At 43.1% G+C, this 60,948-nt stretch overlaps 1 protein-coding gene across 2 annotated transcripts; it reads left to right on the top strand.

Annotated features, from left to right (window-relative positions):
* Positions 1 to 19,574: 19,574 nt before the first annotated feature.
* NR4A3 (nuclear receptor subfamily 4 group A member 3) lies at positions 19,575 to 52,254 on the top strand (the record flags this gene model as incomplete). Of its 2 annotated transcripts, XM_080820154.1 has the most annotated exons (7): positions 19,575 to 19,746; positions 22,073 to 23,058; positions 26,967 to 27,096; positions 27,556 to 27,728; positions 37,684 to 37,883; positions 39,973 to 40,151; positions 51,696 to 52,254. In XM_080820154.1, 6 exons carry the CDS (start codon positions 22,075 to 22,077, stop codon positions 51,941 to 51,943), a joined length of 1,914 nt encoding a protein of 637 aa, XP_080676280.1. In that variant the 3' UTR covers positions 51,944 to 52,254. The 2 variants fall into 2 exon arrangements, with proteins under 2 accessions (XP_080676280.1, XP_080676279.1); XM_080820153.1 differs by lacking the exon at positions 19,575 to 19,746 and having other exon boundaries at positions 22,075 to 23,058.
* Between the last annotated feature and the right edge of the window lie 8,694 nt (positions 52,255 to 60,948).

A 60,948-nucleotide genomic window follows, 5' to 3' on the forward strand; every position in this document is an offset into this window, starting at 1 on the left:
CAGTTCTATTTACTAAGCACTCAGCACCAACCAGAAATATTTTAAATGTTTCTCTCTAGATGTTACCTAAAAATTTCCTAGTCCACTTTCTATCTTCAGATGGAAGATTCTTTCTTCAATACAAAAGGAATTGCATATAATGAATGTAGTGGGTTGAATGGTGGCCCCCAAAAAGATATGTTCATGCCCTAATACCTAGAACCTGTGAATATTACATTATTGAAATAAAGGGCCTTTACAGGTGTAAGTAAGGATCTTCCAATGAGGAAAGTATCTGGCTTATCTAGGTATGCCTAAATCTAATGACAAGTGGAGTCTTAAAGTCAGTCCTTCTAAGAGTTGTTTTCAGAGAAAGGACACAGAAGAGGAAAAGACACAGAGCAGAAAAGAAGGAAGCTGTGAGAACACAGAAGCAGAGCCTGGAGTGGAGCCAACCAAGTCAAGGAATGCCAGCAGCCAGCAGAAGCTGAAAGAGCCCAAGAACCTTTCAGACTTCTGACCTCCCCAACTGTGGGAAAATACCTTTCTGTTGTTTATACCCCTCAGTCTGTGATCATTGGTTACCGCAGCCCCAGGAGACAGTGAACAGAAGCATTGTGGTAAGGAACCCTGGGTTCAAGTTCCACACCTGGCAGTTAGTCCCTATTCACTCCTTAGCAAGTCCCTTAGCCTCCCTGAGCCTCCATAGCCTTATTAGTAAAAAATGGGATAATCACACCTGTGCTACCATCCCCCAGAGTTCTGATAAGACTAAAATGAAATCATGCCTGTGAAAACACTCAGAATGCTGTAAAATTCTATGCAAAGATGTATTATTATTGTTGTTGTTATTATTACTACACTTAATCTGGCATTCCAAATGAGGTTTGGAGCCTAGGCTTTTTACTCAAACCCACTTGCTGCAACTCTTTATGCAAATTAATACTTGCCTAATTTTAACAATGTCAACATTCTATCAATTCTTAATATCAAATCTTATTTATAGAATTAAGCTATCACTAATATACATGGTGTACCTCTTTAGTGCTAGGATTTAATGAAGGTCTAATTACCACTAACCCTATCATCTATTTTATTTCCCTCCAGATATCTTCTACTACTGTCATACTAATTTAGTAAAGAGACCATCTAATTGGTTTATTGCCCCATATATATTAACAAATCAGTTTGAGCTGATTTGCCTTCAACAATATCTGTGAACTCTCTTAACATAATCATAATTCTTTCTCTAGCTGACCTTAATTATCCCATACTGAGTTTTTCTCAGTGAAGAATGAACCATTAATAACCTGTTCTTCCTATTTGGGTTTTCCCCAATAGGTAGATCCTGATCTACTGCCAGACCTAGTTCTTCTTTCCTAAAATGAAGTATATTTATGAAGTATAACCATAAACTAAGGATACTGGTTCCACAAGTTATGCACAAAAGTTAGTTTCATAATTCTATAATCCTATTTTATCTATGTATGTTTATATATGAATTTTTCCATTTTTATTTCACATAAAACATCTTCAAACACATTCTAAATTATTGAGAGGTTGGTTCTACTGCAAGCTGCAAAGGTCTTTCCTTCAGGGCAAGTTTGACATTAAAAAAAAAAATGGTACTTTGATAATGCAGTCTTGTACCAGAATGTATTCAGAATATATTTTCTTGTGTCTTAATCATTCTATTCTATATTGGAGTTGAATGGCATTCAAATCTTCCTAAGATCTAACTCAGAGTACCATAAAAATTTTATTGTCTGAAATGTTGCCTCTTTAGAGATCTTTAAGTAAATGTAAAAGAATGCTTCCCAAAAACCAGTTGAATGATAAAAACTTTAATGGACTTTGAGATTTGTAAATGTAATAATCACTTGCAATTATTACCATCAATAACATACATCCTTAAAATGAGACATCTTTCAAGAATGCTAAGTGTTCCTACCAAGCCATTGAATTGTGGGTAATACATTATTTTAATATACCTTACTTCACTACCTTTCAATAGGAAGCAGTTAAATCACCACCAATATGCATGCTAAGCATTCAGTTCTCAGGACGGTCACTAAAAAATTTCAAATCAAAAATTATACTTAGGATATCCACTGCCATTATTTGTGTATATAGGTGAATATCACCATATGGCACTATCCATAACTTCAAATATAGGCTTTATCCCCCTACAAATGGATTTATAAAGGTACTTACTGCATCATCTCAAATCAATAAGAAATTTAGTAACAACAGTCTCCTAATTTTCATGATCTCTAAATGGCCTACAAAAAAGTAAACTGTAAGCCTCTTCCAACTGTAGCCTCCACATTTTTCAGTCAGTTCCACATGAAACTGCCAAAATACTACATATTCTGTGAAATGTGTTAACTCCCCTGATAAGGAAGATCTTGCTTAAAAGTTCTAACTCTAGATCCTTGGAAGTCTTTTTAAGAAACTCAAAAAACATTCTGGGTTGCCGGGCTGGCTCAGTCAGTAGAGTATGTCACTCTTGATCTCAGGGCTGTAAGTTGGAGCCCCATGGTGGGCACAGAGATTACTTAAAAATAAAACCTTAAGAAGAAAAAAGAAAGAAAGAAAGAAACTTAAAAAACATCTTAAAAAGCCACCCATACCCCCATCACCTATCTTAGCAACCAAAGTATAGAATCTGGCCCCTCGCCACTAGAGGGGGGTGTTTCTTCTATTGGTTTCTCTTCCCCCTAATTTGGCTCACCAGAATTTCTGGTTGAACTAGAAACAAGCCTCAAGATAAACATTCTGACCTTTATTTCCCCTTCATATTGTGTGGTCCTTTCATTTTATTTCAGGCTGTACATTGCCACTAAAATATCAACTTCAATCCCTAATTATTTGTATTACTATGCCCCATATCACACTTCCTTGCCTTTTCACAGACTAGTAACAAGCTACACAGAGCTGATTCTAGAGACTTCGACATTAGTTCCCTGGAAAATAATCAGAAAATCCAACCAAAGCTGAGTATTTGTTTTTTAAAAACAGGGGTTTTTTTATATGCCATAGTCATATGATTTCATTTGAATCACAATACTACTATGAAAAAAAAGACAATTATTAACAAACTTTTCAAAGAAACTCTATGTTTCAAGTGACTTGCCCAATTACAGGTGCCAAATAGTAAAGCCATAATGAAGATTCAAGTATCCTGACCCTTAGACATTTTTGGAGTTACTTAGTGTATGCCATGAGTAAAAGACAGGAGATGAGAAAATAAACCAGTTCCTTACTGCTTTCTGTGAAGACCCCTGCTCTGAGGCAGAGCCCCTTAAAGAAGACTGAGACAAGAACTGGCCAGTCAGAATCTGCATGCACTTTATGAAGCCAGAAGAGAGGGGAGGGATGAGCTCTGATAAAACCAAATCTATCATAATAAAATCAAGTCCATCTGATGTGAAACTGCTGGAGACAAAGTAGGTATAACCACTCAGAATGCTTCTGGCTGTAAATGGCAAAATCCCAGATCATGCTGGCTTACACAATAAGGAACTGTATTATCTCACAGAACTAGAAGTTCAGAGGTAGATCAGACCAGGTACAGTACAGTACAATCAGCAATTCGGCAAGGTCATCAAAGGCTCAGGTTTCTTCTCTAATTCTGCCAACTTCTAGGTGAGCTTATCCAAAGCCAGCTTCTCTCGTTGTCCTAAGATGGCCTGAGCAGTTTAAGCCAACATACTCACACGTAATATCATCAGAGAAAGAAGTACCATCTCTTTCTTTTAACTCTTTTTAGGGACAAGAAACTCTTGCCCAGAACCACTCTGGCCCTCCTCCAGACTTCCTTTCACATCTCATTGGTCAGCATAGGTTACAGGCCATTCCTAACCCTTCACTGGCAAAGGAAATGGGATCAACCATAATTGCTTAGACCAATCATCTGGGTAGAATGAATGCTGAAGAGTCAATCACCATGACCATACCATGGGCAATTTATAATGATGAGTATTACTATGACATTGTTTTCACTCCAGAACAAAACTGTAATTTAATTATGCTGCTTCCATGATCATAACTATGAGGCATGTGCTTTGCCTGAGACTCAGATAATTACTCCTCACTCACATCTCATATTTATCATCATAGACTTATTCCCTCAGATATAAAACATTTTATTAAAACCTTCCTGTTCGATCCCCTATTTTTTTTAAGTCTTTAATGCAACATTTTAGAGCAAGAATGGCAAACAGGCTTGTGTCTCACATCTACTCCAGTAGAAACAGCTATCTAGAACCCCACTTCAAGACAGATCCAAAGCTGAGTTTGGATCCAGTGAAAAATAGTGACATGACTCATTAGTGATATCTTCCATGGTTTGGGCACAATACACTGAGTATTTCTGCCAACCCCCGTTTAGAGAAAATCTCTTTAAATAATTATCCTCAGTGATAGTAGATTTCTCTGTTGCAATGCCTCTTTTTTATTTTAGTGGGGATCCACTCCATCTTCTCCCATCTCTTCACTCTCTTCATGTAATTTACATATATATACACATAATATACCTCAGGCATGAACTCCAAAAATTAATTTATATATAATCAATTCCACAGGAATTCTAAAAACTGACCCCTTTTGTAAGTCCATAGAAAGGCCTGGCAGAATGGCTTCACTTACAAACTTTCTTAGGTAAAGGAAGCAAAGGAGGGTCTTTGGGACCCAGTCTGGAGGTAGGCCTAGGCAGGATTGAGGGGTAGATGGAAAAAGAGAATGGCCATCTATTCCCAGTTAAAATGGACGAGTCCACAGTTGCCAGACAAAAACCAGAAAGGAACTAAAATCTAATCCCAGACAAAGGTGACTGATCAATAAGTGGAGGGTCCTTAAGTAATGACAGACTGCAAACAACATGCAGAAATTATGTGTGTAAAATGCATCTGAAAAGACAGGGAAGGGCAACAGTGGTTATTCTGGGATGAATTAACTTACGGCTTTTTTCTTTTGTCCTTCTATTCCTTATCTACATTTTTCTGAGTGTCCTGAACTGCACATACACTGCCTTCTTAATGAGGGGGAAAAAATAAAGGAAATACGTTTTTATCTTATCGTTTGATGTTTTGGTTGTTCCAATTAACCTCTAACTGCCTTGTAGTTTTAAGATCAAGCTTGTCCAACTATTCTCCTATGGCTGGGAAGCAAGGTTGTTTTAACTCGTTGGTATCACAAGCAACGAAGTATTCTTGCAGCTGAAAATTAATTTGAAACATAAAAGGATAAAAATTAGAAAAGGGGCTAAAAAAATGAATCAAAACTGTTTAATCACCTCCATAATATTCTGAAATTATCACTACTCAAAAATTTGATAACTTAGCATATTTTTAAAGTCAAATCATTTTTTCACCCAAATTGCCAGTTGGCCAGTTTGCTTTCACCTAAATTGTATTTGGCCAAAATAACTCTTAAGTCAAACTAGTATTTTACAAAGAACATACTACCAGCATCAGGGGAAAGTCTAAAGGCAGAGATAAGAAATAGGATCCCTACACGACATTCAGTAATAAAGAACGAGCAAGATGGCCTGAACAAGTATGAAAAAAGAAAATCACCTAGTGCAACGGTTCAAGAGTAGAAGAAAATCTTTTATCAAGGAGCTATAAAACTAACCCAAGTAGCTTAGTAAATGTTAGTAAGGATACCAAGTTAATTAAGTTTCATCCACCTGCTTGAATTCTCTCCTTGGGTAGACAATGCTAAGGTTTTCCCCAGGTTCCCTATGAGAAAACTTAATCTGCCTGGGGTTTTGAAGATGAATGTTCCCCCAAATCACTCTACAATGATACACTTTCCCAGTAAATGAGGTTCTGGAGCTAGCCACTGTGTGATTGGGGAATCCAAACCAGTGTTTTTGACATATTATGGTTCCCATTCCAAATTCTGGAAGGTAATACCCCACAGTGTCAGACAAAGTAGAGATGGGAGATGATGGAAATTTGTACATTAAAAAAAATTCCAATTGTACTGCCTTGGGAGTAAAGGACTCAGGTAGTGGACTTCAGCTTCTACAATAGCTGGTCATATGGCTAGAAAGAGCTAGAAGACATCTCTAGTGTGAAGTCTTCAAAGGAACGTGATTATAGTTGGGATTTCTTTTTAGCCACTTGTTCAGTGGAAAGTCCTGGAGAGCCTTCTGAGCAGTCTGTATTCACTCAAATACTAACTGGCTTCCAGGCTGTTGGTGTTGCTGAGGTAAGCAGGGAGGTAGGAGGGCGAAAGACATCATTGCCATTAAAAAAAAAAAAAAAAAAGTGTCTTACAGGAGAGAAAACAGAGAACTGTACATATATCCAATTACAACAAAGTAGGTGTGAAAAAAGGATAGATAAATCAGTCCCAGTTTTGATAAGAAGCAGAACAACATGGAGATGGACTATTCACAAACGCTGTTGGAGCAACTGAGGAGCCCGTTGGGGAAAAATGAAGTTGGACCCACACTCCTATCACACCATACACCAAGAAAATTGAACAAAAAATTGAGTGCAAAATAGAAACCACAAAACCATAGAAAACAATGTGAGAGAATTCTTTCATAATCTTGAAGTGGGGCAGGCTTTTCCAACTATGACCCCAATTCCAGAAGTTATAAAAGATTAACAAATTCAACTACATTTCAGGAAAAATCTACTTAGCAAAAACATCATAAGCAACGATAATGGGGGGGTGCGTGTTGCAACTCATATTACAAAGGGCAAATATTATACACATCAGTTACAAGGTGGTTTTTAAATGAACCCCCCATATCCACCCAAGAAAGGCAAAGGATTAAAGACACATTTCACAAAAAAGGAAATATAACTGGCTCCCAAACATATAAAAAGGTTTTCAAACTCATTCATAAGAAAAATAGAAGTTAAAACTACATCAAGAAAACGTTTTTCACCTATCAGACTGGAAAAATCCAGATGTTCAATAATACATTTTGTGGCAAGAATATGGGTAACAAGGCACTCCCATACATTTCTGATGGAGGTCTACATCATACAACCTCCATGGAGGGCAATTTAGTAGTACCTATAAAAGTACAATGAGATATACTCTTCGGTCAGCAACTGCACTTTTAAGAATTTACCCTATACATTTATACCAGTATGGAAAATCTATGTAACAAAACTACTTATTGCAGTATTGTTTCTAATAGCAAAAGACCAAAATTTCCCAAATCCCCAACAATATAGGACTCATTAAAAAAAAATGATGCTATATCCACACAATGATGTGGAAGAGATTTCCAAAATATATTATTAAAGTGAAATATATCTGGGGGAGGGGCACCTGGGTGGCTCAGTTGGCTAAATATCCAACTTTTGATTTCGGCTCAGGTCATGATCTCAGAGTTGTGAGATCCACCCCCACATCAGGTTCCACGCTGGACATGGAGCCTGCTTAAGATTCTGTCTCCCTCTCCACCTGCCCCTCCCCCTCTCAAAAAAAAAAAATGAAATCTATCTGGGATATTTTCCCACTGCAATGGAAAGAACTCCAAGATACACTGTTAAGTGAAAAAGGGAGAATAATGCATATAAGCTTCATTTATATAAGCAAAAAACAGAATTTATATTTGTTTTTGCCTGAATATGTATTTCGAAACTCTGGAAGGATGGGAATTGAATAGATGGGGAACAGGGTGGAAGGGAAATTTTCATTTCTAAACATTCTGTTGTTTGAATCAAGTTAATGCATTACCTTTTCAAAATTTAACACTTAAAATGCTTAATATAGTAAACGTTTAGTAGATGAAATACTTCAAGTTATATCTACAAAATACTCTACATTTGGGCCCCTCAGTCTGTGAGTGCTAGATGCAAACAAGTGCGCTTGGGGAGGCCTTAAACGGCAGCATCCAAAACTGAAAAGCCAAGCGTGGTTCCGGCTGGAAACCTGATGACTAGAAGTGAAGAACTCACTGATGAACAGGTTGCTTATGCCCAGGGCAGAGACCACGAAGGAAAGAGAGAAGAGCACAGTCTTATGAAAGTACCATAGTAAAAGAGGCCCATCAAAAGAGATAAGCCAGAGACTAAGATTAATTCTTAGGGTAGTTGAAGTCAAAAGGTGGTCCAATTCCTTAGGATACTGAATGAGTTCTTAGTTCAAACGCGTGTCACAGAGTGGCAGAACTAAGAGTGTCCGGCCCTTGATCGGGACAACTACAAGTCTCTGCTGACTAGGGTCCACGGTGAGCCAGGGTAGTGTGGTAGCAGTGACACAGGGATGGGCAGCAGGCCTCCTCTGCTGCTCACTTATGCCTAAACTCCAAGGAAAACTCTCAGAGAAGTTAGTAAGGCCATAAGGCTGGTTAGAATAAAGAAAACAGAATATTTTGAATAAACTTCCTGAAAACTACTTTCATTCATTCATCAAATGTTTACAGAGCACCTACTCTGTGCCAAGAACTGCTCTAAGTGGTCAATAAATTCATCCCCCAAAATAAGTATGTTGGAAATCATTTAAACAAATTATCAATTTGTTTGTTAATTATTACTAACAAAAAGATATTTTAAAAGATTTTGAGATAACAAAAGCTTCTCTTAGAAAATTTTTTTGTGAAATATGAAAAAGTCACTTAATTGACAGCTATAAAATGCTATGAAACTATGGAAAATGAATTTCAATTTTTATCAAACTTATTCTATTGTCTTAAGAGTGAAACACTGACTTAACATGTGAACTTAAAATAAGACATTCTCCAAAATTAGAAATAATGAAGAAGTTTGTTTCAATTTTACTAAACTTCAATAGGATAAATCTTTAAAATACAGCTTTCTATTCTCATCACTAGAATTGATAAAGCAGGAAAACATAACTGGAAAAGGGAACTAATTCAGAACAGATGTCAGGGAGGAATTTTTCCAGTAGTGAACTATAAACATGTGGAATAAATACTGGAAAATGTAATATGGTAAAAAAAAAAAAATCAGAATCAGTTACTAATTACATGATCTAAGCAGGAAACCAGATACCTAAATATGTAGAACAGGCATTTAAAAAATAGCTCTAAATTAATGGACAAACCATGTTTTTACTTCCCAAACCTCAGATAATACATAAACCTGCAACGTGTTAAAATGCAGGTATTTCTCAAAGCCTATAAAGTCGACTCTTACATATCCATAAAGATGTATCCAACTGCAAATGTAACAAGTTTGCAAACAGAATTTATTGTATTCTTTCTGCCTGATGTGCTAATATTTTTTCAACCTAATACCTACTTGGTACTTTCCTTTTGACCAGCCTTCTTAATATTTCACCCTATTTACTTACACTCTACAAAGAGATATAAAGACTTACAATCCCACCATCACCAATCATTCTCTGTGAAAAAGAGAAAAGGACAGTTATTCCTCGGCTGCTGCTTCTAAGAAAAATGGTTTATGCCTAGCATGCAGTGAGGATCAGAAAGGAACCGAAACAACACTATCCATTCCAATGAAAGTTTATTAATTTGTATGAAGTCAATTTGCTACTCATCCATATTCAAATGAAAGTACAAAAACAAACTCCATAGCTAAATATAAAATGACTTTTGGACTACCCAGGTTTCTGCTTGTTTCTACTTTGTGGATAAGAGAAGGCTGTGAAGCTGGCAGTACATTAACTCTCTCAGGCTACTGAGATCCCACTCCATGGCTACAATTAATTACCAAGCAGGCCAAAGCAGTTTAATATAATATTACTATTAGAAACATAAATTATATACAAAAATTATTGAGCCTACTGACTACAGCAACCAGGTAGTGACAGAAGACCAGACCAGAGCTGATTCTTGATTCACAACACATAAGTGGCCTAAAAAATGCTTCAACTTTAGAAACAAAACATCCTGCGAGGTCATATAGTGAGCCCAACAATGTCATTTTAAGATAGTGATATTAAGGCTCCCAAAAAGCTTAAAAAACTTACCCAAGGTTGGGCAGCTTCGTGGCAGCAAAGCCAGACCCAGGCCTCTGAGAAGCAACCAGTGCTCCTAGTGAAATACGGCATCTCGCTCTTGGAGACTATGCTGAAGCAACTAAAGTACATGTGAGGCAATCATTTTTTTTTCTTTTCCAGAGTTGGGTAATAAGGAAAAGGGCTATGTGGTTATCTTTGGAAAGAGATATTAACTTCATCTATCATTTCCAGCTAAAATGAAGATCTTATTTTATAGGTATACATGATATCCTGAATTGACTGATCACACAGGAGTAATAACTTATCTTTCCCAAATCACCGTGGTCTTCCAGAGTTTACCAGCAACTGGGGAAAACATGACTAAGAAATAAACTCTCTTTTTAACCACATTGCAAATCTGTTATCTACTAATAGACAAAAGCAAAAGAAAATTATTTCATGAGATTTTAAAATATCATCTGCACTTATACTATTAAATAATCTTTCTCAGTTTTTATTCTTTCCAAAATCCTCCATAACATAGAAAGTCTTCCCTGATCTATTATATTGCTTTTATCCTTTTAAAGAAAATTTTAATATTCTAAGTCACCTGGGTCTCTCTAAAACTTCCAACAAATGTAATTCCAAAATCTCCTTGCCTAATTTACTCCGGCATATATATAGTGTCATACAAATCTAGTTAAATACATTTTGGAAGAGGTAGGAAATTAAGAAATTTTTATATTTAACCCATTATACACAGATGTTAGAGTTCTCAATTTTCTAAACCTTAAGAAATGTTTACAAAAGAAGAATGACATTACATTTCCTAGCCTACAGCATTCAGTTCATCGCTGAGAAAAAGCAGCATAAGAGAAAGTGCAATTAGAGGGAGGAAGAGAGTAGAATAAGAATCAAACCAAAGTCGATCAGGAAAAAAAATCAGAGCAAGTCTTCCTACACAGATATAACAGGTACAAGCCAAACTGCCAATTTCCTCATATTACCATGCAACTGTCTGGGCTTGTGGCAGGTACCTTGACAAGTTATCTTCAATCAGGAGAGTCAAAAGTTGAGGTTAACAAAAACAACTAACATATGATCTCATTTACATCCATTCATGCCAAGAATCTCCTAATCCATGCAATTTGGGACTTACATTATGGCTGCTCTCTATTTATATTCAAACTGAGAAGGGGGAAATATTTTATGGATATTCACTATCCATGTTAAACAGGTGCCACAGAAATTTCAAAGATATGTGAAGCTTATAGTTTGACAGGGGAATAAACTATGGACATAAAAGCAGAAAAAGCAAGCAGTAAAATAAGAACTCTATAAAAGACTAAAGCATAATCTGAGTTCATTTCTTGAGCTAGTTTTATAGGGAAGATAAGATTTCAATAAGCAGAGAAGAAGGGGAAGAAGGGAATGTCATATGAAGGAAAACTATGAACAAATGTGGGAGGGTGAAAAGATGTTTGAAGAACAGTAAAGATACCAGTTTGACTAGAACGGGGAAATCCTGTGGAAATAAAGAAGCCAGGATGTGGAGACTTTCAGGTTTTACTTTGAAGACAACATCCAGCTGCTAGAGATTTTCGAGGAACGATAGAATGGATATGGAAGACATGGTATGCAAGCAGATCAAACAGAAAATTACTACAATAGTCCCATGTTCCTGGGCCCAGAACACTTAAGTTTGAAAGTCAATGTCATCTGCAGTTACCAAATTTTATATATACTTTTTATATTTTATATATATGTACACATATATTCATATATAACATAGAACTTCTACAGTGATTCTAGAGACTTGGACTTACATAATTCTTTCATTTTCCCTTCCTATTTTCACCTTAGGTAACAACTTCTGGCTTGGAATTTTTATTTTACCTTTCTTTACCCTATCCTCACATTAAAACTACTCATCCTCATTCTTTGTGTATGAGCAAAATGAACAACATTAAATGTCATTGCTTAATCAGAAGAGCATTTAAAGCAATGTTTTTAAATCCCACTTTGTTAAAGGAATTGTTTTATATCACACACAATAAATCTCCCCTAAATTTCATATTTTATTTTCCAAGAGAAAGAGCACTTTTCTTTTCTTGCAGACTATACCAATGAAAAAAATGAAGGTTTCTTTATTATCCAGTGAATCTGTAATAATTACTTCATAGAGAGTTTTTAACAGATTGGCTGTCCCAAGTATCATGAAAATAGAAACTAACTGCTTTCTTTGCTTTGTGTGTGTAAACTAAGCCACATGTAAACGTCCCTCTTCTAGAAAAAGGACCAAACCAAGTAACTTTTCAACATTTCAGAGATTAAGGTAGTCTTATTCTATTTGATTTCCCAAAAGAAGAGCTTTCTTTAATAAAGTACTAAGTTTCATTTAATCCAAAATAGTCATCGAAAAGGTAATTTAAACTACTTAAAGTCGTATTACACATGCCTTACAGAATATTATGTGTAATTTCTAGTAAATCAAACTTACGAAAAAATATAGAACAATAGAGAGTAATTTGAAAAAGAAAAAGAAAAAAATAATTTATTCTGTTTGAGGAACTGCATAGGTTTAGGGATTTAGGATTAGAGAGAGGACAGTGTCCCAGATTGCAAGAGAGCCTTGTCTCTGTTTCCATGACTTTCCATTTGAGTGCAAAAATGTTGCCACTTATCAGTGACCACTGGAACCTCTCCAACAGTCAGCCCAGCTTCCTACCCAGAGGAGCACTAAGCCCGCTGATTGGGTCAGCGCAATCAGACAACAACCCTCAGCTCAACAGCAGTCAAGGAACAAAGATTGGCGACCTGATACTCAGGAAGGAAAGGATGTAAACGAGGCAAGGGGAGGGGGAAAGCACCGAATCAACCAATACAGACGTCCAGAAAGACGTAGCCTCTCAAAGAAAGAAATGCTATTACCTGGAGATATTTGGCCAGGGATGGATTTTTTTCCTTTAAGGTAAACAAGGATACGGGTTTCAAATTGTCACTGGAGGAACCCAATTCCTATGAACAAACTTAGTAGCTTTACAACTACCTTGAGTGGGCATGGACATTTTATATATATTAACATTTAGAAAATGGGGTTTATTCAATAAATTCATCAAAAAATGTCCTGCTCCCTAAAAACTGAACATAATTTTAGAGTTCCTGCTTTACCGTGATTTCAGTTCTTCGTGAGATTTCAAATTGAAGAGGGAATGGGTGGGGTGCAGAACACATGAAAATTTTACAGCATGGAAATAAAAGTATTTTTAAACCTTCTTGGGGGTGAAGAATTAGGCAAGAAGTAATACGTGGAAACTGTCAAGTGCTTCTCTACACACCCACCCACCAGATACCATCGCAGCCGGGTTGGGGAGTCTCCCTCTTCTTGCCTGACAGCTTCACTTTCTTTGAGGTCTTGAGCTGGTGATCACACTGGCCCGTCATGGTATTTTCAGTTAACAAAGCAGTTACTCAACAGGGGAAAAAGCCACAAAGAAGCAGAGCAGCTGCTGCTGCACCCGTGATGCAAGTGCAGGATGAGCCCCAGGCCGCCACCGCCGCCTCGGCTCCTCCGTGACGTCCGGGAGGGGTATCCCCGGCTCTCAGGAAGTGGTGGCCGCGGGCGGCTCCGCCCCCACGCGACTCGGGGCTGGCCGGGGCGCCGGGTGGCAGGACTGCCCAGCAAGTTGGCAGACGGCTTTCGTCTTCCGACACACACGCACGCCCCGCGGGCCTCGCGCCCCGCTCCCTCGCCCGCGCCTCGCCCTCGTCTCCCGTCACAGCCCGCGCCCCCTCTCTCCCAAGGCTCACACCCACTCACCCCGACCCCCTGCGCAGAGCCTGGCCCAGCGCCGCCGGTCACTAGACAGGGTCGAGCCGGGTCCAAGATGGCGACTCCGCCCCCGCCCCCTCCGCACTCTTGGCGGGGTCAGGGCGCCCCCTCACGCGGCGGGCTCGCGCCCGAGGCCCGGCTAAAAATATCCAGGCTCGACTATATTTGGTTCTGCCGGATCCCGTCGCGGCCGCGCGCACTCCGCCCCGCCCCGCCCCGCCCCGCCCCGCCCTGCGCGCCCCGCCCCGCCCCGCCCCGCGCTCTCCGCCCCGCCCCGCCCCGCCCCGCCCCGCCCCGCGCAGCACTGAATGGAGAAGGGGCGGGGGTGACCGAGGGGAACCTACTCCGCTATCTGCGGCGCGCGCCGGCGGCGGGGCCCGGCCAACCGCCGAATTTAGTAACATCGCCTGCGTCAATCACGCGCCTCGTGTGCGTCAGCGCCGCGCGGCTCCAGGTCCTGCTCCCCCCACCCCCAGCCTTTGAATGGATACAATGTAGCAGCGCCCTCCTTCCTTCCGAGACTGGATTGGAACCCGTGGCAGTGCAGAAACTCGGTTCCCCTCTGCTGGGTTAACTTGCGGAGCATCCTCCCACGGTCGTCTCCACACCACCCTGTCTGAAGTCGAAGTGGAACTGAAAAAAATATACATTTTGTATATATATAATAGTTTTGTTTTCAAGTTTCTGGTGCTAACTCGAACCTTCGATTCTGAACTGTGTGCTGTCGACAATGGGATCCTCGCCCCACTGCGACACACACACACACACACACGCAAACATTGGGACATGTCAAAGAAATAGAATGTCACATCTGATTTAAGCGGACTACAGGAGACCCTTCCTGTCTGCGTTGTTGCTCTCAAATATTTTCTCCTCCTCAGAAATTCATACCTCAAAGAGGTCGCTTTCACTCAGCTGCACTTTGGAACTTGGAGACTTTAACTTTGATAAATTTTTGTTTTTGTTTGCAGCGAGAAATTCACACTTAAATTCATCATTTCCAGGAAGACATTGCTCTCCCTCACACAGTCGCCCAGGCTTTCAGCACACTATTTCATGACAAATGTGTCCCAGAAGACCAGAGCAAATCCCATGGCGAGGGACTGACTAATAAATCCTGCTGATTGATTTCGAAATATTTAATTTGGGAGATGAGGGGGGGCAACCATCAAAAAGTGAAAGTGCGAGCTGAGATTTCCATTTCTGCTGGGGGGGGGGGTGATTTGCAACAGTCAGACCCGCTCAGCTGTTCAACACGTGTGTGTTTGTTTTACACACATTAAGTGGTTTCTGCTGCAGCGCGCACGTGGATGATGGATGGATGTGCACTCTTAGTTGGGTTACAGTGGGTCCAGTTAGGAAATCCACACCTTGGCTTAATGAAATAAGACCTTATCTTCCCGGAGCCATCTGCATCCCTGTGCGAAACACGCACTCAGCAAATGATGCGAGGAGGAGATGGATTAGCCTAGACGCTGAGGGCCAGCGAGGCTTAAACAGCTTTGGAACTGTTGCTTGAGGAAAGCGCAGCTGCACCTCAGGGAGTCTTCGAGCCGGTGCCTGACTCCTGCACCGGCTGCCAGGTCACTCGGAGAAGCTGGCTGGCGGAGCCTTCCCTTTCGGAAGAGCTGTCCTCTCCCTTACCCCCTCTCTCTGGCTCCATGCCTCGGGGCAGCCTCGGAGTCGCGCCAGCCGCACTCCTCCAACTCTACTCCACCCGAGCCTGACAGCTGGGCGGTCCCGCCTGACCCGCGGGCGGGCCGCTGCACCCTCTAGCCGACTCGCGCCCTGGCGAGCAGCGCGGCTGCAAAGGGGTTGGCGGCGCGAGTCCAAAAGGCTCCCCTGCCGGGGCTGGCCGCGCGGCACAGTTTCCATTGTGCAGCCCTGAGAATGGTCGGGGAACGCGCGCGCGCGCGCACATGCACACACACACACACACACACACACACCCTCCCTCGCACACGCGGAACCGGCTGGGCCAGGGGAGGGAGGAGGAGGGTGACGTAGCGTCCCATGGCGTCACATTGACGTCTCGCATTCCAGGCACTCTATGGAGAGGCCGCTAGGGCTCCTGTGGCATAAATGACGTGCCGAGAGAGCGAGCGAACGCGCTGCCGGGAGAGCGGAGTCTCCTGCCTCCCGCCCCCCACCCCTCCAGCTCCTGCTCCTCCTCCGCTCCCCACACACAGACAAGCTCACACCCGCTCCCTCACTCGCACACACAGACACGCGCGCACACAAGCTCCTCACACACACTCCACTCTCTCCCGCGCGCTCACACCCCTCTCGCCCTGCGCCCTCGCCGGTGCCGAGCCGCGCGGCAGCCGGACGCCCCTCTTGGACTCACTTTGCAACGCTGACAGCGCCGGCGGTGGCCTTGGAGGTGGGAACTGCGGCGGCATCCTCCCCCCCTGGTCGCGGCCGGAGCCAGGACGCCCGCGGAACCCCTCGCCGGCACTCTCCCATGAGTCTGGATCGCAGCATCCCCTGCCAGACGCTCACCACCTCTGGGAGCCGCTGGGCTTGTACACAGCAGCCCTTCCGGGACAGCAGCTGTGACTCCCCCCCAGTGCAGATTTCGGGGCAGCTCTCTAGAAACTCGCTCTAAAGACGGAACCGCCACAGCACTCAAGTACGTATGAGATTCGCCCAGTTAATTGGGGGACTTGCTAAAAAGTTGGCGCGCTGGGAAGCGTCGCTCCTGAAATTGACAACTTTGCGTGTGGGGTTTTTCCCCCTCGGCTCGTCGCTCCGGTTTTGCTCGCCGAGCGGCCCGGTGGGTTCTGATATGAAACTTTTCCCCTGTAGCGGGCCCGCGGGGATCTCTGGAGCTCGTGGGATTCCTCCCCCCACCCGAAGAGGCGAAAAGCCTCTAACAAAGAGGAGGACCGGGATTTGTTCAGTAGCAGCTCCAGCGATGTAATTCAGGGTATTTCGGCTCTAGTTGTCATGGTAATGATGCTCTCGGCGGCGGCGGCGGCGGCGGCAGCGGCCTCGGCAGGGAGTTGCAGCTCCGGTGATGAACTGCAGTAATTTTCTTGCCTTTTAACCAGGATTGAAAATAGGGGCTCCGGTGCGTCCAAGTTAATATACCTAATGGTGACTCCCATCTGGTTGACTGGGAGGAAGCTTGGGAGGGAAGGGGCATGGGCAGCAGTGGTTGGAGTTCGCAAAGTCTCTCGGATGATCTCTGGAAAGAGGGCGTAATTGTAGGAATGTAGCTTATTGTATTGAAATGAGCCTGGGGCTCCACTAGGCACGTCTGCCTGGCGTAGCCTACTTGCCCGTGTACACTTTTCCCTTCAGAGGTAATCGGGTGTAATTGCCTACTCCCGAGCCCGGACACGCGTGGGGATGGTATTCGTTTCCTTCGGGCCTTGGCTTGGTATGGGCATGTTTTACTCTTAACTGACAGAACTCGCGCTTTTGGAGAAGTTGCTCTGAGTGTTTTACTCTTAATAGAAACAAATGAAAGTTCTCAGTGGTGAGCGGAGAGCGGTTATGAGAGCGCAGCCTAGGGAGATTGACTACCTAAGGCACCTCTCGAACCCACTGGAAGCTTGGGTCAGTACTAAGAGAGAAAGCATTTGTCCCTTGATTCTAAAGAACGTTCCTGGAAATTGTCTTTTATTTATGCCTCCGGATTCTTCGGAGGGAAGAGCTGCAAGGCGTTTGGTAATCACAAATGTTGGGCTGTTATCCCAGAGTCTTAGGGTGCCAGGCGAGAGGTGAATGGCAAATCCGTCCTGAATCCTCTATTTCTACGACGGAGAAATATTTTACAGAACTGAGTTGAGAGGAAAGAAAAAGCTGCCCAACGGGGCTACTGGGCTCAATGAATGAAGTTAGAGTTCATTCGAGTTATCTTACCTGGATAAGGTGATCCTACGTGAATATCAAAGACTGCTCAGGCCAAGCCACCTCCACACCGGCTCCCTCCTCTCCGCACCCACCCACTCCCCTCCCTAAGACCGCGCGCTCGCAGAAATTCTCCCCCGCGGTTTGTCTCCTCTCCCTTGGTCTTTCTGAGAATCTCTGTCTTTCCCTTTCTGTCGGTCTCTCCTCCACTCCTACTGCCCCCGCCCAACCTCCGCCCCCGCTCCCCAGGTTTGGAAACTCCGCGGAGGAGCCCCGGTCACAATGGTGCGTTTCACGGTTTCCTCCACACACTTCACCACGGGGAGGGGAACATGGGGGTGTTCCTTTCGTCTGCCCACGAGAAAGAAAGGAGCTTTGACAGAGGTAGTTATTTCTACCTAATTTACAACCCCGAGGCTCAGTGCTCCCGGCCCCGGCGGCCGCGAGCCGGAGCGGCGGAACGTGTTTCCAGGCGCAGAGGCTTTGCCTAGGTAACCGGCCATGGGAGTGGGCGGGGGGGGGGGGGGGAGCGTTGGGGCTCTTGGCGCTGCTGCAGGAAACGTGGTGTGGCTCTTTCCGCGAACGCGCGGCGCTCGAGGGGAGCCCTTTCCTTAAGGAGACGCAACCTTGCCGATCCTCGGAGAAATACTCCGCTCGAAAGGACCCAGGGGAGGGCAGGAATGAGGGCACCTACTGCAAGAGGTAGTGGGAGGTTGCTGGAGACACGTATTGCAAATTCTGGGTGGACGGGAAGCTCCTGCTACAGCCGTGGGAAGATCCGCCCGTGCCTGCGCTAGAGCGAGCGCAAGATTTCCGTACGATCGGCTGGGACAGGGCTGGGGCGGGGTGGCAAGGGAATCCCCCGTTTCCTGGCTTTTGAGGGCTTACCGGACCTGGGGGTTCCGATACCCCCTCTCCCTCTTCCTTCAGGCAAGCCGCTGGCGCAGGGGCGGCGGGGGACAAAACTTAACACGCCCCTCTCGGCCCGCGCACTCCCGAGGCTTTTGGGGGTTGTGTTCTGGTTTTTTTCGGTTTCACCTTCCCAACCCTCGAGATATGAACGGGTCCAGGCAAAGGGGGCGCTGTAGACCAGAGTTTGGGGCAGTGGACCTTTCCCCCAAGGCCCGCGGACCTGCGATTCCAGCTACAAAGTTTCGCTGAGGCTGTGCGCAGAGACGCTCGCCTCGGAGCCGCGCTCGGCGCCCTCCGGAATGTGCCCCCTCGGGGCGGCCGGATGGCCCCGAGCCTCGAAGTCGCCCACCCTCAGGGATACCTCCTGCTGGGTGCAGGGGGCCTCCCTCCTCCCACCCCACCAGCCTGGAACTCCAACTGCCTGGTCCCCTTGTTTCCAGCGCGGGGCTGTTTCCACTGTGTCCTTTTGTTTGCTTGACCCCTGGCCCCCAAAACTCGAGGCTAATAGAAGCTAAGCTCCATTAGCATTTAGAATGAAAAGCGCAGACTTTCTTAATTCCCCGGGGCATTCACGCATTCGTTCCGGACCTTGTGCATTTCCTATGCAACGTGTAAATTCTGTATTTGAGGAGGGCGGGGGGCGAAGGGCAGTGGAGTTGGAAAACGACTATTTTCCGCTCGTGAACACTCACTGACTCCTCGAATTCGGTCGAAACTCTTCCTCAGGTGCTCTTTCTTTGGTTTTCCTGACTTGGCGAGCTCAGAACCAATTGTGGGGACAAGAGAGAGCAATTCCTGGGCGATGACAGAATGCACGTATTTTTAGCCTAGATTTGGGTGCCACAAAACGGCGGTGAGCGCAGTGGGTGCCTGAGAATCTTTCTGCGCTCCCCCCCCCCCCAGGTGTGATGCTTCTTGCCCAGGAACCCTGTTCACCTTAATCACTGCTTCTTTGCCCTTACAATTCTTTGTAATTAACGTAGCATTCATAGTGATCCCCTACCAAACCACCCTCTCCCAATACGCCCAGCCCCGGCCACGACGACCAGCCTGGTCTCACTTTGAGCTCTGTTCTCTCCCGGTGCCCGCAGAGCCTCCTGCGGAAGAGCGCAGTCCGGCAAGCCCCCGTCCTGAGCCTGGAGCCTCAGCGGAGCCCGGTAGCACTACCACCGCTTCGCCTCGCCGGACGTCCCCGCCTCCCACCCTCTCAGCCTCCGCTGGAGAGACCCACAGCCCCACCATTCAGCGCGCAAGATATCCTCCAGGTAGGTCTAAAGGCATGGCGCCTTATTCCTCTCAGGCTGGGAGAGATGGGGGTGGGGGGGAAGGCACACACCCAGCAGGCGGGCTGTTCCACTAGGCCAGCACCAAGGCAGTGACTGTTGACCATGCATTTCACAGAACAGGTGGCCTCCTTGCACGAAGCTCCTCTGGATACCACACCCTGTTGCTACCTAGTAGAGCAGCCAGATTCAATTAAGCATTGCATTTCTCAAAAATATTTTTCCTAAAAAAAAAAAAAAAGTCATACACCAATAGATTAGGATCGTATTATACATTTTAATGTCTCCATTTTTGCTCTCTTTTTATATCCAGTTTATGCATGTAAAAGTTATGGACTCTCTTTGAGCAGTACAGAGCATTTATGTTTGTACAGAACCCAAATCCTTTGATGCAGAAGTTTGGATGATTATAGCGCAGAGGAAAAGAGAAAAAGCATTTAAGCTGAAAACTGAGGAGTAAATTCTAATGGGGCAAAGAAAGGATCGCAGGTTTGGCTCGTAACACCTCTTTATGCCTTTGTTAAAGAGGTATATGGACTGTGTAATCACCAAAGATATGAAGATCAATAGAACTTAGGAGCAAGCAAACTCATATTCTAGCTGGCAACCCCAGAAAGACACAAAGAAGAGCAATGCATAGGGACTGGCAAGGGAAGACGACAGAAGATTAATGGAGACCCTAGAGGTGCTGAAGGAAGAGTCGATGGAACATTGGGCAGTGTTCTTCCTTTCAAATCATTAGCCTTTCATTTCACCCTAACAACAAGACAGCAGGATAAGTAATCCTTGAACTTCAAACTAGTGAGTGTTTTTATTAAGGCCCTTCTTGGAAAATGAAGGCTTGAACTGGCCTCTCCTTATCACCGCTTCTTCCCACAGGCCCTCATCACCTTTTTCCAAGTCAAGATTTCATCCCATACACGCATGACTCAATCAGATTTGGAAACGTGGGTAAGAGAAAGATGTCAAAGGAAATATGAAGTACTCACTTCTTTTATTAGTCACAACTTCTAGGCCACAGACTCCAAACAGAGGTGAAGCACCTGCTTTCCCTTTGGTTCAGAAAAACCAACCACCAGAAACTGCCCCTTTTACCATTTCTAGTTAGCCATAGAGAAAGAGAAATAATAAGATTTTTTAAAAACCAGCCACTAGATCCAGTAATTCCCAAGGCCTTCTCATCCAGCTCAACCTCTCTGTACAATAATAAGCATCCTGGGTAGTCACTTCGGGGGCTCAACATAGTCAACTGGCAGAGAAATTGAACCTACTAAGGAACTGCTTTCTTTTGCAGAGGTACTAATTCTTCTGTCATAAGAAAATTTGTAGGCTAACTCACCTCTTACAGTAGCTGTAAACTGTTGTCTTAAAACAGCCACTGATACATTTTATTAGTCAGAATTGGGGGGAGATATATATATATATGTATACATACATACACACACATATGTGTGTGTGTATATATATGTGTGTGTGTGTGTGTGTGTGTATATATATATATATATATATATATATATATACTGTATAAGGCAGAGAGCATGTTTGGTGGGTGTTTTGTTGCAGCTGCTGATCTTTTTCTTTGCAGATGGCACAAACTCCCCCGAGTCCACTTCCTGGGCCTGTGTTCCCACCTCTCCACCCAACTGGCTGAAATCATCACTAGGGGTCCAGTTTGTGTAGGCTGTTAGCTGTGTTTGGAGAAATGGGGAGGGGGTGGGAGAAAGCGACCACAACATGTGTGGGTAGGCTCAGTTGGCACTCATAAAATGTTAGAATGTCAGTCTCCCTTGGCCGGTAAGTCCCGCAAAGGACACTTTTTTTTTTTTTAAACTAACTCATAGATTTCTAAATCAATGCATGTGACTTTGGGGACTAGTGGCCTCTTTCCCCAAAAATAAACCAACAGAGCATTCACTGGTTTTCTTTTTGTCCTCCCAACTTGTGGCCAAGACCACCCCCAATTAGTTTATAGGGTTCAAAACCCCTTCGTCAAAACATGACTGGGCTTATGAAAGGAGTGAAATTTCCCAGATCTGGTGGAGAACAAGGGCAAGAGAGAGAAGGTGGGCAGAGGTCCCCAGGAGGCCTGGTCTGGGCATCCTGAGGCCCCTTAGACAGTCTGTCAGGAATTCTGCTTTCTCCAAGGAAGAAAGTAAGCGTGAAGCTTTAAATCTACTCTACCGGAAGGAGAAAAGGATGGCACTTCCCCTCCCATTTCCCAGATGAGAGAGCAATGAACCCAGTACTACCTGTCAGCTAGGAGAGAGTGCTGACTTGCTTCTGACAGACCCTTTTCCCTGTCCTGCAGATATGCCCTGCGTGCAAGCCCAGTATAGCCCTTCGCCTCCAGGTTCCAGTTATGCAGTGCAGACCTACGGCTCGGAATACACCACGGAGATTATGAACCCCGACTATGCCAAACTGACCATGGACCTTGGCAGTACTGAGATCACGGCCACCGCCACCACGTCCCTGCCCAGCTTCAGTACCTTCATGGAAGGCTACTCGAGCAACTACGAACTCAAGCCCTCCTGCCTGTACCAAATGCAGCCATCGGGGCCGCGGCCCCTGATCAAGATGGAGGAGGGCCGCGCACACGACTACCACCATCACCATCATCACCACCATCACCACCACCACCAGCAGCAGCAGCAACAGCAGCCCCAGCAGCAGCCATCCATTCCGCCCCCGTCCGGCCCGGAGGACGAGGTGCTGCCCAGCACCTCCATGTACTTCAAGCAGTCCCCGCCATCCACGCCCACCACGCCGGGCTTCCCCCCGCAGGCGGGGGCGCTGTGGGACGACGCGCTGCCCTCGGCGCAGGGTTGCATCGCTCCGGGCCCGCTGCTCGACCCGCCGATGAAGGCCGTGCCCACCGTGCCCGGCGCGCGCTTCCCGCTCTTCCACTTCAAGCCCTCGCCGCCGCACCCGCCCGCGCCTAGCCCGGCCGGGGGCCACCACCTGGGCTACGACCCGACAGCCGCCGCGGCGCTCAGCCTGCCGCTGGGAGCCGCCGCCGCCGCCGCCGCCGCCGCCAGCAGCCAGGCCGCCGCGCTCGAGGGCCACCCGTACGGGCTGCCGCTGGCCAAGAGGGCGGCCGCGCTGGCCTTCCCGCCGCTCGGCCTCACGGCCTCCCCCACGGCGTCCAGCTTGCTGGGCGAGAGCCCCAACCTGCCGTCGCCGCCCAACAGGAGCTCGTCGTCGGGCGAGGGCACGTGCGCCGTGTGCGGGGACAACGCCGCCTGCCAGCACTACGGGGTGCGCACCTGCGAGGGCTGCAAGGGCTTCTTCAAGGTGAGCGCGCGCCTCCTCCTGGCGCCCCCTCCCCTCTGCAGCCAGCCTCCTCTGCCACCTGCCAAGTGAGCGTCCAAGAGGGTCCTTCTCCTTCCAGAAGTGGCATTATTATACTGTGCGTTCCTGTAGCCTTTCCTAGCACCTTCACACCCACTCTCTCAGGGGCTTTTAACTTGAGGTCCATGAATGGAGGCAGACCTGGACTCCAGGGAGCTGTGAACCTCCCGACTTGGCTTTACCTTTTGAACATTTTTCTGGAGAGAGCCTTCAGCAGATTCTCAAAAGGATCCCTAGCCTTTAAAAAAAAAAAAAAAAGTGCAGAAGCCTCATTGTATTCCTCCTCTGTCCATGCAGGGTATGGGAGGGGATGGGGTCTGTGTTCCAGGCCCTGGACATTTATATCTCACTTAATCCTCATATAAGAGCTGGGACTCTAGAAGCAGACAGAACTGAGATTGAATTCTGATCACCCACTAGCCATTTTTATTAATAGTATCTTGAAGGTAGGTATTAATTATCCTTGCTTCATAGATGAGGAAGTGGAGACTCAGAGAGGTTATTCAAATTACCCCAAGACACAAACTCTGTGAGAACTCTTCGCAGGTCTGCACCAGCAGAATAGACAGGAGCAACTGGCTGGTTGCAGGCTGGGGAAGCTCCCTCTGTAGAAGACAGAAGCTGGGGTCTCACCAGTCCCCTCCATCTCTGTGCCACACACAGCGCCAGGTGTGGGCACTGTTCATTATCTCATAGACCCAAAGGAGAATTTTACAGGGTCTTCGGCTTCCTCCATATCTTACCCCTGAGTAAGCTGAAGCCTAGAAAGAGAAGCCTTGTGCGTTCTGTAAATGGTGATTTCGTGGCATGTTTGGCCATTCCCGATGGTTTCCTTCAACACTTGGGGTCAGTGCTCTTTCTACTGTTGAGGGAGAAGAGGCCTTGTTCTCTTGCCACTCAACTTTTGCTACTGACTCCCAGACTTCTTCAGACACTTAATTCTGTGCCACCCTCACTACTCCCTTGGCCATTATATCAGGCGTTTGCAAACCCATAATTGTTCTCACACAAAAACCACTCCCTGGCCTCCAGGGCCTGGCAGGGTGAAGGGAAAAGGGAAGCTAGATGCTGATTGGATAACTGGTATTTGGAGGCCAATAGGATATATCTGGGAGTGGGAGTGTGCTAAAATTGGAGTCAGAACACTCAAATAGGAGTCCTTGATCTGTCACCTACCAATCCAACATACCATGTTGAGCATGGTGTGTTTTTCTAGGCTTCCATTTTCCACTCAGGTGAATAAAATTCAGAGAAGGGCCATGAGTATCAAATTAGATAAAGCAGTTATGAACACATTTATTTAAAGGGCCATAAAACAGTAGTTTGTTATTAAATGAAAACTACCAAGTATTTATTAAAATGCACATGTGTGTGGATTGATATGCCTACCAGCAAGCAACAGTTATTTTTGATCTGGGGTTAGACATCATGCAACTAATTAAATTCTGCAGATAAATGAGAAAATGCTTGTGGAAAGACTTTGTAGTATGTCTAGTGCCATATAGGAGGTATGCAGAAATATAATGTTTTAAATGTAGAACCCTCAGTTCAGCCATTTTTTTTTTCCTGTCTGAACTGCTCACGCTTTACCAGGGTTCTTTCCAAGTTAACCACATTCCTGTAGCAGATTTCATTTTCACAGTATTTCAGTGGAAATGCTGAAGGGCAATGAAACAGGCAGCCAAAAAGGGTAAAAGAAAGAAAAACAATTAAGAGAAGTACGATTAACCCACAAATATAATCACCTCTGAATAATTGAGAGTTAACCAAAATACAGGAGTGGTAATACATTCCTCGTCTAGAAATGTCAATTAAGTGTTCCCCAACAGCGTCCCTTTTCTGCAGCAATGCCTTGAAAACAAATCTATACTCAAAAGGGTGGGGGTAGGATGGGAAAGAACCACCCCACAGATCTGTTAATTAAAGGAACAGAAGCAGGTTTTACCCAGTGGCTTTCTACCATTAAATTGAATTCTTTAAAAATGTGACATGAGGTGCAGTTAATGATGGGAATTCAGTGATTGAACCATAACGATCTCTCCCTGTCCTTAAACTGTGCAGACACACACAAATGTGGGGAAGGTTTCAGGTTATTGGGAAGATGTATACCTGAAGCAAAATGCCACCAGCACTCAAACTGGCAGGTAGCCTTGAGGATGATGGCAAGAAAGAGAGTTTCAGAAATTACTGCATGTCCAATGAAAGAGAGCTTCATTCAGGAAACATAAGTTTCCTACCCTTACAGACTGTTGAGAATTTAAATGCTGGAAACTCAGAGATGTGTTTGTGTTTTGGAATTTTGCATTTTAAACTAAATGGATCTGGCTTTGGTAGATTTTTAAAGTCATAGAAGCAGTTTAGAAACCATTCCCTAAAATGAAATTAAAAGGTGATGGGGTGAAAACTAATTCACGGGGCTTGAGAACTGCTAAAAGTAAAAGATTAAAAGTGAATCTAGAATTTTGGACCCAAAATAGATCACCAATCCCAAAATATCTGGATTTCTTTCTTCCTTTTTTCCTTTCTCTCTTTCATTCTTTCTTTAATGCAGCCCAGGCTTACTAAATAAATTCCAACTTTCTGCTCTATTTGGAGTTGTATAGATTCAGGTAATCTCTGAATAATTTCACCCTAAGTAGTAAATACACATCCACTTGTACAAACTTTTTAAAAAAATTTTTTTAATAATTTTTTAGAATCTGGAGCATAGGGATGCCTGGGTGGCTCAATTGGTTAAGCAGCTGCCTTCGGCTCAGATCATGATCCCAGCGTCCTGGGATCGAGTCCCACATCGGGCTCCTTGCTTGGCAGGGAGCCTGCTTCTCCCTCTGCCTCTGCCTGTGCTCACTTACTCTCTCTTCCTCTCCCTCTCTGACAAATAAATAAATAAAATCTTAAAAAAAAAAATCTGGAGCATAAAATATGCTTCATTATTTCTCCATGTGTCATTTTCAAATTTTATGTGATTCTGAAGAATAAAACATCATTTTATATCCAAGTTTAAGGTTTATGTTGTACTGTTTACAATATGGCTATTTTGATGTCTATGTCAATAGTCATTTATGAGATAAACTATTAATAGGAATTTTTATTGAAAATTTATGGCTCTCATATTTCCTTCCTTTTTTTTCTTTTTTAATGTTTTTGTTGGTTTTTTTTTTTTGGTGTGGTTTTTAGTAACCAATTTTAAGATTTTACTTTCAAAAGTCAGAAATAATCAGTTTACCATAGATATCCTCTTAAGAAAATATTCTCTTAATATATATTATCTTAATATCTTAAAGATAAAATAAATGATATAGGCAGATTAAGCGATAGTGATTTTTTTGCATAAAAACATTTCCTATATGTTTTAACTAGTCAAGTCTTGATTTTGCTTTTTATGATTTCATCTCTATTGGGGAACAAAGCCAGTTACTGTGATATTTGACTTACAATAGTGATAGCCAACAAAGTACATCCCAGATAATTTTGATTTTATTTTAATAAGGTCAGCAATAATCAGGGGAGTGGAACAAGTAGAAAATTGTTCCCAAAGGGATATTAAAAGTGGAGATAATCTAATCCTCCAAGGTATGATATGTTGACCTGGTAATTTCAGATATGATTTTATCATTCAGACTTGGGTGTCTCCTGAGACTTGCTTCAGAACAATCCGAGATGATTTTCATTGTCAGCAGCTAACACTAATAAAATTGTTTTTCCTGCAGGCTAGCGTGTTAGGAAATTAAATTTATCTAATTATACGAATTGCACTGTCGCTTTTCACATTGTAATTAAAATACATCTTGTCAGGTCCTACCTCTTTCCAGAAACTATTAGCTGACTATCTCTGTATTGTGTTTTCTCAGAGAACGGTTCAGAAAAATGCAAAATATGTTTGCCTGGCAAATAAAAACTGCCCTGTAGACAAGAGACGTCGAAACCGATGTCAGTACTGTCGATTTCAGAAGTGTCTCAGTGTTGGCATGGTTAAAGAAGGTACGGATATAATGCTCTTTATTCAGCTTGCTTATACTTATTCTATCCCTGAGAAAAATGTTGATATTGATGTTGGGATGGTGAATTTTCCCAGTTGCCTTTTCTTTCCAACATTTTACTTTTATGTTGTGTATTACCATTTAAAAATAGCCAAGGACTACTTATTCTAATTTCTCAAAATCAATAGAGAGCTTGTGTACATACATCTCTGTTCTATTTAAGAAGGAGACTTTCAGGGCTAATTCATTACCAGATGTAAGTATGAGTGATTTTTATGCTGCTTGTTTCAACTCTCATTAAATCGTTGTGGGGATAGAATTCCAAACTCATTGCCACTTTTAAATGGTTGGTCTCGTTAATGATTGCTCAACTGTAATGTATTTTGATTCTTTTTTGTGATTTATGGCTCTTTATGGATATCTTTGAAGACATTTTTTTCTTTCTTTCTCTTGGCATCAGTTGTCCGTACAGATAGTCTAAAAGGGAGGAGAGGTCGGCTGCCTTCCAAACCAAAGAGCCCATTACAGCAGGAACCTTCTCAGCCCTCTCCACCTTCTCCTCCGATCTGTATGATGAACGCCCTTGTCCGAGCTTTAACAGACTCAACACCCAGAGATCTCGATTACTCCAGAGTAAGTTTTATGATGCTTTTTGAATGAATGATCTGGTCTCTGTTCATGATACTAGTAACATGAGTTGATTGAACAACTTTGCACCTGGCACTGGACTGAACAGTTTTCGTACCTTTCCTATATTTCTCCCTTCATTTAGCAATTCTGGTGCATCCATTGCACCCAATCATTTTTGCCTTATTGGGTCTCTAAATGCCTTAACAAATGACCCTGACAGTGTTGCACCTGTCATAACAATGTTGCAGAATTCCTGGTGGTTGTGTCAGTGAAAATCTGCACAGGTGAATTGCGGTGTGTAGGTTTCTTTCATGGTTTAGAGGAAGGGACCAACGCTTTTTTTGTATTGTGATCAAACCATCTGGGTGAGCCTTAAGTTATCCCTCACCAGTTTACCCAATTGCATCAGCACTGATTGACCTGGTGCTTATTCAGGGGATTAGACCACTGATGGAGAGGAGCGAGCTCTGGCCTTGACATTGGGAGGTGTCAGGGGTATCGGGATGGAACGCTGCCTGTGCTGCTCCTGCCAGTGTCACCTGGCTCCTGCTCATGGCTTTCTCATCCCTACAGTGGAGATGATTATAATATTTAACCCCAGAGGGATGTTTGGAACATCAGTCACACAGGAATGATGGCTTCGAAAACCATACCCAAGTACCAGTATTGTTATTTAAGTCAACGAAAGCATACCACTATTTTTATTTCTTATGAGATGTGCTCAAATATCATCAGTTTGAACCCTGAAGATTCCCAGAAATTTGTATAACATAGAGGAGAACCATGAGAAGGGATTTTCTGAGCAAATGTATAAACATCAATGGATGATAGTTTTGAAAAAGACTCAGAAAAGCAAGCTTCTAATAAGATAGGGTCTCACCAGAGAGGGAAAGAAAGGAAAAAGACCACAATTATTGGGTTATTTCTGCATGCTAGACATTGCAGTCTATTGTCTCGTCTCACCACTTAAAGAACCATGAACTGTGAGGATAGTCTCCCACTCTCTAATCCAAGAAAACTTAGAAACACAGTTTGCACACAGATGAGAGAGAAGGGCCAATCCAGGGATCTCCAGTTGGTTGATCTGGCTTGGCAGCGACTACCAGATTGCCCTCCCCAGGTCTAATCAGTATTTCAGACTTCTGATGGAAGAGCTGGCAAAGAGTGTGTGTGTGTGTGTGTGTGTGTGTGTGTGTGTGTGTGTGTGTGTCTGCTGTGTGCCCTCCTTCTGGGTTGCAATGTTGACAGAAATGAAGGGGTGATTGGTAAACCTGCTGCGATCCTCCCTCCCTCATCCTCACTCTCATTATAGGCTGTGAAGCTTCCTCTCCACACCTAATCACAAGACTTCAAATGAGAAGCATGGTAGACCCTTAGCACCAAAGGTTGAGGACTCTTATTCTGATTACAAGTAGCATCTCTTAACTAAAGTCAAGTCTCAAATAATAGTCTAACAGAATAATGCAGTGGTTAAGGGCTTAGGCTATGGAACCATGCAGGCCTAGAAGAAAATCCCAACACCATCATTTAGTAGATGGGTGACCTTGAGCAACCAATGAAACCTTGTAATACCTCAGTTTCCTCATCTGTGTTATGGAGTGATAATAATAATATCTACTTTCTGGGGTGGTCTGTGAAGAAGAGTCAATAAGATGATACTTATCAAAGCTTTAGCATAGTGCTCTGTACATTATCTCCCTGACCAACCTTTCTTCCTTTACCATTTGTTGAATGTATGAACTACACATGTCACGGGTCATGTAGCCATATCATTAAGGTAAGCGTTATCACCTATTTCACAGATGATGAGATCAAAACTGGGAAAGGGTAAGGGAGTGACATGCCCAAAGTCATATAGGTGATATTTGTCAAAGAGAGAATTAGAAGCAAAGAGTGTTGGACCCAACACCCCAACAATCTGTGGGGACCCACGGACCCCAAAGTCTGTGTTCCTAGATACCATGCTTCACTGTGTCTTTGGTTTCAACGAGAGTGGGTGCTAGAAAAGCATTCAGAAATAATGACCTCTCCTCCCTGAAGCACCTTTGGGCCTCCCCACATGCAATTTGTCTGAATTCATGAAGCTGCTCCACAGTCCTACGCCGAGCCTATAGGACGGTCTGACGTTGTTCCAGGCATTGGAAATCACTACTGATGGTCAGTCCAGAGAACTTGGGCCCCCAGAGTGATTTTTTGGCCCTAAATTATCCAATTATTGGCCTACGTGGCCTAATTAGTCATTCAGTGGCAAACCCTCCCCAGCACTTTGAGTTGTCCCAGCTGGGAACTGTCTCCACACGGAAAAATCAATCCAGTGTGTTTGCTTGCCTCTGCACTATTCAGTGTGTTAGACTAGAGTCGTCATCCTCATCAACAAACATTTATCCAATTTAATTGTTAGCTTTGTCCAAAATAGCAGATTGACCATGCCAGAGTCTGGGTCACATTGATACTACCTTTTGGTGCCTTGCTCAATTTTGTAAAGCGTATTTATTTTAATTCATTGTTTTGGAATCAGGTTGAACCTCATAAGTTGGATTCTCCTGCTTTTAGATAGCTTTACAAAATTATCAAATCTTGGACCAAAATCAATTAAATTAAAAGACTTTTTAAAAATACAGTGAGTTTTCATCAAAAACTTGGATGAAGGCATAGAAGGCATGCTGATCACATTTGCAGATGACAGAAATCTGGGAGGGATCGCTAATATGATGGATGTCAGTATCAACATTCAGAGTGATTTCGACAGGTTGGAACAGGATGGGCTGAAGCCATCACGAAGAAAGTTAACAAAAATAAATGTGAAGCTCAGCATTTAGAATTTCAAAACATGGGAGAGCCTTGGCCCATCAGTAGTTCTTGTTAAGAAGATCTTGGGACTTTATTCCATACACTCTCAATATGAACCAACAAAATATATGTGTGATGGAAGGAAGGGATGCTGAATTACCTTGGGTTGCTGTAGTAGAAATGCAGGACCAGGACCAAGTTGGGAGTGGACACACAGGCTCTGTTCTATGAGACCACACTTCAAGGGTTAAGTCCATTCCCAAACTGGAGTTTAAGAGGGACATGGAAACACACCATTTATGGAAACTTGTAGGGGATGATTGGAGGAAACGAAAATATCTAGACAGAAAGTGAGAAGGTTTGGCAGGATTAGGTTACTCTTTTACCCTGTGGAAAGAGGACTGCTGTTCCCAAGGGCAGATCTAGAAGAAGAAGAAGGGGGGGGGCCCTCCGTCCAGCTCATTCTGAAGATAAGGATGAGCTCTCTTAGCTACAAGAGTTACTGTGGAAGCATGAGCTCATCAACACATGAAGTAAATAAGGAGAACACATAACAGGATTTCTCACAAGCAGAGAAGTTATTTTGAATATTGAATTCCTTCCAACTCTAAGATTTTATGATTCTGGGGTTTACCTTATTATTCCAAAGTGCAAGTAATTTTATATTTATATGATTTTAGATATATACGTGAATGTGTATGTGAATATATGTTAAGAAACTTGTTATTTAACAAGATTGAACTTGCTTTGTTCTCTAAAAAACGTTACCATAAAATGAATGAAGCAAAGTGAATTTATTGAGTGCCTACTTTGAGCTAGGCAACATCCCATATGTTCTTACATAATTTCACTTTAGCCACAGCTTTATGTGCTGTAATTTATTGTTTCTGTCATTTTTTTAAAGAATGTCATTCATTGAAATTCAGTTTTCATAGTATCTTCTCCTGATATATATTCAAATGTATAGAACTGCAGGTGACTTTGAGATCATCTGATCCAACCACCATATTTTCAGAGGACTAATTAGAAGCTTCCAGAGCCTAAGCGTCTTGCCTAAGGTCAGGGGCAGAGCTAGGGCTAGATCTGAATCTCATCACCCAAGGTATTAAGTTCCTATTTCACCATACTGCGTTGTCTCTGTAATGAAAAGTTACTAGTTTGTTTTTTTTTTAATAGAAGCTTTACTGGGTTTTTAGAAATTACAATAATAGTAATATATACCCATTGGTTTTTTTTTTAAAAGGCAAACCATTTAGAAGAGGACGAAGTGAAAAATGAAATTCTCCTCTTCATTTATTCCTGACTAATCCCACTCTTCAGTGGTAACAAATGTTAACATTCTAGTGTGTGTCCATAGTTTATTACATTTTAAATAAGAATTTGCCCTGTCGGATTTGAGTCAGACAGTTGATTTGACCAAGACAATTTGTTGACAATGCCAGTTTCCCCTTTGAATCAGGAAAATCGAGAAATGAGACAATGTTTGCCAGATAGGTATGCTCCAACCTTGTTCCGGTATGTATGTCTCTAAGGTCGTGAGTGAGTGGTCGATTGTGGGAAAGGGAGGTGGAGCAGTTGGGGTCCAAGTCACAGAGGGAATGCATGCATGTGAGAGAGGCCAGAAAGAGAGCTTCTCGCTCTGGGAAGTGTTCCTGGCTCTGGGACCTTCACTTCTCCTTTGGGCCAAACTTCTCTCCTTCAAAAGTGAGCTCAGATCATTGTATATCAGTGCAGTCAAAACATGTCACGTTTGATTTGTTTCTCCTCGAAATGTAGCTGTTCTCTGCCCCACAGTTGCTTTTAATTTAGCAATACAAGTATATATAGATATGGGGTTTGGCTTCGGAGCCTGCATTATTACTAATGAGAAAATATACTTAACGTTCTCATTAGTTGGTCATTTCAAGTATTCTTCAGCAAACTGGGATGTTTCTCGGTAATTGGTGTCACTTAGATAGTAACAGACTCCAAAAACGAGAGATGCCACTCAGATAAAACCAGGCACCAGCAAATGGCATTTAAATATGTTAACAAGATTTCAGGCCAGTCCCTGTGCCACAGCGGGCCTCAGCTGCCTTGCCTGAATGGTGAGGAGATCGGACTAAATGCCCCGCCATGATCCCTCCCAGGCTTCTCCTTCTAGACCCTCTGACTGTTAGTCCTGCTCTAATTCTGCTAGGGTTGAGCTCAGCATTTCCCAGAGTGTGGTGCCCAGGAAGACCCAGGGTGTTTGCTTAAAAATTCAGATTCCACACCCAGTAATGTGAATGTTCCACATTCAATAGGCCACACCCAGACCTACTGAATCAGAACTGGGACACGGGGGATGAGGCAGACAGGAATCTGCATTTTAACAAGTGCCTTGGGTGACTCGTTGCCACACTAAGATTTGAGAACCACCAGTATAGTTTAATAAAAACAATCCAATTTTACCTCTAATCATGTTTCCCAGCTTCTTCTTCTCTCTCTTTTTTTTTTTTTTTTTTGAGGCTAGAGGGAATGAGGGATAGACATATAAATTTTCAGAAAGTTCCCAAGTTGTGTAACAAATAATTACGGATTGGGCTCTTGGGTGTCAGGTACTGTTCTATAGCAGTGGACACGTTGAAGAGAATCCCCTGCCTGCAGCTGACATAGCCTGAAGGAGAGAGAAAGGAAGCAAAGGTATCGCTGTAGTGACGCCATTAGTGGGAGGAGAAGAGGATTTTTTGTTTCTTTTGTGTTTTAGCAGGGGAGGGGGTTAGAAAAGAAAGACGGCGGCGGGGCGGGTGTTGGGGGGGACATACTTGTCGCAATTTTTTTTAAGTGTCACTTTTTAAAGTGTAAAAACCTAGGAATATGTCTGCACAGTGGGCTCATATAATGATCACATCTAAAACGTATAAAGAAATAGAAAGACCCAGGGGAAGTAACATTCTGAAGGGAGATAAAGGTTCTTAGGACATTCTACATATTCAGCCTGGACGGGCAGTGAGGTGGAGTAAATACCAGATTCCGTTTTGCTCTGAAAACCTCACATTACTCATGTGCCGGGGCTCGCGTTCCCAGAGCCTCTCACTTAATTCGCATTCGAACAATTTGTTTTAGGCCTTTAGGGTTGTTGGTGAAGTCTGACCTGCCCAGCCCTAGTACTGTCATATGCAGAATGGAGACTTGTTTCAGTAACTTCTGTGGATGTTTTCAGCTCGAGATTCTCACTCCAGGTCATTCAGAGAAACTTCCATCAGACAGCTATAGCCTCTTCTAAATGGTTAGTAAATGTCATACAGTGTCTCTGACCAGAGGTAAAGCAGATTTTAGATGGATCGATTATTCACACAGGCTGAAATAAAAAGCCTAAACAGGAAAAAAAGATTTATTTTTTTAAAAGTCTTTCTCTATTTGACCTAAATTCGATGGGAATGATCAATAAATGAACATTTCTGGATTTTCTCTGGTGAACCCCAAAACTGCGTAGCCCAGAAACAGAGTGATGTAGGGGAGCCCAGAAGCTGAGAATGGGGGTCAGAATCTTTCACCTGCAAATCCCAGTATTCCTTGGCAAGGTTTTATAAAAAACTTCTAGGCCAGGTAAGAAAGGCTCCAAAATGTTTTGTTCTGTTCCTTTAAATCTTACGTTCAGCAGAGGGAACCTTTGGTTTGTTTTTTCCTCTAGCACTGGGTGCTGACCCACCAGTCAACCCCAAGTTACTGGTGGCTCAGGCTGAATCCAGTTTGTCCCCAAAATTCCGGACCGTGGGCCAGAATTACTGCAGGTGAAGCCCAGAGGGTCTGGCTGGAGTCTGGCATGCCGGGCCTGCTGGCTTTTCTCCTTGCTGAACTCTATCGGAGACAATTGCACAAACACGGTAGGCAGGGTCTGCGCCTCCCTGTGTGCAGGACGCATGAAATGTGAGCCCAGCAGGGATGAGGCCTGCAGAGAACTCTGGATGGAAGCTAAGCACTCTGGAGGATTCTGAGCAGAGAGATTACTGAGTTGTGAGCCATGGTTTCAGGGAGGTCAGTGCAGGAAGGCGCTATTAGGTCCTGTTCCCAGGGACAAATTTACAACCTTTGGTCTTTTTCTCTCCATTTAACATACTATTTTAAGACAAAATAATGCTAAATCAGTGCCAAAATCTAGGCAGTAACATCATAGCTGGTATGATTAACAACATGTAGAATCATCAAATTCAAGAGGCATCATATGGAACATTCACCAGGATAGTTGATAGTCTGGGCCATAAAATGCACCCTAACAAATTTAAAAGAATGAAAACAGACGATGTGTGCCATCAAACCACAATGTAACTAAACTAGAAATCAATAGCAGAAAGATAGCTGAATACAGAGAGCCAGAAGATATCTTAAAAATCAGGTAGCCCGGTCACTTCCTTTTCCAGAGAAGTTAAGTAACTTGGCTAGGGCTGCATAACAAGTCAATGCCAGAGCCTGGAGGAGGACCCCATGACCTACTGCCTGGTCCAAAATTCTTTTCTTTAGTCCAGATAGCACTCGGGAGTCTCACATGTAGTACTGTCAGCTTTCTAAAGGGGGTTCTGCTCTAATTTTCCTCCTGCCCTTGGAGAGTATATACAAGCAGATTCATACAAGAAAAGAAAGTTAAAAAAAAAAAAGTTAAATAAAATCCCTTTTTTCACTCTCTTCCTGTTAGTAGGGTATGAGCTAAAAGGAGGTGGGGGAAGTATCATGACACCAGGATCATGCTGCCATCCTTGACTATCTTTGGGAAGGAGAACTGCTTCCTTCTCCCAGACTTTGTTCCACAAGGAGTCCCATCACAGCACAGAAACATCCACAGCTTCATAGAATCCAAACTCTGGGTGGGATTATTGAGAACAGAGGAGCCAGAACTCTGAACTGGACCTGATGCTAGAGGATCCTAGAAAGTCGGGGCTGAGAATTAGAAACCTTCTGGTTCATCCATTTTCCCCATTTTATAAATATGGAAGTGGAGGAACAGAGTTAGTTCCAAGTATCATAATCATTATCAGTATCATCGCTGTCGTCATTTGTTAAATATCTTCCTTATGTCGGGCCCTTCAAGTATATCATCACATGTCATCCTTACAAAAGAATCTCGAGGAAGGTATTATCCCCACTTTACAGAGGAGAAAACTGAGGCTCATAAAAGTGAAGTAATTTATCCCAGGTAACTACAGGCAGGGCTACATTCTTTCACAAATTAGGGGCCTAGACAAATCTAGGATTAAAGCATCTGGGCCCCTTGTCTGATGGTGTCTTTTGGTATTTCACAATGCCTCTTGGGAAAGCACAAAGGGGAAGAGAGAGACCCAGTTAAGGCAAGTACCTCATTTCCTCCTAAGTGTTTCCTTAGTCAGCTCCTGGCGCTTATTGGCTATTCCTCCGGCAGCCAGGTTAGGGCATTATGACAAACCGAGGCACTCCCCTGACTGTTTTTTCACTGAGCAATATTCAACAACTTATTGGGGGTCAATTATGTGCTGTCACTGTGCTGTTGACAGAACATGGGACCAAATACACACACAGACACCTCCGATTAGAGCAAAGCAAAAACGCTATTTAAAACTATCCCACAGGCTACCGGCTAGGAACATCAGACATATTAACAGCCATGGAGTGTAGAAGGGGGAGTCACAGGGCCATGTTTAAGTCTTGGCTGGACCACTATTGGTTGTGTACCTTGGGAAAGTCTTTACCTCCCTGAGTCCCCCTGAGCCTCATTTTTCTCACCTGTAAAGTACGCATTAAAATCCATACCCCGCAGGAACTGAGACAAAGGACACAAACACACATAAGGCTGCGTGAGGGCGAAGGAAATGATGTGCGTACTTCCATGAGTATTTCTGCGGATCTGCTGCATTTCTGTTGTTGGTTGACCCTTGATTACTATCTTGCTCTGTCAATCTTCCTGCCCAAAGCAGCAAAGACTTTTTCCTCCAGTGACTCAAGCAAAACCGTGAGTCTACCAGAATATCCAAAAGCTGGACAAGGACTGTATTCCTACCTGTACCTTTCTTCTCCTGGGATCCTTTAGATCAGTGCTGTCCTGTAGAATATTCTACAGTGATCGAAATATTCCACATGACATGGCTTTAGAGCACTAGAAATATGGCCAGCACAACTGAGAAACTGGGCTTTTTATTTAATTTTCATGAATTTAAGTAGCCATAAGTCCTGAGTCTGATCGCACAATACTGCCTGGGCCCTGCTAAGGAGACACCCTCCTCCTCTGGCCTGGTTTGTTTTATCTTACAGAAATCCACCTGCAACAAGCAAAAATCATTCTCTTCTCCTATTGGTTAATTCTGTGGTTCCCGGACTCCAGTGTGCATAAGAATCAGCTGGAGGTCTCCATAAAACAGTCTCTCCTAGTCTCAGAGTTTCTGCTTCTATAGGTCTGGGTCGGGGCCCAAGATGTTCATTTCCTGCACATTCCCAGGTCTTGCTGGTGCTGCTGGCCCAGAGACTACACTTTGAGAACTGTGACTGAATCAGCATCCTAGAGACAGCTATGCTTAGGTGGAATCAGTAGACCCTGGAGGCCTGTTGGACACAGACCTCAGGGGTAATGATTCTCCTTAACAGCTCTTTGGAATCACCTGGGGGGCCTTTGAAATTCCTGATGACCAGTCCCCACCCCAGACCTGTTAAATTCAAATCTCTGTGCGGATGAGCTAGACAAGGTGTTTTGTAAAACTTGATTTCAGTCTTGCATCAGGATGGAAAACCACTGCACTAATGGATGTCACCAGGTTTCTTTTGTCTATTAAGATGTAACACAATGTGGGTCCCTGGGTGGCTCAGTCTTAAGCGTCTGCCTTCTTCTCAGATCATGATCCCAGGGTCCTGGGATAGAGCACCACATCGGACTCCCTGCTTAGCAGGAAGCCTGCTTCTTCCTCTCCCACTCCCTCTGCTTGTGTTCCCTCTCTCGCTGTGTCTCTCTCTATCAAATGAATAAATAAAAATCCTAAAAAAAGAAAAAAAAAGAGGTAACATAATTTGCTCTGTTTACATTGTGAGAATCAGATGAGACTAAATACAAAAAAAAAAAATGTTTTACAACCGAGGGACCTAAAAATGAGGTTTTAGGCCCTAACTGTCTTGGAAAAGCTAATTTGCAAATAGTGCTGCCGCCCCAGTGGACCTGTGCTAACACAGCTCTCTGCGGTTTGCCTTCTAGTACTGTCCGGCCGAACAGGCTGCGGCAGGCACGGATGCCGAGCACGTGCAACAGTTCTACAACCTCCTGACAGCCTCCATCGATGTGTCCAGAAGCTGGGCAGAAAAGATACCCGGATTTACTGATCTCCCCAAAGAAGATCAGACATTACTTATAGAATCAGCCTTTTTGGAGCTGTTTGTTCTCAGACTTTCCATCAGGTAATTACTATGATTTTATTATTTTTTTTTTTAAGTTCTCCCCTTGCTTTGGAGAAGTTGGAAACCTGCTGGGTTTGTAACGGAGTCATCGGTGAAAAGTTTGCTCAGGAAGGAAATAAGAAAGATGGGCAGGCATGAATGAAACTAGGCTGTGGGTGAGAGCACGTGCCTGGGAGCCAGGACTCCTGGGTTCTAGTCTCAGTTCCAAAATGGACTTGCTCTATGACCCTGAGCCGGTCCCTGGCCTCCCCTGATATTCACTTTGCTTTGTGATATAAGGAGGTCAGATCTGTTGATCTCTGAAGCCCATGGCAGTTCCAACATTCTATGATTCTAGGAAGATTCTCTCATGGTGCATAAGGTATTTCCTGGCAGCCAGGTATTTGTTTTGAGCATTGCATTTACCTCATGGGTTTCTATTTAACAAGGGGCTGTTCGAGTACACCAGATGGAGCTCTAAAGAGTTCCCACAGCTTCTCAACCCCACGTGTCTACTCCAAGAGAATAGCTTTTGGATCAAAAGACTTGGTCCAACCGATCCTACTCAGTGATACCAAAGACAAAGAGGGGGTGATTTTCGAAAAAGCTGGAACCTGGGATCTGAGCTTTTCTCTAAGCTTTTCATACCTAAGTGTTACCAGAAACTCTTGTGTAAAGTGCAGATTCCCAGGCCTCATTCTCAGCTCTTCTGGTTTGGAGCTACTTTGGAAGAAGTCCAGAAATCTGCATTTTCAACTCATGCTCCAGTGATTCTGATGCCGGTGGCCTGAGGTCCGGGTTTTCAACTCTGAGGCTGAACCCTTCCGTCTTTTGCATGCCTCTGTGGCAGGATCTGTAGGAGAGGCAGAGGTGGAGTTACGTCTAGGAGGGTCAGTCATTAGCATAATGATAGCCAGTCTGGTGTGCACAGAAGCCAAGCCAGCAACGGGACTGTCCTCTGTTGGGCAGGCAGCAATGGATTAAGTAAGGGATAAGTTGCATGCCGGCAGGTGCCATATATATATGTACTATTCACCAAATTTTCTCCAGTGCCTGGCTCCAGGAATGGCATATACCTGGGGCTAAGGACATAATTGCTAAGGGAATGAATGAATAAAGCTACTCATCCAAGAAGCCCAAATCAAGAGATATTAACTTGTTAATGCAATAGGCTGAAAGAGAGAAATATGTAGCAAGAGACTGGAAAATTAAAGGAAAGGTAAGATTCAAGTAAGGACCATAGAGAAGTCAGAATTAGTTACACCTAATACTCATGGAGCTCCTCTTCTGTACCAGGTCCTGTGCGTGGGCTTTCAAATACCTTATTGAGTTCCCACAACAATGGCAGGAGGTAGTAATCAGAATTTCCTTTTTTATAGATAAGGAAAGGGAGAGATGAAAGACATGTCGCCAGGCCCATGGCTAAGCAGTTACGTCTAGGTGTTCCAGAGCATGGTGATGGGCATAATATAAACTATCAGGCCGATTTAGAAACAGCCCTCCGCAGCCCCGCTGTTAAAAGGACAGAAGGAGACTTCCAACAACGATTACTTGGACTTTGGGTCACTTTTTATTTCTAGGATTGACTTCTGGCAATTGCAAGGACTTGGTGTTCTTAGAGTCTGCACAGTGGAATTGTAGTGTCTAGGCTCAGGTCTTATCAGTTTTTGACATTTAAGAATAAAAGGGAGAAGTCCTGGCCAAGGAGCCCTGAAGGGAACAGCCTCACATTCACTACAGAGAGAGGCGGCGCCTGGGGCTTCACGTCCATCCTCCCTGAGTGCCGTCTCTTCCCTGTCCCATCCCTGGGGGGACAGCACCTGATTCGAGTAATAAGAGAGCAGGGGCTCCACCGCCTGCTACCCAGGGCCGCCCCTCACCCAGAAGGTTCTCGCAGACAAGTGGCAGTGGCTGTCGATCCCAGGAGCAAAGTCTTATCCATTGAGAATATCTGGGAAGGTTCCACAGCACCATGCCGGGTGGGGGGGGGGACGGTTCTGAATGCTGCCCCATGGCTATTTAGGTGCCTTCGTGTTACGATGCTGGACCGACTGAACACATGTTTGATGTGTCTCCATCTCCCACCCACCCCCACGACTTTGTCTTATAGGTCAAACACTGCTGAAGATAAGTTTGTGTTCTGCAATGGACTTGTCCTGCATCGACTTCAGTGCCTTCGTGGATTTGGGGAGTGGCTCGACTCCATTAAAGACTTTTCCTTAAGTTTGCAGAGCCTGAACCTTGATATCCAAGCCTTAGCATGCCTGTCAGCACTGAGCATGATCACAGGTAAGCGCCACCCTGCTCACCGAGGTGACTGTGTTCCCCTTTCTCTCTTTTCCTACGTTGACGGTGAATTCCGGCTTTGGCGGTCTCACACACACAACCAGAAAATTGGGGAAATGACTGCCACTTAGAACCAGCCTTGGCTTGCGGCAAATAAAACCAACACGTTGCCACATCCCTATGGAAATGAGTGTTGAGTCTAGCGAGTGAGTCAACAAGTGTTCACTGATCTCGGCCCTCTGCTCACGTCGGTGGGTTTTCAGAGATGATAGCACGCGTCCCTGGAGGAGCTAGAATGTGCACACGAATGCATGGGAGACAGGGTGCTGTGCCAGGGCAGGCTGTGGGCATGGGTACAAAGTGCCGAGTCATCAAAGGTGGTGTGCTTCTCAAAAGAGGTAACATGTTACAAACGTGAATGGTCCTCGTTAAAAGCACAGGGTGTCTCCAGGCTAAAATGGAAGGACTGAGAATTCTGGGGATACATAAAAATTTGCTAAACCCATTGACTATATGGCTGTCATAAGTTTCAGGAAGGAAATGAGTAAAAAAGATAGAGTGCTGGGAAGGGAGTCTGGCCTGGCAGGGAAGGGTGGGGCGAGGCACGAAGAGCCCTTCATACATCAGTGAGGAGGTCCGAGGTCATTCAGGGAGCAGTGGGGATCAGTGGAAAGTGTTGACCTGGGGAGCATCAGAGCCAGGCTTGCATTTTAGAAAGAGCTACCCCGACAGCTGGTTTTGAGCACCAGTAAGAGGGAAAGGGCCAGTCCGGGTATAGGAGCTGTGGGATTAGAGGAGAGCTACTGAGGCTTACATCTTTGTGTGTTTGTTTTCCTCATTAAGTAGAAATTAATAGATGCCAATGAGCCTGGGACACGTGAGTGCCAGACAGTCCCCTCCTGGAGATACTGGGCAGCTCAGTGCAGAGAACACAGGGAAGAAATTAGGAGATAGTGCTGTGGTTCCCGTCTCTGCCTCCAGCCTGCTGTTTGCCCTATGGTTACAGCTGCCTGGCCCACTGCCCTCTATGGGGAGATTTGCTCAGGGAGTTTGGCATAGCAGAAGCAGCATGGACTATGGAATCCGGCACCCCCAAGCTGTAATCTGGGGCCCTGTATTCAATAAGTGTGTGCTATTCAGTAATGCATTTCATTTCTCCAGACTGCAATCTGTAAAATGGGGATAACGACACCTGTTCTAGGAGATAGCAGTAAGGATTTCGGGAAAAAGGTTTGTGATGTAGCCAGACTGGATTTGGACTAGGCGCTCGATCCACCTATATTCCATTCTGGAATGATGGTGACAGGGATCCCCTCAAAGTTGGCCTATGCCTACCCCTTCTCCTTGAAAACCCTAGGGAGTCCAAAATCAAACTCAGTGTCATGAGGAAGCTGGTGGTGGCTTTAGGAGGCGTTATGTTTGGTGAATATCTCCTCGGCTGCTTGAGAGGCTCCAAGGAGAACACAAGTATTGAAGAAATGAAGCTGCACTCGCCCAGCACTCGGGCACCGGAGGCCCCGTCCTTCATGGGGTAGTTCTGGTCCCTGCCCTTGATCTTGGCAGCCTGTGCAGAGCTGTCCTAGGTGCTGTGGGGAATACCCACAGGAAAAATAAGCTCCTCTTCTCTCTTCTCCGCACGTTGCAGTGCTTTGTGATTTGCTGGTTGGGAGGGGGTTTGAAACGTATGAAAGCATCAGGAAAGGGCAGGAAAGGGGACGTCCGGAAAACAGTGGTGGCATTGTTCCAGATCTTCGTTTCCAATTGACTATGGCCTCCCAGGAAATCCTGACTTTGGAATAAGCTCCGCTAATGGTCCCAGGTGATGGTGGGGCCCTGATCAGCTGGGCTCCTGGCATCAGAAAACTCATCCCCAAATTATCTGCTCCTAAACCACAGGGAAGAATCATGAAAAGGAAACAGACTGTTAGAAGTTTAGCCAATCTCTTTTCCAGGGAAATTATTAAGAATCTGGGCAGTATTAAAAGTTGGCACACACATGGCTTTTGTTTTCTACTTCTTTTTATCTGCCTCTCCCACCTGTCTCTAGGCCTCCTTGTGAAAAACTCGGTGGTGAGGTGGGGCAGGAAATGGTTTGTTTCAGATCACTCCCATGCCCCACAGTTGTGGTTATCAAATGTTTTTAAGTCCCCAGTTTATCTGCCCTAACTGTCTTCATTCACCCGTGCCCCATCCCTGACATGGGAGCAGCAGAAATGCTTTGCTTCTGATGGGATCCTGGTGAGGTGAGGTCTGGGAACATTTCGTTACTTTTCATACATAAGAAGACCCCCAAACAGAAAGTTAGTGTGGAATTACCGTTTTTTTTTTTTTTTAAAGATTTTATTTATTTATTTGACAGACAGAGACCACAAGTAGGCAGAGAGGCAGACAGAGAAAGAGAGGGAAGCAGGCTCCCTGCTGAGCAGAGAGCCCGACATGGGGCTCGATCCCAGAACCCTGGGATCATGACCCGAGCCGAAGGCAGAGGCCTCAACCCACTGAGCCACCCAGGCGCCCCGGAATTACCGTTTTATAAGTATCCATTCATTAACTAAATATTGAGGGCCTACCGTATGCCAGGGCTGGTGTCAGTCTCTCAGGATGCAAAGATAAGCCATGCATCAATTCTACTATTAGAAAGGGTAGAACCTTCTAAAAAGTCGTGTGTGATTGGGGATGCAATGAACTTAATGTGTGGCAGTTAGTGTCCAGGTCCTTAAAAGCAATAGATTCAGTGCAGGGGAAGTCCAGATTACTGTTCACTTTTTTCAGACAGAGAAAGGTGCTGGTCATGAATGGCTTCCCAAGGAGGTAGGGTGTAGCCATGGGAAGATACAGAGGAAGGACATTCCAGATCAAGAAAATAGCATCACAAAGGCTTCAGCAGCTTTGGGGAAAACAAGTACAGCGTGTTGCGTTACACCTGTGTTGAAACCCACATATAATCTGGTTAGAAAGAACCAAAAGAATGCAGGCTATCGTACTTGAAAAGTATCTATCCTGGGGTGAGCATGAGACAGAAGACATCATGTCCACAGTGGGTCCTGGGGTCTCTCTCTGCTTCTGGTGGTGAGAGCTGCACTTTGGGGGAATTTAAAGGACTTTCAGGAAAAAGATTGATTCAATGTGGTATTTATCTTATGATGATCTAGCATCTGAGTAAAATGTCTTTCCCATGCAGTGAAAAGGGAAATAAGATCGGAAAGGCCATTTTAGACCAGATGGTGGGGAGGGAATCTTGAGTGTCCAAATGTCATTTGGCATCACTACACTAAAAGAATGTTCTCCATGGCTTTCTTTGCCCGCTCAGATCTTCTGTCAAGTGAGAAAAGAACTCCTTTCTCTTATGCCTATAGTCTTTTTCTTGGTCTTATTAGAACATGAATTCTAAGATTGGAGAGCAGGAAGAAAGGTTGAACCAGGGGCAGAAAGCAATGAACAGTGACATAGAAGGACCAGGCAGGTGCCTGATCTTGCCATGCCCTCTACCCCGTTCATTCTAAATGGTTACCTGGTTACCCTGTTTTATATCATGTATAGCCATCAGCTGCATTGCAAAGAAAACGAAGTGTAAAACTTGGCAATATCATTTTTTTTTAAAAGGGTGGGGATTGTCTTGGAATTTCGAAATTGGAGATATGAGTTCAAGTCTTCACTCTGCTAATGCCTAGCTGTGCAGTCTTGGGCTAGTTTCTTATGCACACTCCCTCTTTCTCTCTCTTTTTTTCCTTATACTCTCTGAATCTCAGTTTTCTCATTTTTCACAGAGATAATTGCATCTACTTGTAGGTCTCCTATAAAGATTAAATGAGCTAATGTGTACTTCGAAGAGAAAAAATATTAGACCAACCTTCATTATTATTACGTTAAATGCTATTTTCTTACCTCTGGGAAGAGCTAGCTATTCTCCTGAGAATCCATAACAATTTCCTGAATCCCTACAATTGCACATACACATTATATTAAGTAATTTATTTGTGTCTCTTCTTCTGTAACTAGACTGTGGGTTTCTTGAAGGACAGGGAGAGTCTTATTCATCTTTATAATTACCTTGGCATTTAAGTGTCTGGCACATAGCAAACATTGGTCAAATGAATGGGTTAATTGTAAATTGCAGAAAGCGTCCCATATTAGGAAAATTAATTATTTTTAGCCTACCACTTTGTTATTAGAAAACAGTCTGAATTCCTGAGGACTACCATATTTCAATTCAGATTAATTCAGTAATATTTATTGAGCATCTGCTATGCACTAGACACACAATCCCTCATCCTCAAAGAGTTTGTGGTTTCCTTGGGGAGACAGACATATACTCTAATAAACCAAAGACAGACAGACTGGAAAGCAGTATTATAGCCTAAGCATAGACTGCTGACCAGCTTGTGGCTTCCTCATGAGCACGGGCTCGGTGTCTCTGGGGACTGCCCGCCAGTAAATGATGTTATGTATGCAATGAGAAGTAGCAGTGAGATGACTTCCCCAAGAAAGAAGTGGAGCTCAGAGCAGAGCAGGAAGGTCCTGTTTGTTGGTTGGTGTTAGCGCTCCTCTTTGGCTGGAACTGGATTACTGTTGTCTCCGAGTTGGCCTGTGCCCTGAGACTTGCTTGGAAAGCGAAGGAATTGCATGTCATTATTGGGTCTTCTGACGGCTACTATCACCCTGTCCTTGTTCCTTGCTGCTTGCCAGAAGGAAGAGAATTTGTTTCTTGTATGTGCCCAAGAGACAGAACTGGGAACTGTAAAATCATAAACATAAAGCATAAAGAAAAACTTTGTAATAGAACTATTTCATACTGGGACAAGTGGCTTTGGGGAGTTAGGTTTATGGAGACTGGACGAACGCTGGGTACAGACAGGCTCAGGCATCTCATTGGGACCAGGCTTCCCCAGCGTTTGTGGGCATGAACTTACTAAGCATCTTGTTAAACTGCACATTCTGATGAGGCTGGTCCAGGACAGGGCCCAAGATTCTACATTTCTAGCAAGCTGCCAGGTAATGTTGATGTGGCTAGTGCAGGGACCACACTTGAGTAGCAAGGGGCAATGAAAGCTATTGGTAATTAGGATTCTAGGAAATTAATAATAACCACCATTTAAAAATACCCAGTGCCAGGCAGTGTGCCAAGGGCTTTACATGTGCTCTTTTGTTTAATGTCGTTTAATAAGTAGATTTGGAAGGACCTGGGATGGATTACAGCAGAGATGGGAAGCAGAGGGACCAGCCAGGAGCCCTGGAAACAATATAGGTAATAGTTACAGAAGTCCTAGCCCAGAGGCAGTGAGATTGAGGGGAGGAGCTAAATGCCAGGCACATCACAGAGATAATAATCAGAGTTTTTGAGATGGATTAACTAACTATGATGGCCAGGGGGGAGGAGTCGTTAGACATGGTTATGAGAGCAATGGGAGGTCTGCGAAGTCCTTCATAGGTGAACTCAGAGAAGTGGCTGATTTGAAGAGGATGTTAATGAGTTGAGTTTTTAGACATAGAGGATACTTGCTAATATTTTTTAAGTACTTAACTCTATGCTGGCATTGTCCCAGACACTTCACATGTGTTCATTCATTTAAGTCTCACTACAACCCAAGGGGTAGCTATCCTTATCAGCCCTATTTTACAAACGTGGAAACAGACCCAAAGTAGCCAGGCTCATAAGTGGCAGAGACAGGTTCTCCCTCCGGGAAATCTGGCTCCAAAGCTTCCAATGTGGTAGGTTTTAGAGTGTGTGAAGTTCTTTCCCGTTGTGCCCTGCTCACTAACTCCCAACTTGTCTATTTATTCTGAGCAACCCACATGTTTAGTATCAGTTAATCGTATTTTACAGGTCATTGTTCCTCCGTGTGTATATTCATTGAACAGATAGTTATTGGTGTTTCCTAAGTAGTATGTATGTATGTAGTAGTGCTGCATGTATAACGGTGGGCAAACACAGCCCATGCCCCCATGGAGCTTACACTTAATGGAGGAGGCGGGCGAGAGTCAGACAGATATCTGATTTTGCCCTGTTAGGTCCTTCAGAGGGAAAAAAAATAGAACACTGTAGGAGAACATGATCTAAACTGTAGCAAAAAAGGAAAGTTCCCTTGAAGAAATATTTGATTTGCAATCTGCAGGATAAGTAGATCTTAACTAGGGAAAAGGGGGAAACCATGAGCATGGGCCTTAATAGCTCTATTATTTCCCTCGATCTCTCCCTCTCTCTCCCTCTTTCCTCTCTTCTATTCCTTCCCTCTCCCCTCCCTCCCTCCCTCTCCTCCTCCCACCTGCCTCTCTTCCTCTCTCAGTCCTTATAGCTAAAATTGCATAGGAATCCAACAGTTTCTTTAGATACTAACACCACACAGGGCAGGAATAGGATCTGTTGTCTGTCTGTTTTGTTCATGGCTCTACCCCCAATGACTATGACTATAACATTGCTAGGCACAGAATAGGAACTCAGTACATATTTGTTGAAAGAAGTAATTAATCAATTAGTTAATTAGGTACACAGAAAGTAGGAAGGAGCTATAGGAGTTATTGGGGCTGAATTCATCTCATGATGAAAAACATTCTCATATGATGTTCAAGGCATCCTGGTATAAAAGAAACATGTCTGGACTTGGAGCAAAAGAAATTAGCCATTTGCTAAATTTGACTATGGGCAAGTCACTTAACTCTCTGAGCCTGAGCCTTCTTATCTATTAAATAAAGATCATCTTTGTCCTGTCCAATTCACAAGGATGTTGAGAGGGTGTGATAAAATAATCTAAGTAAAAGAGCAGAATATAAAGTGCTACCAAGTACATTGTTAATTTTTTTTAAGATTTTTTTTTTTTTAATTTAAGAGAGAGAGACAGTGAGAGAGAACATGAGAAGGGAGAAGGTCAGAGGGAGAAGCAGACTCTCCGTGGAGCTGGGAGCCCGATGCTGGACTCAATCCCGGAATTCCGGGATCATGAGCTGAGCCCAAGGCAGTTGCTTAACCAACTGAGCCACCCAGGCGCCCCCTAAGCACTAGCTGGTGCTGGGCACTTTGTGACATCTCCACGGGGATTTTTGTCTTGGGTGGGAGTGTGAACTAAATGACTCAAATCCTTTCCAACTCATATGTACTATGATTGTGACACATAAATCCATTACTTAGCCATTTCTGTATGATGTGTCTTTAAGTTTTGGATACAGAGAGCTGAGTTAAAATGTGAAAATATTTATAGTATGATGTAGGTCAAAGAGCAAGAAATGCCAAAGAGCTTGTGTTTTTGTGGACAAAGATCTTACAGTAAAATCTGTGTGTGATTCTCTAGGAAGGGGGAAATCCAAATGTCCGATTTCCCCAGATTTGTTGAAGTCTCTGTCTGTCAGCACTGCAGCCATATTTAGCAGGCACCAAAAAGAAAGGAGGTCCCTTAAACGAAAATATCAGTGATTGGGGTTTTAAGGAATTGCAGATTACTAGGAAGGTCCCTACCACTCAGGGACTCCCTGGTGACTTGGAAATCTTGCTGGCTGCTGGCAGTAGTTTGCATGGAGACTGAATTTTATCTCAGCCCTTTTGAAAAAGTAAAGAAACCACAAATCCAGTAGCTGTTCAAAGCAACAAAGAAGGTGCCTTTGGCTTCTAACAGGAGTGTCTCTGAATTCCTCAAGGAATTCCAGGCCTAGGGTTGATCCAGCTGGCAGGGAGGTATCGATCTCCACTTGAATTCGCTGAATAAATAATGGTTGCCATAGTTATTGAGCAGTCACAACTGGTTGGAGAGCAGGGAAAACTCTGAGGCACCTTCTGTGAGTTTGGCCATGAGAAAGTCTAGTTATTAGGTTCCATAATCAACCCCCTCCCCAAATCCAGCCAGCGCTGTGCTCCATTTCTTTGCCTGAACACGAATATGGGATCTTGAATATAACGCAAGACATGGGGCACTGGAAGGAAGGCAAAGTTGAAATCAATGGATTGGTATTTTATTCTGGGAAAAGCGTCTCTCCCCGGGTTGTGAACCTAATTTGATATAGTTTGGTATTAATAGAATTTACTATCAGCAAGATGACTGTTTGATCATGTTACAGCTGCAAGAGAGACCAAATCCTGGATTGTTCTAGGCTAGCAGTTTAATATACAAATACTGCTAACTTGGAAATTTTAAAAGAAAGGAAAAGAGCTGGATGACAAGCTCATAAATATTCTCACTTTTCTGTTTCCTTTCACCGTTTTCTATATGCAGAAATAAATTTTGCATAGGTGTCATCGCATCTTAGATACCATTTTACATTCTGTTCTTTCTTTAATGGGATATTTTATATTTTTCCATGTTGTTTCACAGCCCTCCAATTTGTCCTTTCTGATGTTTACAGAATCTTCCATTATGTGCATATGCCATTTAGCAGTATCCCTATTCTTCTACCCCTTAACTTTTTCCCAGTTTTTTAAAACAGATACTGCTACCCCCAAATGTCTTCATGCATACAGTTTTAGTCTCCTGCTGAATTTTTCCTTCAGATAAATTCCCAAGAGTGGCATTACTTGGTCAGAGGCTATGAACATTTTACAGCTCTTGAAGTTACTGCCAAACTTGCAGTCTGCTTTCTTGCTTTGGTGGGGCCAGGGGCGGGGTGGGGGGGGGTGGAGAAAACTTTAAGAACACCGTTGCAGGCAGAATTTCTCTTGAAGGTCAGTCCTGGGTACATCTTTTGAGACTAAACAAAGGGGCTATGTATGCAGTAAAGATAAACGGAGAGGACAGGTTTGCACCTGGCCTGATTAGCTCACAGTTTCCTGGGAAAAGCAGAATCGTGCCCTGCAAAGCTTGGGAAGTAGGGGACTTTACTGCCTTTTGTCTGACCCTGCGGTTGCCAACCATTTTCCAGGCGGCAGGCACCATTGTGGGTGCTGACCATACCACGTGTGTAGCACACTGCAGCTGGCAGAAGGTCTTCAGATAACATCATCTTAATTAAGCCTGACAATAATCCATGGAAGTAGATTTTATTATAGTCATATTTTTCTTTCAATTTATTGTGCAATATTTAGGACACACAGAAAAGGGGGGACCTGGCTGGCTCAGTCCGTAGAGCATGCAACTCTTGATCTCGGGGTTGTGAATTTGAGCCCTACATTGGGTCTACAGATGACTTAAAAAATAAAATCTTGGGGTGCCTGGGTGGCTTAGCCAGTTAAGTGTCCGACTCTTGATTTCAGCTCAGGTTGTGATCTCAAGGTTGTGAGATTGAGCCCCACATCAGACTCAGTGCTGGGCATAGAGCCTGCTCAAGACTCTCTCTCTCTGCCCTCTGCCCCTCCCCCGCCAAGCTCCCTTCCCCAGCTCTCACACACCCACATGCATATGCATGTGCACACTCTCTCTTTCTCTTTAAAAATAAAATAAAATCTTATAAAAAGAGACACACAGAAGGAAATGAAGAATACAATCTACCTCCCTGTAATCCCCATTTTGCCTGAAGGACATTGAGCCTCAAAGCAATGAGGTCACATGGCCAGTAAGTAACAGAACCAGACCTGGAGCCCAGCTCTGTCTAGTTGCACGTCCAGTGCCCTTTGCTCTATAGTGTGGTGCACGGAGATGAGACGCCTGCAAGATATAATCCAGCTGAGATGTTGGCGGTTTTCATGGTTGTAGTTTAATGTAAATACGATACATCAGAGCCAGAAGGGACCTTAGAGGTCATTAAGTCTGACCTCCTTCTTTTAAATCAAGTCTGACCTCCTTCTTTTAAAACAAGCCGTAAAGAGGGAGGGACTCACCCAACTCATACACAACTAGCCAGCATGGGGAAGAGTGCAGATCTCCGGGTCCCTCGGGTTTCTTTGATTTAGGGCAAGAGAAGAAATGTCTGGATCTTCCTTCATTTTGCTAATTGACTTTGTTTTTGTTTCTGTTTTAAGGAAATAACTTCCCTAACAAAAATTTCCCCAACTGAGGTTTAGGAGAATGCTTATCTTGATGAGCACTGAGTAACGTGTAGGATTGATGAATTGCTGAACACTTTTGTATGCCTGAAACGAATATAAAGCGATATGTTAATTATACTGGAATTTTAAAAAAATTAAATATATATATATATATATATATATATATATCCAACTTAAAAAAATAACTGTAAGAAAAATGAGACACCATTGCTTGATTTCCCTTTGGAAAGATGTCTTCCATCTCACAAGAGTTATTGTTTTACATGTAAATATACTTAGAGATAAAAAACCCTGACTGAGATAAGTAGGGCCAAGCCCTTCTCTCAGGAAAGAGACTTTGGTATCTAATTGCTGAGGGAGAGCAAAGTGATTGGTACTGGATGTGAGTAAGTCCTTTCTGAATAGAGATGCAACATCACTCTGGGGTAGGAGGACAAAATCTTTGGGACTTTGAGAAAATCATTTAAAATAAAATAGGAGATCATAATATTTAACATGGGGATCCTTTTATGTATTGTTTTATAAAATACGAGATACAGGTGTTCATGTCTTGCTACATTGTAAAATGCCTGCAGCGCCTCTTTCTGGGCCTCTTCCCTTCTCGTTGACTTTTCCATCTCCACAGCAGGAAGACGTGTATTTTGTACAGAGCGCCAGGCATAGGTCAATAGGTGTTTCAAGGGGGGCCACAAACAAGGAAAAGAAAAGCCGGATTCCTCGCAATGCTGGTTAGCATGAAAACACAAGAAATGTGCTTTGTGCTGGATCTCATGGGGCAGCCTTTGCATTGGCAAATGGAACTAACAGGACCCCTCCCCCTCCACCTGTTAAGATGGGAACATTAATTCGTTTGCCTGGATGTGTTTCTCTCTCACTCTGATAAAGAGTTGCTTCCTGACCAGGCTTTTGTAGGACGATGTATGCAAAGTAATTACCTCTCTGTCATTCATTCAATGTGACTGTGTGCCAGGAACGGTGTGCTTCCCCTAAGCTGGTACTCCCAGAAACTTCCAGAAAATTAGGGACAATTATTATCTTCATTTTATAAGGAAACTGGGGCTCAGAAATTGAGAGGCTAACTCAGGGGAACACAGCGAGGAAGTGGCAGGACTGGGATTCAAAGCCTGGTGCCGTTTGATACCAAAGGCTATGAGTGACCTCTAAGAGGGAGACACTTGGATTATAAAATGCCATCCCAACTGGTGGAAGAAGACATGGGCCTCTATTCGAGATTCAGAGCCTCTTAAGATGGGGATGCCTGGGGCACCTGGCTGGAGTTGAGTATCTGCCTTCAGCTCAAGTCATAATCTCAGGGTCCTGGGATCGAGCCCCACATAGGGCTCCCTGCTCAGCAGGGAGTCTACTTCTCTCTCTCTCTCTGCCCCTCCCCACCCCCACTCATGCTTTATCCCTCCCTTTCTCTCTTTCTCAAATAAATAAATAGAATCTAAGCAAAAAAAAATGAGGTGCCTGGTTGGCTGAGTCGGTAGAGCATCTGACTCTTGATCTCAGGGTCATGAGTTCAAGCCCCATGTTGGGTGTGGAGCCTACTTTAAAAAAAAGAAAAAAGCAAAAACAGAAAACAACAAAGTCTCTTAAGATGTCACTACCTCCTCAACTTGTCCTTTTCTGTCCCTCTGCAGAACGACATGGGTTAAAAGAACCAAAGAGAGTGGAGGAGCTATGCAACAAGATCACAAGCAGCTTGAAAGACCACCAGAGTAAGGGACAGGCCTTGGAGCCCAGCGAGCCCAAGGTCCTGGGCGCGCTGGTGGAACTGCGCAAGCTCTGCACCCTGGGCCTCCAGCGCATCTTCTACCTGAAGCTGGAAGACTTGGTGTCTCCACCTTCCATCATCGACAAGCTCTTCCTGGACACCCTGCCTTTCTGAACAGGAGCAGCAGAGCGGGGAGCCACCTCAGTGGCCAGCACCTTCTTGCTAAGCAGCAGAGGAATGGGTCTGGACACCTACCGTTTTCTGTCCTTCCTTAAGAGGAGAAGCAGCTCCTGTAGAAAAGACTTTTTTTTTTCTTTCTGGCACTTTTCCTTACAACCTAAAGCCAGAAAACTTGCAGAGTATTGTGTTGGGGTTGTGTTTTATATTTAGGCTTTGGGGTTGGTGTGGGAGGGGAGGGTATAGTTCATGAGGGTTTTCTAAGAAATTGCTAACAAAGCACTTTTGGACGATGCTATCCCAGCAGGAAAAAAAAAAAAAAAAGGATAATACAACTGTTTTAAAACTTTCTGGGGAATACAATTATAGTTGCTTTGTATTTAAAAACAAGAACAGCCAAGGGTTGTTCGCCAGGGTAGGAGGTATCTTGACGTTGATCTTTAGAATACACTTCCTGTATCAAGGGTATATGTGTGATGCAAACGAGGCAGAAATTCTCTCTTCTTAATTTCTCTCTTCCTTTATTTTATTTTAACAAAAGGTGAAAGATGACGATTACCTAGAAATCAGACATAGCAAAATGATAACGGCTGTTCGTTTCCATATACAAGTGCAATTTTTAAAGTGCTGTCTTGCTCAGTCGTGTTTATTAACTCTCCTGTATTTCGTATGGAGATAAAAAAAAGGAGGCAGTCGTGTTGGCAAATGACACATGTTAATTTTCCTAGCGAGGCTTTGTCCATCTGTAGAACCCTTCTGAGGTACAGTCCATCCAAGACTTTGGGTCATTCTAAATGGATCCAGATCTTTGTCCAGCTGTCCTGCAAGGGGCTCAGATCACAAAATACAATGCATACAGCCATCTCGGCTGTGTTCTGTCAATCCAGGCAGAGTTCCCTAAACTTGCTTCAGTTAATAGCAGCTGACCGACACGTTCATTCACAAGCCCCAGGAGCTTTCAGTGAGTCTCAAGCGTTTGATCCCTAAATAAGAACATGCAAAGAAGTAGGAATAGATCATACAGGGTAAACACCAGAGGTAACAAGATTTTTAAAATCTATATAATTTAATTTCTGTTGTTGGTTACAAAGACAATTTTGGAGAGCAAGCGAGTCTTATTTAAAAAAATAATAGTATGAATGTGACTACTAGACAGGATTAGTGGGCTGCGTTTCAACATTCCGTGTTCGTACTCCCTTTTGTATGTTTATACTGTCGATGCCATATTACTATGAGATAATTTGTTGCATAGTGTCCTTATTTGTATAAACATTTGTATGCACGTTCTATTGTAATAGCTTTGCCTGTATTTACTGCAAGACCACCAGCTCCTGGAAGCTGAGTTACAGAGTACTTAAATGGGGTGTTCACAGTGACTTGGATACACCAATTAGAAACTAAATAAACAAATATATATATAAATATAGCAGGTTACATATATATATATTTATAATGTGTCTTTTTATTAACCATTTGTACAATAAATGTTACTTCCCATGCAGTTATTTTATGATTCATTTGCAGTGACTTTTAAGGCAGTACTGTTTAGCACTTTGATATGAAAATTTTGCTTATGTTTTGCTAAATTCGAATAATGTTTGAAGATTTTTAGGTCTAAAAGTCTTTATATTATATATTCTGTATCAAGTCAAAATATCTCTGGCCATTTTGCTAAGAAACAAACTATGAATGTGAAACTGATGTCACAGTAGTTTCTGTTAGCTTTAAATCATTTTTGCTTTAGTCTTTTTCAAGGAAAAAAATAACAAAACTATGCTGTTTATATTGTCATTAAATTATACAATCAAACAAATGCCAAATGAATTGCCGAATTGCTGCAAAGGATAACCCAGATAGCAAAGCATATATGTTTTTCCCCCCCAAAGTCATTCTGATATTTGATCATGTATTATGTTTGTGTGTGCTTTTATGGAAGATTATTATTTTTATATCCAGGTGATAGGGTCTGCAATGTTAGGCTCTTGGGACATTAGACTTGTCAACTGCTCCCCCACCCCTTCAAAACTCATAGAGGAGAAAACCGGGACCTAGAGAAAGTAAAAATTGCCCAAGGTCCAACAGGCTAGTACCAGAATCAAGACTAGGACCTCATTCTCCTTTCCATAGTGTTTTTACTCAACTTATAGCATCTATAGGAAAACAGGCTTTTAAAAATAACCACTAATATTTACATTTTACCTGATAACCATGAGTAAAGTAGTACTTTTGCATTACTTTTTTTGAGCTTATATACAAACATAATAAACATTATTAAATATCAGGAAAGCTAACATTTCGTACAAGGTAGCTTCAGACCAAATTCAAATTGAATTTGAATAAATTAGAAATGCTGTGCATACATAACCCTTTTGTGCACCATTAGTATTGGAAAGTTATTCCTTGTTTTCTGTCATGTCCATAAAAGAAAAACAAAACAAACAGAAAAATTAGAGCCCTGGAGAAACACTGTTACTTTTCATTTTTTAAACCCATCAGATTAAAGGAAAAGACTTTTTTAGCCGTGATTGGTTGGCAGGAATGAAGGTTTTTAGTTATAGGTCCAGACACTCGTGTTGAAAATAAAGGTTATAGCCAGTGTTCTTCTGTCTTCCATCGTTGTAAGAACTATGAGAGCCTCCCACCTAATCAATTCAACTCTCTTCTTTTGTCTTAATGTTGACACACAAGTTTATACATACAGAGTGGATGACCAAACTAGCTCAGAAGAGGACAGCAAGAATTAAAGCAGGTGATTCTTCCCTTGTGGGAGAGCTCTCTCAGTGTGAACATGCCTTCTATGGGCAGAAATCAGGAATCCACCAGCTGTTAATGGAGAGTGCCTTGCTTTCATGTCAGACAGCAGAGTTTTCCAGAGTTTCTCTGCTCTTCTAACAGCATTGCTCCTTAGTGTGTGTTAACCTGTGGTTTGAAAGAAATGCTCTTGTACATTAACAGTGTAAATTTAAATGATTAAATTAAATTACATTTTATCAGTGGCTACCGGTGTGTTGAATAAGCATGCTTCATTTAACAGTATTCTCTTCATGATGTATAAAATGGTATTTGCCGTGAGCTCTTAAACACATCCACAAATGGATTTTTTTAAAGGCTTACTAATGCTGAAAAATTAATAGGCATTCTGGATTGGAAATATATTAAACCTCACTGATTGGGAAGAAGGACATTCTAAATTCAATAACCGTGTATTGACTACTTCCTGTGGACAAAGCACTGCTGTGTGCTCTAGGAGATACAAACATGCAGAGTGTTTGAAGCTATTTCCTTTCATATATATGTGTGTGTGTGTGTGTATACATACATATATGAATATGAAATATATATATTTAATAGAGCCTTAAATATTCTTTAAGGGTATGAAGGATTTATTTCTATATCAAGATTTTACAAGAATCAGGATTAGAGTTCTCCAAGATTGATCAGTACTCTTTGCCTTTGTCTTTTTGCTGACACCATTATCCTACATTGCCTAGAAAGCCCTCTTTGTGGGCAATGCAAATGCAACTTTCCTTCAACTCCGCCCCAAACACCATATATTCAGGATTAGGGCAAATGTATTACTTGTGTATGCATTGATGGGTCCAAAAAAGAAATGTGGATCTCTACTTAGTTCATCAGTTCATACACAATGAATTTTCTGTGGCATCTAAGTGCTATGTTCAGTCTAGGGGCCAAACCTTTCTTCTTGCTCCTCAGCAGTGCCTTCATTTCCTGAACTATATACAGTGTGATTAGTAAGAAAAGAATGAGAGATATGGTGGCGCTCCATCTTGCATATAGATTTAAATACAGGTGCTTAGCAAAAGTGCACTCCAGAGGCAGAAGTCTGGTTTGAACGAGGAGGGAGGTGGGAAGTTGAGGACTAAATAAGGGGCAGATGTTTGTAGTTGAAATTTCCTAAGTTAAATGCACAAAGACAACAAAGGAAGCTAATTGTTGCCTTTTTTCTTTTTTTTTTTAATCGGGTACACAGTTAGGTGATGTTAAGTACATCCCCACTGTTGTTAAACCAATGGCCAGAGCTCTTTTCATCTCACACAACTGAAACTCTGTAGCCATTAAAAAATAATCACAAAGGGGGAGGAGCAAGATGGCGGAGGAGTAGGAGACCTAATATCATCAGGTCCCTGGATTTTAACTAGATAGTTATCAAACCATTCTGAACCCCTACAAACTCAAGAGGAGGTCAAAGAGAAGAAGAGCAGCAATTCTAGCAACAGAAAAGTGACAGAAGAGTGACCACTTTCTGGAAGGTAGGGCATGCAGAGAAGTGAATCCGAGGCAATATACAGGAAGAGAGACCATGGGGGGAGGGGCTGGCTCCCAGCAAGCGGTGGAGCAGCAGAGCACAAAATCAGAACTTTTAGAAGTCTGCTCCATTGAAGGACATTGCTCCAGAGGCTAAGTGGGGGGGCAGAGCCGTCATGGAGACAGTATGGTCTCAGGACCTGCTGGGTCACAGAAAGACCAGGGGTGTCTGGGTGTGACAGAGCTGCCAGGTATCATAGCAGGGAGGCTGGCTGCAAAGACAGAGCCGAGGAGTGAGCTCTCAGCTTGGGGTTACATTAAACTGTGATCCAAGGCACAGTCCAACCACTGCTCTTCGAGCAGGGACCCCACAAGTGGCAGATCTGGAGAGACCCCTCTCCTTCCTCCTCCGGGAGGAGCAGCATGGGAGTGTGCAGCAGGAATCTGCTAAGTTTGGAGACTCCAAACAGGACCATGCACCAGAGATAAAAATGCTCGGTCACAGGCCGGGTGAGCACAGAGTGCAGCTGGAGACTAAGGAGACGGGAGACATTGACTGCTTTTCTCTGAGGGTACACAGAAGAGCGGGTCCCGAACTCTCGGCTCCTATGGGCTGGAGATTGGGAGGCCACCATTTTCATTCCTGTCCTCCAAAGCTCTACGGAAAGTGTTCAGGGAACAAAAGCTCCCAAGGTTGAACCTGAGCACATTACTTAGCCCAGCCCCTGGCAAGGGTGGAGCAATTCCGCCTCAGGCAAAGACATTTGAGAATCAGGGCAACAGGCCCCTCCCCCAGAAGATCAGCAAGAACATCCAGCCAAGACCAAGTTCACCAATCAATGAGAACTGCAAAACTTTAGAGCTACAGGAATATAGCCCATAGAATTCATGGCTATCCCCCCATGGTTCTTTAGTCTTTCAAAGTTAAATTTTTTAAATTGTTTTCTTATTCTATTTTTTAAATTTTTCCTCTTTCCTATTTCAACATTTTTAACTATTTTATCTTATCAATACCTTTTTAAAAACCTTTTAAAATTTTCATTGTTATAGTCATATTCTATCCCTTCATTGTATTTTACCTTATTTTTTGTATACATTTAGATTTTTCTTTCTTTGAATTTTGGTATTGTTTCTTGTAATAGATCAAAATATACCCTAAATCTAGTGCATGGCTTTGTTCTAGTCTCCAGCCTGATCATACTCTTTCCTCTTTTTTTTTCTTTTTTCAACTGACTTCTTATCTTATCAATTCCTTTTTTAGAATCTTTTTAAATTTTCATCTTTACAGTCATATTCTACCCCTTCATCATGTTTACCCTTGTTTTTGTGTATATATAAGATTTTCTTTCTTTAAAATTTTGGGAGGCAGTTTCTTCTAACAGACCAAAATACACCCAAAATCAAGGGTGTGGCTCTGTTCTAGTCATATATATATGAATATATATATATTCAATTATATATATATTCAATTTATATATATATATATAAATATATATATATATATATATAAATTGTTTTCAGGCCTCTTCTGATTTGGTTAGTGTATATTTTTCTGGGGTTGTTGCCACCCTTTTAGTATTTTGTTCTCTCATTCATCTGTTCTTATCTGGGTAAAATGACAAGGTGGAAAAACTCACCTCAAAAAAAAAGAACAAGAGGCAGTACTGACGGCTAGAGACGTAATCAATACAGACAGTGGTAATATGTCAGAACTAGAGTTCAGAATGATGATTATCAAGGTGCTAGCTGGGCTCAATAAAAGCATGGAAAATACAGGAGAATCCCTTTCTGGAGAAATAAAAGAACTAAAATCTAACCAAGTTGAAATCAAAAAAGCTATTAATGAGATGTACTCAAAAATGGAGGCTCTTACTGCTAGGATGAATGAGGCGAAAGAGAGAATTAGTGATATAGAAGACCAAACGATAGAGAATAAAGAAGCTGAGAAAAAGAGAGATAAACAACTACTGGACCACAAGGGGAGAATTCAAGAGATGAGTGATACCATAAGAAGGAAAAATTTTAGAATAATTGGGATCCCAGAAGAAGAAGTGGGGGGTGGGGGTGGGCAGAAGGTATATTGAAGCAAATTATAGCAGGGAATTTCCTTAATTTGGTGAAGGGAACAAGCATCAAAATCCAGCAGGCACAGAGAATCTCCCACAAAATCAGTAAAAATAAGCCCATACCCCATCATCTTATAGTAAAACTTACAAGTCTCAGAGACAAAGAGAAAATCCTGAAAGCAGCTCAGGACAGGAGGTCTGTAACCTAATATTATTAGATTTCCAGCAGACCTATCCACAAAGACCTGGCAGGCCAGAAAGGACTAGCATGATATATTCAGAGCACTAAACGAGAAAAACATGCAGCCAAGAATACTATATCCAGCTAGGCTGTCATTGAAAATAGAAGGAGAGATAAAAAGCTTCCAGGACAAATTAAAATTAAAATTAAAAGAATTTGCAAACACCAAACGCCCTTCAGGAAATATTGAAAGGGGTCTTCTAAGCAAGGAGAGAGCCTGAAAGTAACAGACCAGAAAGGAACAGAAACAATATACAGTAACAGTCACCTTACAGGCAATGCAATGGCACTAAATTCATATCTTTCAATAGTTACCCTGAATGTAAATGGGCTAAAAGCCCCAATCGAAAGACACAGGGGGTCAGAATGGATTAAAAAAAAACAAGGCCCTCTGATTTATATTTCCCTGATACCCAAAGAACAAATGATCCAATCAAGAAATGAAGATTTCTTCAGAAGACATGAACAGACATCTCTGCAAAGAAGACATCCAAATGGCCAACAGACACATGAAAATGTGCTCAACATCACTCGGCATCAGGGAAATACAAATCAAAACCATAATGAGATACCACCTCACACTAGTCAGAATGGCTAAAATTAACAAGTCAGGAAAGGAAAGATGTTGGTAAGGATGTGGAAAAAGGGTAACCCTCCTACACTGTTGGTGGGAATGCAAGCTGGTACAGCCACTCTGGAAAACAGTACAGAGGTTCCTCGAAAATAGAGCTACTCTACAACCCAGCAATTGCACTACTGGGTATTTACCTTAAACATACAAATGCAGGGATCCGAAGGGGCATGTGCACCCAAATGTTTATAGCAGCAATGTCTGCAATAGCTAAATTATGGAAAGAACCTAGATGTCCATCAAAAGATGAATGGATAAAGAAGATGTGGTGTATATATAAAATGGAATACTATGCAGCCATCAAAAAAACAAAACCCTGCCATTTGCAACAACGTGGATGGAACTAGAGGGTATTATGCTTAGTGAAATAAGTCAATCAGAGAAAGACAACTATCATATGATCTCTCGGATATGAAGCATTTGAGAGGCAGGGCAGGGGGTCGTAGGGGGTAGGGAAGTTAAAAATGAAACAAGATGGGACCAGGGAGGGAGACAAACCATAAGAAACTCTTAATCTCAAGAAACTCTTAATTTCCCATGGAATCTTGGCAGTCAATAGCTGTCCTCTTTTGGACTCGACAACCACCTCTCTGTCCCTTTCCAGCCACTTTCACTAAACCCATAATGAACAGCCTCATCCCACCCAGAATTTACTTTTGCTGCCCCTGCAGACGGATGTTAGAGCATAACAGAGAACCAGGCTGTCCTTAAGCATCCCAGGCTTGTTCTCTTCCTAGCAGCCTGGCCTGTATTTGCCCATTGAATATAATGTGTCTCCTAACACACTTTCTATCTTTGATTCCTAAAATCCTCATTTCTTCACCCTCACCATCTCATTCTTGCTCATTTTTTCCTTCCAGTTTCTAATCAATTGTTCAGAATCACAAAAAGACTTTTTAAAGTATATAGAAAAATCACACATGTAAGTATACTACCTAACAAACCTGCTTGTGTATGTTTCATTGTCCATTTATACATACTTAAGATTTCTGTTACTTTAAAAAATAAAGAGTACATCCTTTATATTTGTATTTTTGCTTTTTTATACTGCCAAGATTCCATGGAAAATTAAAATAATATAAAATTGGAAAAATAAAACTGATTAAAAAGAACAAAGTAGAATATATACACAAAAAATGCAAGTGATTTAAAACCAAAAAATGATTATGAAAATGATTTTTAAGGTCACTGTTTTTATTTTATTTTATTGCCTCTTTTTTTATCGTTTTTTTTTTTTTTTTCCAACATGATAAGTGACACTTCTAGCAAGTTCCCGGGTGATGTTGATGCTATGGTTCTGGGACTACACTTTCTAAAACACTCATCTAGAGAGATCCTTGCCTATATTTATCAGAAGATGTGTACAAAAGTATTCATCCCCTATTCTTCCACTGCTGTGCCCACCTCCCCTCTGGTAAACCATCAGTTAGTTCTCTATTGTTAAGTGTCTGTTTCTTGGTTTGTCTCTCTCATTCTCCCCGTGTTCATTTCTTTTATTTCTTAAATTCCACGTATGAGTGAGATCATATGGTATTTGTCTTTCTCTGACTGACTCATTTCGCTTAGTATTATATAGTTTAAAATGATTTAAACATATAAAACAATAATATAACAAACACCTATGAACATACCATCCAACACAAGAATGGTTGGAGTCTCTTTGTTTCTCCAGTTGTATTCCCCTCTTCTTCCCATTAGCCTGAATTTTGGTTTATTCTTGCATATGTATACATTCCTAAACAACTTACTGTTTAGAGTTACAGTTTTAAAAGTTTATATTAGTGGTATCATAAAGCAC

The sequence above is a fragment of the Martes martes genome, assembly GCF_963455335.1.
Source record: "Martes martes genome assembly, chromosome: 12".
Lineage (NCBI taxonomy): Eukaryota > Metazoa > Chordata > Mammalia > Carnivora > Mustelidae > Martes > Martes martes.